General features: G+C 32.3%; 5 protein-coding genes, 1 non-coding gene and 1 pseudogene across 8 annotated transcripts; 3 read left to right on the forward strand and 4 right to left on the reverse strand.

Annotated features, from left to right (window-relative positions):
- The first annotated feature begins 400 nt into the window (after positions 1–400).
- TRNAD-GUC lies at positions 401–472 on the forward strand. The gene has a single exon. It is a non-coding gene; the product is annotated as a tRNA-Asp (tRNA).
- A 2,495-nt stretch (positions 473–2,967) lies between these two features.
- On the reverse strand, positions 2,968–9,448 carry LOC114376888 (pleiotropic drug resistance protein 1-like). The gene is made up of 20 exons (XM_028335199.1): positions 9,126–9,448; positions 8,910–9,030; positions 8,480–8,813; positions 8,325–8,401; positions 8,167–8,220; positions 7,407–8,081; positions 6,980–7,296; positions 6,722–6,882; positions 6,515–6,618; positions 6,284–6,428; positions 6,105–6,188; positions 5,862–5,986; positions 5,412–5,744; positions 5,004–5,294; positions 4,826–4,909; positions 4,601–4,734; positions 4,272–4,499; positions 3,887–4,058; positions 3,541–3,795; positions 2,968–3,440 (listed from the first exon to the last, which is right to left on the reverse strand). Exons 1-20 carry the CDS (start codon positions 9,446–9,448, stop codon positions 3,177–3,179), a joined length of 4,281 nt encoding a protein of 1,426 aa, XP_028191000.1. The 3' UTR covers positions 2,968–3,176.
- Positions 9,449–12,674: 3,226 nt separating this feature from the next.
- Positions 12,675–19,080, reverse strand: LOC114373415 (annotated as a pseudogene).
- Positions 19,081–20,749: 1,669 nt separating this feature from the next.
- Positions 20,750–24,161, forward strand: LOC114376344 (golgin subfamily A member 6-like protein 22). Of its 3 annotated transcripts, none has more exons than XM_028334431.1 (7): positions 20,750–21,195; positions 21,303–21,418; positions 21,520–21,638; positions 21,737–21,899; positions 21,993–22,216; positions 22,312–22,633; positions 22,793–24,161. In XM_028334431.1, the coding sequence occupies exons 1-7, from the start codon at positions 21,031–21,033 to the stop codon at positions 23,943–23,945; spliced, it is 2,262 nt and encodes a 753-aa protein (XP_028190232.1). In that variant the 5' UTR covers positions 20,750–21,030; the 3' UTR covers positions 23,946–24,161. The 3 variants fall into 3 exon arrangements, with proteins under 3 accessions (XP_028190232.1, XP_028190231.1, XP_028190233.1); XM_028334430.1 differs by having other exon boundaries at positions 20,755–21,195; positions 22,309–22,633; XM_028334432.1 differs by having other exon boundaries at positions 20,760–21,195; positions 22,309–22,633; positions 22,811–24,161.
- Positions 24,162–24,609: 448 nt separating this feature from the next.
- On the reverse strand, positions 24,610–27,336 carry LOC114372921 (root phototropism protein 3-like). Its single transcript, XM_028330483.1, has 2 exons — positions 26,366–27,336; positions 24,610–25,318 (listed from the first exon to the last, which is right to left on the reverse strand). The coding sequence occupies exons 1-2, from the start codon at positions 27,071–27,073 to the stop codon at positions 24,767–24,769; spliced, it is 1,260 nt and encodes a 419-aa protein (XP_028186284.1). The 5' UTR covers positions 27,074–27,336; the 3' UTR covers positions 24,610–24,766.
- Positions 27,337–27,974: 638 nt separating this feature from the next.
- LOC114372920 (ADP,ATP carrier protein 1, chloroplastic-like) lies at positions 27,975–31,709 on the reverse strand. The gene is made up of 5 exons (XM_028330482.1): positions 30,616–31,709; positions 29,815–30,069; positions 29,236–29,379; positions 28,806–29,153; positions 27,975–28,577 (listed from the first exon to the last, which is right to left on the reverse strand). Exons 1-5 carry the CDS (start codon positions 31,369–31,371, stop codon positions 28,233–28,235), a joined length of 1,848 nt encoding a protein of 615 aa, XP_028186283.1. The 5' UTR covers positions 31,372–31,709; the 3' UTR covers positions 27,975–28,232.
- Positions 31,710–49,691: 17,982 nt separating this feature from the next.
- LOC114377585 lies at positions 49,692–54,666 on the forward strand. Its single transcript, XM_028336172.1, has 7 exons — positions 49,692–50,440; positions 50,926–51,233; positions 51,426–52,127; positions 52,704–52,832; positions 53,392–53,595; positions 53,844–54,044; positions 54,167–54,666. The coding sequence occupies exons 1-7, from the start codon at positions 50,170–50,172 to the stop codon at positions 54,290–54,292; spliced, it is 1,941 nt and encodes a 646-aa protein (XP_028191973.1). The 5' UTR covers positions 49,692–50,169; the 3' UTR covers positions 54,293–54,666.
- The last annotated feature ends 8,393 nt before the right edge of the window (positions 54,667–63,059 follow it).

Consider the following 63,059-nt stretch of genomic DNA (forward strand, 5'->3'; position numbering starts at 1 on the left):
CATGGAGACCAAAAAACAAATCAACATGCTGGTCTAGCTATTCCTATACCGTAAATGGGGTGGAATGAAATTGTATAAGTTAACCAAGGCAAGCAAATCTAATGCTATGTAAAGTAAAAGCAGACAAAGTGGCTGATATGGTCAAAACTCAAAAGCAAAAAGAAAGCCACACTAATTTCATCAACGAGAAACATGGATGGGAAAATGGTAGACAAAGTGCTGAAATTTTGCCAATTTTGGAATCGACCGTACAAGGAATATTGGAATTCCATTTCTTCTATGCACCCGAATCACCAAATGCAACACGAAAGCGATTGGAATAAGAATATCATGACTATAATAAAATTAAAAGTAAAAAATAGGAAATATTAAATTTTTTAAGAAAATTTTTTCACAAGAAGTCGTTGTAGTATAGTGGTAAGTATTTCCGCCTGTCACGCGGACGACCCGGGTTCGATCCCCGGCAACGGCGTTTTTTTGTTATCTTTTGTGATTTCCGAGTTCCATTTGAATGGGCCAATGCTCTCTTTATTTTTTTTGTTTGGTCTCAAAGAGGAGCCTACGACTAAATAATGTTACAAAAAGTCGGGCCCAATCAAAACAAAAATCCAGTTCATCAGTTGGATGTGATGTTTATTTCAATTCAAATATTCTTTTAAGGAAGGAGAAAAAAAAAAGGTAAATTAACTGGCACGACGGACATTGATTCATTTGTTTTTGTTTTATTGAGATATAAATATAAAAACGAGAAATTATTTAATTGTCTGTGTACCTGTGTTACAAAAATAATTTCTCTACATTCCGTATACTCTTCTACAATTTTTTAGATATACTTTTCTCAAATGACTTATTCCAGGTGCAGGAACTGCATACTTTAACGTCCTGCAAAATGCAAATCATTATATAAATTTAGAGTTAACCACGAAAATATATATAACCTAGAGCTGAAAACACTTTCTATGTCATAGCTGTTATTTTCTCTGCTCGCATTGCGGCATTGGCATAATGGATAATCTTCTTACCGTTTTTAATTTGTGCTATTCTCCAAGTCCAAGGTCTTCTCATTCCTCAGTTTCATCTCTAATCATGAGTTTCAAGGAGAAGAGGGAATTCAATGTGATACTTAAACTATAAAGCTCTCTCATCTAATGGACGAATGACTTTTGGAATAAGCTCGATCACTTCACGTGTTTAAGTCAAAGTTATATTTGAATGAAGTTGTTTATAAAAGAATAAAGAACTATTAATTATTGGGTCAGTGTTGATACTTGATAGAGTGAAATCCCTTACCCCTTGTCTATCCCTAATATATATCTGGCAAAAATAAATTCTCAATATCATTTCTTAACATTTATGTTGTGAAACAAAATATGATTTATATTAAATTGCTCATAATTTGTTTATATTGTAAAATATGCATTATTTTGGTTAGTGACAACTTAAAACTTATATTATTTTTTTATTTGTATTTTTATTTTCTGTTTTCATTTTCAAAAGATTAGAATTATGAAAACATATTTGATTGGACTTCTTATTTTCTGTTTTCAAAAAATAAAAACAGCGTTTTCAAAAGATAATGTATTTTTAAATTTTCTTAAAATTACATTCCCTGTCATCACGGTTTTATTTTATTCAAAATGAAGTTTCTAATTTCAATCGAAAACACTGAAAATGAGATTTTATTGTTTTCAGTTTTTGATTAGTTTGAAAAAATATTTTCACTGAAAATGAAAACAGAAATCCAACCAAATATATTTCCATTATCATTTTTTATTTTCAGTAAAAATGAAAACAGAAAATAATCAAATCAAACATCCCTTAGTTTGGAGACATTGATCATGCTAACAAATTCCCTACTTTTTTCACATATTCTAGAAGAGCTACCCTATGTCTTTGTTCAAGCCGTGACATATGGTGTAATAGTTTATGCCATGCCCGGATTTGACTGGACTGTAGAGAAATTCTTTTGGTATCTATTTTTCATGTACTTCACATTGTTGTACTTCACCTTCTATGGCATGATGGCTGTGGGAGTGAAACCAAACCACCATGTTGTTTCCATTGTGGCTGCTGTATTTTATGCAATTTGGAATCTGTTCTCAGGATTTATTGTAGTAAGACCTGTAAGTTGTTGCGCCACCATTAGATGCATGATTTCAATGGATGTATATTTATTTATGTTTATTGTTCTTTTCCATTTTCAACACAGCATCCCCTTCTGGTGGAGATGGTACTATTGGGCATGTCCAGTGGCTTGGACCTTATATGGATTGGTTGCATCTCAGTTTGGAGACACAATACAAACAAAGTCGACTGAAGATAACAAGCTTGTGATAGACTTCATAGAGGACTATTTTGGTATCAACATTACTAAAAAAAAAAAAAGTTTTAACAATGTCATACCCATGTCGATCATACCAAAACCATTAGAAAAAATGCCAAAATTAACTGTCAGATATATTTATCGCATTTTTTATATTTTCTGAAACTAAATTTTATATTTTCTTTTGAAGGATGCATTTATCAACAAATTACACATTTAAAGATAAAAAATGACTATTTATCTTTAAAAAAATATGTTAAAAAGATCATTCTACCTTATTTGTTATCTGCCCATGGTGGTAGTGACAAAAGGCATGGTGGCAGTGACAAAAGGCCTAGTCGGTCGAAGTTACAAATTTTTATACTTTTCTCCATTTTTTATTTTTATTTTTTAGGGAGCTTTTCTCCAGTTCTGTAGCCCTTGTTTTGTGTTGTCCTCCCACTATTATTTAAAACAAATGTGTGGGATGAATCTTTTTGTGCTATCTAGTCCTATAAAATTTATCCTAGTCCTCTAAAATTTAGCAAAACAATCTTATCTATAGTGATCAATATTAATATCGCAAAGCCATAGTGATTTATAAATCTTATCAACTCGTAATAGAATACGTTTTTGATTTATTTATGGGATGTACATCATTATGCTTATGTGGTAAGTATCAAAAATCTTTCTTTTGAAATTCATCATACATTTATAAAGGACAGCCTTCAAACGGGCTGGTTTTGCACAAATGATTAAATGATAGATACAAATATTATAAGCTTAAAGGGAAAACAAAAACAAGAAGAAAAAAAGAAAAAGGGAGAAAATATAAAGAATCTTTGACGTTGGAGAAAGAGTTCAATCTATCCATCTATCTCTTTTGGAAGTTAAAGGTCTTGATTGCAGCACCAAAGATTAATGCAAAGGCAACGGCGATGCCAGCAACCACAACAGCACAAATTCCAACGAAGTCATGTTTGAAACCAAAATAGTCTTCTATGAATTCTTTCACCATCTTGTTATCTTCACCCGGCATTCTTTCAGTTATATCTCCAAACTGAGATGCAATCAATCCATACAAGGTCCAAGCCACAGGACATGCCCAATAGTACCATCTCCACCACACGGGCATTTTCTGTTGAAAAGGGAAAAGGACAATAAACATAAATATACATACATCCATTGAAACCATGTACCATTTAACTATTTATTCAAAGGGTGGTGCAACAACTTACAGGTCTTACGACGATAAATCCTGAGAAGAGATTCCAAATTGCATAAAATGCAGCAGCCACAATGGCAGCAACATGGTGGTTTGGCGTCACTCCCACAGCCATCATGCCGTAGAAAGTAAAGTACAACAATGAGAAGAAACTGAAAAATAGATACCAAAAGAATTTCTCTGCAGTCCAGTCAAATCCGATCATGGCATAAACAATTAAACCGTATGTCACAGCTTGAGCGAAGATATATGGTATCTCTACCAGAACCTGTAACAAAAAGTAGGGAGTTAGTTAACATGATCCGTGTGTGCAAACTAAAGTACTAATAATGTTTAAAATAAATAATGATGTAAGTTACCTGTGCAAATGCATAGGGTAAGGCAGAATACATTCCGGCAGCTTTTTCTCTATAAAAGACAGTTCTTTCAACTGCTACCACTGGCTGTACAGAGGAAGCATTTTGTATTCCAAGGAAGAGAACAGCAGAATACATTGAACCTAGAGCATTCAACAGGTCTCCTCTTGTTGTACTGTAAAATCACCAAAAGCAAGTGGAATTTAGAAAACGTGACAATATATTTTTCGTCTTATAGAAATTATTATAGATCTCAATTTATTCAACATATGGATCTTTGGAGTCACCTTACTATTAATCTAGGTTTAATTTTTTTTAACCATAGGTATTATTTCAGTTTGGTGAGTAATAAGAATTTATTATAAACCTTCGCTAATCTTTTACTTACCGTCTACTTCCGAGGTCCCAGAACATTGTTCCGAACATCAGGGCTATGAAAGTAGTGAAGAAAAACCTCACAGCAGTGTATGGTGGATTACGCCAATATGACCAACGTTGTTTCCATAAGCAAGCTTGGCATTGGACCAAGAATGACTGAGAGTATTGAGTAGGGAAATAAAGATCCTTTGAACCGGGAGCAGGTTGACCCAGTTCTTGTATAAGCTGCTTGTTTCTCCTGAAAAACCGTGAAAAAACTCATTTAAGCATTTTGAAAATCAAGAAAACAAACATGACAATAGCTATATTAGTTAATAAATTCATATCCGCATGCATTACCTATATAGATCAGAATTCTTGTACAAGTCAGTAAAATCAACACCCAAACTAAGTTCTTGTGCTGAAGTTGTAACTTCCAACATCCAAGTAGCCGGGTTATATCCGTCTTTGATTTTGCTCACCCCTCCAATGCTCTGGACAGGGAAATTATTGGAAAATCTTAGTATTTGTTCTCAAGAACTACAGTCGTTCACTTAATAATATTGAACTTAAGTATGATCTTACCTCAAAATACTTGATCAAATGAGTAGAGTGGCGACCCAATGGCCCAACATATATTTCTTGTCCTCCACGCTTCATTAGGAATAGCTGGAATCACACAAAAAATATCATGTTAGATTCGAGTCTAGTGGAGAAAGAAACTAAACAAGACACAGCTTCATCTATCATTATTGTCACTCACCTCATCGAATGCTTCAAATATGTCAATGCTAGGCTGATGGATGGTGCAAACAACGGTTCTTCCAGTGTCCACAGTATTCCTGACTGTTCTCATAACAATTGCAGCAGCTCTTGCATCTAACCCAGAAGTAGGCTCATCCATGAAAATTATGGACGGGTTAGCCACTAATTCAACTGCAATAGTCAGTCTCTTTCGTTGTTCAGTTGAGAGACCACTCACACCGGGCAATCCAACCAGTGAGTTCCTTAATGGGTTCAGCTCCACCAGTTCCATGACTTCCTCAATGAACATCTGCAACCATTTTTCATATCCAAAAAGTTTGAACAATTAGCCTCTAAGGAGAGAAATCGAGCTATATCAATGACCAGCTTAAACATGTTTTACTGTTTGTAGTTCACACTAACTAACCTTTCTGGTTTTGGAATCAACACCTGAAGGTAAACGAAGCCATGCAGAGTAGAGCAAGGATTCGTAAACTGTAACATGAGGTGAGTGGATATCATTTTGCTCACAGTAGCCAGAGATACGAGCAAATGTTTCTTGCTTCTTAGGGTACCCAGAAATTTTGATGCTTCCATCAATATATCCTCCGGTTTTCCTACCAGCCAGAACATCCATCAAAGTAGTCTTACCAGCTCCACTTACACCCATCAAAGCTGTGAGAACACCAGGCCTGAATGCACCACTAACACCCTTCAAAAGCACCAATCTGTCCTCTTGTACACCCTGTTCCTTCATTTCCTGCCAGTTGAAATCTAGTGAGTTAGAAACGCAAATTGCTTCTGGCTGAAGTGGATTTCAAATAGAAACACTGTTAGAAATCCAAATGATAAATTTATGACTTTGAATGTGATTTACCTGTGGCATGTCAACAGAGTATATGACTTCATCAAAGGTGATAGAATGTGGCTCAAAAGGAAGAACCATTCCTTTTTTCTTTCCATGGCTGGACTCCACAACAGAATCACCTCTTCCTGAACTTTCTGCAAGACATTTGAAAAAATGTTCAATATCTTGAGGTATATTATGAATTGTTGCTACTCAACAAGTATGCTTGGCATTGACTATTCATGAGTGATTCATAATTGTAACATAGCTCACCTATGCGAGGTAATTCAACTTCTGCTACGGTTCCTTCATTAGGTGATTCTTCTTCGGTTATTGTTGCTTGTGGCTTATCAAATGCTGCATGCACATTCAGATGCATACTTATCAATAAAACCTTGCATTGCTTTTCTGGAAAAAAAAATTAAAGTACAAATGATGTGAAAAGTACTCACGGCCAAGGATCTCGAGTGCAGCAGAAAACATCACGTTGAAAAGCAACACAAATCCAGCCATTGCCCCTAAGCCTAACCAATACCAATATGAACTTGAGGGGAACCCACGAGACTCCAGATATTCAACTCCTAAATTGCGGCTAGTCTGTAATTGGAGAGCAAAAAAAATTAGAATCGCACTTCTGTTGACCAAAGTATGCAAATTCTGATGTTGCAAGTTCAAGAAATTACGTTGTGCCAACTGTTTGAAAGAAATTCATTGACCATCAAAGCATTCTGCCCATACATTAAAGGTGAAATCCAGTAGCCCCAAATCCACCAGTTTTTGATATCATCTGTTTCATTGGCAATGAAATGCAGAAGAATTAGCTTAGGTTTGTTCAATAAGATAGAAATGCAACAATTTTTTTGTCACATGTTTATGTTAATTGAACTTACTTTTTGACATAACGTAACCACCCAATGTAAGAAACGTGAGAACTGCAAAGGCTCCAAATGTGTTGGAAACAATCATGTTTCTACCCAGTGCTGCAATAGCTCGAAATAGCGCAGAAGCCATCTGGCCAATAAACAGTAGAATGAGATACTGCTTGAAGAACCTGCACAAAATTCAAGAACTCAAATCATTAGTAACATGCAAATTAGTAGAAGCGGTAACATTCATATGCCCTAAACAGTTAAAAGCAGTTTCTTTACCTCCCAACATTTGGATCAAATCCAATAACATAGTAGGTGAGGAATACCCAAACAGCAACTTCCAGTAGAGTAACAGGAATCTTGAGAATCCATGAAGGAATAGCATATGCCCAAGAGGGATAAAATAGAAGGTCCCGTTGCTTGTAGAATACAGGAAGCTTAGCAATGGTCATAGAAATCTCAGCCATTCCGTTAAACATGATCATTATTAAGGTAAAAAATAGAGCACCAGAATAAAGACCCGCATCATCCATATTGTTACGATGCAACTCGGTTCGCAAAAACAGTGTCATTGTCATTAACGCCATGATGGAAAGCTGAAAAGCATCAAGAGCAAAATGAATAGTGCGTAAAATAATCAACATATAAATAACAATAGTATATAGTTTCTATTGATATAAACCAAGGTAGAAAGTCTAGAACCAACCTGACATAGCTTGAAGATGTAAACAAATGAGTTCCTTTTCATAAGCAAATACTCCCTTGAGAGGTTAGCCTTTAACAACTCCTTCTTGTTGATACCATACTTCTTAGTGGTTAATGCTGCAGGGTGGCTCTTAGTCTTGTCAAATGGAACTACAAGCTCCTCTCCAAGTTTCCTACCAATATGGAATGATTGAAATGCCTCAGCAAATTGAGTAACCTTGACAAATCTGTATGGTTGATCTCTGCGCGCCCAGTACTGTGCTTGATCTTTTTTGGAAGTCACTTCTTGAAGGAAGTCAGCAACACCTTTCCTCTCAGGACATCTGAAACCCATAGATTCAAAGAAGTCCAGCACATATTCACGGGGACCGTGGTATACAACTTGGCCATCAGAGATTAAGATAATGTCGTCAAAAAGGTCGTAAGTCTCGGGTGCTGGCTGGAGCAAAGATATAACAGCAGTTCCATTTAGAATATGGACATATTGCCTGAGAGAGTTCACAATCTGAAATGTTGTGGAACTGTCCAACCCGGTAGAGATTTCATCCATGAATAAGGCATTTGCTGGTCCAACCAACATCTCTCCTGTAGTAACACGCTTCCTCTGTCCTCCAGAGATCCCACGCAACATTTCATCTCCCACCATAGTATCAGCACATATATCCAATCCCAAAATCTGCAATATACAGTAAACTAGTTGAATACAACAAACTCTAGCGCATGTCATCACGCAATTAAACTGAACCTTGTTAAAGCATTACCTTCAGTGTATAATCTGTTACTATGCTTGACTCCTGACCTTCAGTTGCAGTTGCCTGTTATATCAAAAGATAATCAGATGCAAAGACAATTAATAATAATGTTGTTGGATTTTCTTATTTTACTAAAATAAAGATTAATAGGAGCTTCATTTTCTCACCTTCATGTAGACATCAAGATCTGGGTCAGGCTTGATATTTGCGGCTTTCTCTCTTCTAGACAACTCGGATAGCATGTCTGTGGATCCCAAAAATGATGATCAGTCATGCTTAAGCTATATACAAGTTAAATTAGATATTGAAAAGATGGACTAACCATAACGTGATCCAACCCCTTGGCACCTTGCTGAGAAAGCCAAGGTTTCCCTGACAGTCATTTCTCCAATATGAAGATCATGTTGGCTGATGTAAGCAGCAGTTCTCTGTGGCACAAACTCGTTCAATTCATGCCCATTGTAAGTCACTCTCCCAGATGCCTTAAGAGTTTTATCAAGCTTTCCTGATAAGGCCAAAAGGAGTGTGGTTTTTCCTGAACTTGGAGGACCCAAAAGCAGTGTCATCCTGCGAGGTTTAATAATGCCGCTAACATCTTTAAGAATGGTCACGTGTTTCTTTTTGCTTGTGGTAATATGGAGAAGATTGAAAAATCCCTGAAATTCCAAAGTAGAGAAAGACCATGAGACTAAATGGAAAAACAAAAGAAAACAAGATTTGAACAAATGTAGAAGCAGCCCTTGGGGACGTACCTCTATGATATTAGTAACAGAGTTGATGAAAGAGGGCAAAGCTCTACTTCCGACAAAAGCCTCTGCCTCAATATTAAGGTGCTCATATCGAACTTCAATTGTTGGAATATCAAGTCCAACTCTATAATATAAAACAGGAAATAAAAAAAAAAAGGGATGAGAGTCAAAAAAAGGTTATTAGTATAGTGATGGAAGAAGTGAGTAATATGTATATACCTATCAATACGCTCCTTGAGCTTGAGGAGGAACCTCTCGTTGTCCTCTTCAGCTACTTTGACCAACCTCTCAAGAAGTTTGTGCCTCTCTTGGGTGCCGAGATCAGAGACATCGATTTCATTGGCGACGCCATGGGAAGCTGTGAGCAAGCCTTTCCTGAGACGGTTGTAGGTAGGGAGCTTCTCAAGTGCAGCCCATTTCAGAGCTTCTTCGTCATCCTCTTCACGTGAAGACCTTGAGAATACCTCCACGCCACTGTTTCTCCAAGCCGTGGAACTTCTTCGTAAACTGTTACTTGCTCTGTATATATCACTTCCCTCCATTCAGATCCACCTTGTTTCTTCTTCTCTGTGCTAAAGAATTAAATGAATGTGTAATGTGTAATGTGTATTCGGGGTTTCTATTGCGGTGATGGTGCCAATGAGTATGGAATGGAACAACATGTCTCTCTATTTATACCTTTGACGTCAAATACAGGCGGCGATTTTGATGAGTCATGAGTCAATTCTTCAATTAAAATAATAATGGCGCCACCATTTATTTATTTTTCTTCCTTAATAAGAAAAACTACGAGCAGCCAAAAATAAATAAATAAATAAACTTTCACTCTTCGAATCCCATTGTCATTCAAACAAGAGGAATCGCATCCGTGTTAATGGTTCTGTTATTTTAATATTATATTCTAGATATTCTATTCTCTCAATTAAATATATTATGCCATAATGAATAATTAATGTTATTTTAAAATTATTATATAAAATAGTATTCAATAGGTGTAACGGACAACATATGTTGAACTTATAGGAAAAAATATTACAGAAAATCTTATTCAACTATTAGTTATTACTGTAATTAGTAACCACGGGTCATGAAAGTGTAACTTTCACCTGATGTAATTTAGTTGTCAATTAGTAGCGAGCAGTATAACCTACGGCTACCAGAACTATATAAAAATAACCCCCAAAAAAAGTTATAAGAAAAAGAGCAATATTATTGTTCCGTAATTATTGGATTCAAATAAGGCGTCTAAGCCCACTCGATCGTGTTGGAAGAATGATTCGTAATAATAGTAGTTAATAAACCTTAATCATAATTCAGCAAAAATAATTGAGAAGGAACATTAAAATGAGAAAACAAAAAACAAAAGATTAGGATATCTACAAAAAAAATATCTAGTTAAGACTTTGGAGCTTGACCTTTACGGCTGTAAATTAAAGTATAAAATGCAATTTTTATATTAAATTGAAAGATGCAAGACATGACACCGTGTTAAAATCAAATACAGTGCATGTTAGCGACACAAGATAATCCTTTGAGATTATTATTATTTTGATGAAAAGTAGTTAAAATCAACTATAAATTACATAAGCAGGAACGTCGGTGACAGAAATTTCCATTTTTTAAAAACTTTAACCAAAGAAAATAAAATGCTTGAAAGTTGAAATTTCGCCGCGTGTATAGTTTTTGATTAAGTCTTCATTTCCGAAAAACCCTGACAATTCATAACACAGGTCGGTAAAATTGATCGGTTCTTCCCTGCCTTGAAAGTTGGGGTGATAGAAAATCCACTTTGATTAGTCCGTCCATTTTATCAGGTTAACATGTTGGTCTGTTGCTCCACATAAGCTAAAATATTATAAATAAAATTATAAATATATTTTAAATAATTTTTTTTTATAAATAATAAATAATTATTAAAAAATTTGAATTTATTACTTTAAATTTTGAATAATAGTTTATTTAGACAAAAAATAAATTAATTCAAAATTAACAAATATATATAATACTAAAATAAATATTAAATTATTTTTTTAATAAAAAACGGATTCAAGGTTGGCCTATTTTACTTTTCTCTCAACTCATTTAACAGCAATCAAAACGGAACGAGTTTTAAAAACCTAATTTGACCCACCAAAATAACGGATCAAAATAGATTGACCGACAAATCCAATCCGTTTTGCAAGTCCTAGTTGAAAGGAACTTTGGACCAATAATTCAACTTCTAGATATTTATAACTCGATTATTACGACATAGTCCAGACAGATCATTTTTTCCTTTTAATATTTTTAATGCTCCAAATTAAACACAAACTCAAACCCCTCTCTAATAGTAATAATTAAGATTAAGACAAGTGTTATCTATTATCAAGCTATGATTTCAACCATAGGAGTCAATTCTAAACCAATGGGATTTGTTAGTAGTTTTTATTTTTCTCCAAACTTGATAGCGCAAACTCAAAGCCTCCATTATTTCTCAAAAACTGCATCAACTATGGGATTAAAGTTAATTTAAATATATTTTCAATATCTTTGGATATGAAATTTTTCCCGTAACAATCATGAGATGTTCTGTTTAAGTAAACTTCTACTACATTAAATTTTCTCTATCTTTTTACACAGTGTATTTTTTTTAAATAAAATTATTAATTATACAAATTATTATGATAAATAATTTTATATATGATAAATTTAACCATATCAAAAAATTTAGAATTTAAGTGAAATACTAATAAAGAGTAGTATTTAAAGAATAATTAATACTTACTTTTTAACGAAACCTATGAAACAGAAAATATATTTTTCAATAATTCTAAATCTTGCTATTAGTCTTCCTATTTGCTAAATATAAAAATAAATAAAAAAGTTATTTAATATTTCTTTTTCATTCTTGTTAGTAGGATTGGGTGGCATTCATGAATCTCGTGATCATAAAGGCATCATACTGTGTGTGATTTTAAAAGTATTTATCCAATCAAAGTTGAAACAAGTTGTAGGCTTCTGGATGCAATAAAGCAACCCATACAGGAAAGCAGCCTAAAAATTTGTTTGTTTAGAAATTAGCATTGCAAGACTTATCCTTTCGTTTAGTACTCTAACCTACAGTCTACGCGATCAATAAATTGACGTTGGACTGATTCTCTTTTGTTGGTTTCCCATCTAAATTTATTTTTCCGATTCGGTGGCTTGACCAATGACCATGTTGAAAATTTATGATCCTTTCCTTCTAGATGGCTTATTTATTATTAAATTTTTATACTAGTATTAATTATTTTGATAATATTGTCTTCAATACTTTATACTCCTATACCCATCAAGTTTTTAAATTGTATGTAACCATTTAACAAATTGTCCTTAAATATTTTATACACATTGAATATAATCATGTTTTGGGTTTTGGCCTAACTCGTGAGGTATGGATAGGGATTTTATTTATTTATTTATTTAAAATACACTTAAGGGAGACTAGACTATCTTCGATGACATTATGAATTTTGATCTAAACAACATAAACTAATTAAGGTGAGAAGGTGGGACGGGGAAAGTAGGAATTGATTTGTGCATAGTGTCTATGCCCCCTCTTTTGAACCTTTTTCAAAGGCTGATGAGCTAGCAAGAGTGACATGTAATTTGCAACGTGCTGATTGTTGCAATTTGCAATTTAGTTTTGTTGTTATTCAGAATATTTTTTTAACTTTTTTGTTTCCCGAATAAATATCACCAAAATCCCACTCCACCCTAAAAAGAAGCTTCACTGAATACTACATTAGATAACAATAACAATGTCAAGTGTATCCATATAAATAAGAAGATGGGGTCAATGTCCTCTATTGATATATCAGGGACATTGAACCTGGTTGGACAAACTGTTGAAGTCCAAACTTAGAAGCATAGTAAGCCACCTTGAGTTCAATTCTTACAAAGGGGTCCTCGTCTAATTCAAACCAACACTAATAAATCCACGTTGTAAATTATATATTTTTTTTTTCCTTTACTGTTAACACCAGTGACTTATACATTCATTCACTTGAAAGTTGAAAGCATGTATGTACTCTATTCTATCGCCTTTCAAAATTGAAGACCTTTACAGAAAAAGCAAAGATAGTAGCAAATAGCAATGCAAACCCAACAACTACACCTGCAGCAACTCCTACAAAATCATCTCTATAACCAAAGTATCTTCTAAAAAACTCTTTCACTGTCTCATTTAACTCAACTGCACTTGTTACATCCCCAAACTGAGATGCAACCAAACCGTATAAGCTCCAAGCCACAGGACATGCCCAATAGTACCATCTCCACCACACAGGAATATAAAACTAAGCATCAGTATATATGTACATCTGCTGAATTTCCTCACATGCATTTCTCATTACATTTATAAATTTCATGACTTACAGGTCGTGAGACAACAAATCCCGAAAACAGGTTCGAAACTCCATAGAATGCAGTAGCCACAATGGAAGCAATGTGTTGGTTTGGTGTTACAGCCACAGTCATCATGCCATAAAAGGTGAAGTATAAAAATGTGAAGTACATGAAGAACAGATACCAAAAGAATTTCGAAGCAGTCAATTCGAATCCGATCATTGCATAAACTATGATGCCATATGTTACAGCTTGGACAAAAATATATGGTAGCTCTATTACAACCTAAGAAGTAAAAGGTGCATTAATAAGATTGAGATATAAAAATGACATAAAATACTAAACAATGCTTCTAGAAGTTAAAATAATTACCTGAGCAAGGGCGTAGGGGATGGCTGAATACATTCCAGCTGCTCTTTCTCTATAAAAGACTGTTCGTTCAATGGCGACCACTGGTTGCACAAAAAAGGCATTCTGGATCCCAAGGAAGATAATGGCATTGTACATGGAACCAATAGCATTAAACAGATCTTGTTTCCTTCTTCTGCACGGGATCAATTTCCAGGGGAATGAGGGTTTGTTTAGTTTAATACAACTAATGCATGTTTTTTTAATTGAATAATTCTAAATCTTCCTAATTGTTTCCAAGACACTAAATACGTTTAATTTTTGTTATTTAATGCCTTCTTTATAAAATTTGTAAAGGGATATAGCAATACTCTTTTTAATTACTATACATTAAGCAATAGTAACTCACGTTCTGAATCCTAGGTCCCAGAACATTGTCCCAAACATCAATGCTACGAATGTAGTGAACAAAAATCTCACTACAGTATATGGAGGGTTGCGCCAGTGTTGTTTCCATTGGCAGGCCTTGCATTGAACGAAAAATGGCTGTGCATATTGTGTAGGAAAATGAAGTTCCTTGGAACCTGGAGCATGCTTGCTCAATTCTGCTGCAAGTGCTTTGTTCCTCCTAACATATGACATACATAAATATTTTTCAGCACTAATTTGAAATAATATCCTTGTAAGATATTTAAAAATAAAATTATATATATATATATATATATATATTTGACTAAATAAGGATGTTGAGTAACACTAGAACACTACAAATCAACTTACCTATTTAGTTCTGTATTTTTGTCTAAGCAAAGTCAACGTTCAAATCCATTTCCCGTGCCGAAGTTGTAATTTCCAACATCCAAGCTGCAGGGTTATGTCATTTGATTTTTTCAGACACGTCTTAGTTCTTACCTCAATACTCAATGAGGTGGTTAGAATGGCGACCCTATGGCCCAACATATATTTCTCGTCCTCCTCGCTTTAGTAGGAAAAGCTGAAATCAATTTTTGGTTTATTATGCTCAAGTAGTATGGCAAGTCAAATAAGAAAAGTGAGAAAACTCAGTATTATATGATCAAGAGCAGAACTTACCTCATCAAAAGCTTCAAATATGTCTATGCTTGGTTGATGGATGGTACAAAGAATTGTTCTTCCTGTGTCCACTATGTTTCTAACTGTCCTCGTAACTATTGCAGCACCTCTTGCATCTAAGCCAGATGTTGGCTCACCCATGAATATTATGGAGGGATTAGCCATTAGCTCAACTGCTATAGTTAGTCTCTTGTGCTGTTCAGTGGAGAGACCACTCACACCAGGTAAACCAACCAAAGCTTCCCTCAGTAAGTTCAACTCTACCAGCTCCATAACCTCCTCAATGAACATCTGTAATCATTTCAGATCCAACAGCAAAGATAAATAACTCTTGGACTTATGATCAGTTAGTATAGGACTTTATAAGCTAACCTTTCTGGTTTCAGAATTGACTTCACGTGATAGACGAAGACACGCTGAGTAGAGCAAGGATTCATAGATTGTAACATGAGGAGAGTGGATATCATTCTGCTCACAGTAGCCAGAGATTCGAGCATATGTTTCTTGATTTTTAGGGTACCCTGAAATTGTGATACTCCCCTCAGTGTACCCTCCAGTTTTCCTTCCAGCCAACACATCCATCAAAGTTGTTTTACCTGCTCCACTCACACCCATCAGAGCTGTGAGAACACCTGGCCTAAATGCACCACTAGCACCCTTCAGAAGGACCAACCTGTCCTCAATTACACCCTGGTTCTTCATTTCCTGCAAGTTGAAATCAAAAGGGATTCTGTTTTAAAGTGCTTTTCAAGTCCAATCTCCACAGTGTTTTCATGGAAATCAATCACCTGTGGCATGTCTATGGAGTTAGTGATTCCATCAAAGGTAAGTGAATTTGATTCAAATGGAAGAACATTCCTCTTTTCCTTCTGTGGCTTGACTCAACAACAGCCTTTGGCCTCACTGATGCAGACCTGGAAGACATTCTTTCTGTTCCTTTAAGTTTCCAGCATGACAATGGAAAGGTTTTTCAAAATCTGAAAGACTCGATATGAATTATAAAGGAGAAGCACAAACATGCTTGTGCGTATGCAAGTCATACACATAAAATAAGTCTCCTATCTATATGTTGCTACTTGGGGCATTCCCTGTGAATCTGAGTGATAATCCAATATCGTCTAGAGTTCTGTCTTTATGCCTATTGCCATGAGATTCATTGAAGATGACAGCCCGTGGCTTCTCAAGTGCTGCTCAATTATTAACATCAACATAGAATAAGTAATAGTATCATTACTGCATGAATATGAAAGGTGTATTGTATGGGGTGAGATACTCACGGTTTAGATAAGTGAGAGCAAGAGTGAATGTGATGTTCAATAGAACAACAAATCCGAGCAATGCCCCAGCCCCTATCCAATACCAGGATGCATGTGTGAAGAACCCACGGGACTCAAGAGCCTCAACTTCTAGTGATTCGGTTGAATTAGGAAGAACCTAAAATTGAAAATAGATGTTCTAGCAAACTCATTGGAAACTGTAAAACATTTTAAGTTTGATAATTCAAGAAATTACATGGCTCCAACTCTGCCTCCGAGGAACTCATTGACCATCATAGCATTCTGCTCATACATTATAGGTGAAATACAGTAACCCCATATCCACCATTTCTTAACATCCTCTATTTCAAGAGAAAACAAAAGGCAAATCACACCATGTAAGTTTCGAAAAATATGAAAACTAGAAACATTTGTTACATCTATCGAATAATTGTATTGTACCTCTTGACAATATGAAACCGCCCAACGTCAGAGTGTGACAATTGCAAATGATCCAAACGTGTTAGCAATAATCATATTCCTACCAATCGCCGAAATAGTACGAAACAATGCAGAAGCCATCTGGCCAAGTAGTAACAACAGAAGATATTGTTTTGAAAAACCTACATCAAGAGCAGCATCTCACATCTGATGCCACACACTCAGAGTGAGTCTTCCCAAGTCCAAAGTTAAACCCCTAGTTAGGGTACCTAAGAAGTTGATGTATTCCATATTTATCAATGCAACAAGTATTTTTTATCCTATTGTCTTATTTTTTATTTGATGCATTATTCATCTTTATGTCAGGGGTTAGACCCTATAGGGTAACTCTTAAAAATATAAAGAAAATATGATATATCAGTTGTTTTAGGGGGGTTAGGCGCTCGAAAAATGATAACTTTTAATAGAACAAAAAGAAAAGATATCATAATGAAATCATTGTTAAAGTACACATCTAGAATCAAAGCTTCATGCATTTTATCAATTCAATCTTTGCAAAGGGCATTTGAGAGATAGGTAGGTAAAATAGGCTTATCATCGTGAGGCATTAGAGACATGTGGGTAGGATAAATTCACCTAATTAATAAAGAAAAATCCAAAAATCACACATCCTAGACAAACAAGACAAGTTAGGTCCTAACATTCTCATTCTATTGAATTCTCTAATTAATTATTTTGTTTTCTATTATTTTCTCTACCATTAGCTTTATTACTATTCTTTTACTTATTTTACACCACTCTTTAATTCTTTCCTTACTACTTGAAGATGTAAACCAATGCATTCCTCTTCATTAGTAAATACTCCCTAGAGAAGTTAGCTTTCAAAAGCTCCTTCTTGTTTACCCCGTACTTCTTAGTAGTTAATGCTACTGGGTGGTTCTTTCTCTTATCAAACGGAACTGCTGATCCTTCCTTGAAGTCACATGTCATGGAATATAGATATATCTGATATTCTGATTTCATGCACAGATACATATTTTTACTTTCAATTCCATAATCTGTATGAGATAAGGTAAAAATTGATTTACTAACTTCTTGAAGGAAGATGGCTTTCCTCTCAGGACATCTGAAACCCTTAGATTCAAAAAATTCAAGGACGAATTCACGAGGTCCTTGGTATACTATTTGGCCATCAGAGAGGAGGATAATGTCATCAAAGAGTTCATATGTCTCTGGCTCTGGTTGCAATAATGAGATAACCGCTGTTCCATCTAGAATGTGAACAATTTGTCTGAGACACTTGACAATTTGAACAGTTGTGGAGCTGTCCAAGCCAGAAGATATTACATCCATGAATAGTGCATTTGTTGGACCAACCAACATCTCCCCTGCAAATAATGCATACAAAATATGAATATAGAATGTAGAAACTGAATTGGAATGAATCACTTGCAGGGACAAGCAGTTGGAATTGGATCACCACCTGTGGTAACACACTTCGTTTGTCCACCAGATATACCACGCAACATTTCATCCCCTACCACAATATCAGCACACATTTCCAGCCCCAAGATCTGTAAAATACAAATCAACAAGTAGTTGGGTGCAATTAAGAAAGTATTTGTGAAGTTGGAGCAATGTCAGAACACTTTGAAGAATAATGGAGATATCATATCAATGACCTTAAGTACATATTCTGTCACCATCTGGTTTGCTTCCTGGCCAACAGATGCTACCGCCTGGTATCATCAGAAGCCAATAAGATGAAAAGACTACTTGTACGTCACAAATGAAATTTCAGTCAATTTAGCGGGAGGAGAGGATGGTGAAGATGGTATATTAAAATCAAATGAATATTGTAGCCTTTATTTAATTAAAAATATCCCTTGACTAACAGAGATTAGCACTCTTAAATAACTAAAATGTTTTTTTCCTAAGCAGATTTTACTTGCAAAGTAAACACTGATAATCTTTCCTAAGCAGATTTTTTAATGGAAGCATTTGACATAAAAACGCTCTTTAAAGGTGCATATTTACCTTCATGTAGATATCAATATTAGGGTCAGGCTTAATATTCGTTGCTATCTCTCTTCTTGACAGTTCAGATAGCAAGTCTATGGCAAAAAAAAAAATACTATGTCATGCTCGGATTACATAAGTGAAAGTTATCACTTTCATTAACAGCGTGAGATGAAAGGAAAGCCTTTTTCAAGGTAAAAGTTGACTAACCATAACGCGATCCAACCCTTTGGCACCTTGCAGAGAAAGCCAAGGTTTTCCCTCACAGTCATTTCTCCAATATGAAAATCATGCCGGCTAGTATAGGCATCAGTTCTCTGGGGTACAAATTCATTCATTCCATGCCCGTTATAAGTAACGTGCCCAGAAACCTACAGCATATCAGCACTTAAGTTGGATATAGCTTATTGAAATAGAAAGTCAATCATAACTTTTCACCTTAAGATCTGGATCAAGCTTTCCTGCCAGAGCCAAAAGGAGTGTGGTTTTTCCAGAACTTGGAGGACCCAAAAGCAATGTCATCCTGATAAATGCAATGGTGAAGTATGAGAACTGAGATACAGGAAAATGAAGAGGTTTGAGCTTAATTCACAGATCCTTTCAGTTCTATATTCTCACCTACAAGGTTTTACAATTCCACTAACATCATCCGTTTACCTGCATAATCTAGCACTAGTTGAATTTTTCCTCCCGGTGTACGTCTACGAGGAAAAATCATTCAAATATAATTATGCATGATTGCCAGCATAATGAAAAAGGTTGGTAAAGCCAAAAATAAAAAGAAGAAAAAAAATGGTTGGTAACTTAAAAATTTGAAACGTGGACAAGCTAAAACCTTAAAGAAATCAATACGAGGATATTTATTGCCTTGGGAAGATGGCAATTGATGAAATGCAAAACATTGCGTGCAGTGTGTCACCCATTTTATTGGCTAGCATAAAACCACGAAGTAGTGAATTTGAAAATATGTTAATGAACGTTAACAAGAAATGTTTGATATTGTCATGATTATCTCATACGTAATGTTAACTATGTTCAAAGGTTTAACAACGGTTGCAGCAAGCCGCAAGCGACAATTACATAGCTTCATTGAAATAATGAAACAAAATGTCTAATACGACATAGTTCAACACATGCTTTCATGGGCTAAACAACAAATCATGTGAACTGGGCTAAAGTTTTCTAGGCTGAGCCCAAAGTATGGCTTTTACATCCAACTTGAACAAGATTACTTTTAGTGGATAATATATGCAACCTAAACAAAAAAAAATATATCTTCATTTGAAAATGATCTTTTTTTTATTAACATTTGAAAATGATCTTATTTGAGACTTACTCAAACACTAAATACAAACACTAATATATCATTTATCTTTCTAATATTATTATTATAACATTTTATAAATATTAAGAAAATATATCTTGAAAATTTAAAATGACAAATAAATTATAACATTTTTTCCAAAAAATAACAGATGAAAAAGACAAATATAGAGGTGACTGTGATGGGATGGTGAAAGAAAACGATCAATCAAATACTGATAGAGGCATCCCCTTGAAAGGGGGTTGAATGGCTGAATGGTTGGGTCAAAAAAGTATGGATTCCGATCACATGTATCGTCCTGTTCAAAAAAGAGTACCATATGGAGTAATTTCCATTGTCAGGGGCAGGGACTGATTTCTTCAAATGGGCAATGTGCATGATAACACCTGTTACCCAAAAACTTCAATTGATTGAAGATTTCCCGGCATCATATGGTGGCATGATGGAAAACTTAAGTACGCTTAACCCACTAAGAGCATAAAAAGTTCAAGACCAAAAGAAAAACCCAACTAAATCCATGAGCCAAATTTTCAACTTAAGTACCGTTAACCACTGAGAACATGTCTCTTCAATTGAGACTTTTGACACAAGGAGAATATAGGCCCAAAAAAAAAATCGAGATGGAAACCAACTTTATGCACCTTACCCCACTAATCATCAACATATCAACATAGGATAAAGTTACCTCCCACCACACATAGCCTAGTCAATATCTACATTTGTACGTCAATACCCTTGGGCACAATATCTACAATTTTATTTCTTTTCTTGGAGTGTACTTTGAAATAAAAGAGACTTTTTGGTAGCTTTTTTTTTTGCAACAGTGCCCCCAATTTGTTGTGGAAACGAAATAGATTTGTCACAAAATCATTTCCTACTTTCTGATTTTCAAATTTTGCCAAGACGTTAATCCACAACAAGTAACAAGAACTAATCTTCCTCCACTTTATTCTACTTTTTGTTTGTTTCTTCTTAATCCCAAACCTCTCTATGCCACATAGTTTGGGTTGGGTGAACACCTGAATCATAATAATAAATAAAAAAACCAGATAGCTTGAGTATGGCATGTCCCATGTAGCCGTTACCCAGATATCCTGACCCTCCTCGCAGGTCAAATTTATTACATTACATGTAACAGTAACACCAAACTTGAAATTAATTATTTCAATTTGAAACCTTATAGAAAGTTAAAAACAATTCGACCGTTGGGTCTTCCTTACTTGAACAAGAACAAAAACACGCTCCTCCTCCTCCCCCACAACTGCAACAACGAACGGTAATGGCAGAAGCTGAAGATTATGGATTCCTCCCAGAGGAGATGGCTGTCAATGAAAACCTTGGCTACCCTAAAGCCTTCGCTAAACTCTGTCGCGACCGCGGTTTCAGTCCCTACAGCCATGGCCCTCCCTTTACCTTCATCCCTTATGTTTTGCCAGAAGATGAGGTAAACAAACAAATTGGATCTTTCTCTCTTTCACTTCTCGTTTCACTTATTAAAATCATTTCTGAGTGAACCAATTTTTCCACTTTGTGTTGCTGTTTCTGTTTTAGGCTGAGAGAGCTAGGGATTTGGATGAGATGTTTCCGATTATTGATCCCAAAGCTAAGGCGACCAGCAAGCCCAAAATCTTTGTCAGTGTCTTGTGGAAGCAGCTCCGCCATCTTGGGTAGGCTTTTCTATTTGGAAGATTATGAGACTTTTTTATTAATTCTGATTTCTGATGCATTTTTTGTGTTATGTTATTATTAATTCTTTGGCATATCTTAGGAATGCTGGCTTTGACCCTGCGGTGATTCGGGTGGATGGTTATGGCAATGTGCTCTATTATCATGCAGACTCAGCTTCTCCTCTGGCTTGGGATGTTGATCACTGGTTTCCTTGTTCAAGTAATTTTTCTAACTTTTAAGAATGTGTGCAAGTATAATTCAATTGGTATGTGTGTATTACAAGGTATGATTTTGCTCCTTTGGGGGTGACAATGCAGGGGGAGGTTTGACTGTTCTTAGCAATCTAAGGATATTACAGCGGCAAGCCTGTAAGAGGAAGAAAAACAAGCTGGAATTCTTGGTGCCATGGTGGGATTTCCAATTGGGGATCTCTGTGAACCAGTTTCTGTCTGTTTTTGCTTCTTCAAACTCAGACTTCAGGCACGTTTTTTTTTTTGTTGATTTTTGTTGTTCCTCAATTTTTCGTGGACGTCAGAGTGAGAGGGTTATGATATTTGTATTTGCAAATTGCAGACACAGGGCCTTTTCATTTTTGTTCTATGAAGGAGAAAATCAAGAATTGAATGCTTCACAAATAGTGGATTCTCATTCTTTTCCACAACACTTTTTCCCATTGAAAGAAGAGGTTGGCCTAGCTCCTGCTGCAATTGTTGAATCTCGAAGGGAACCTTGCGATGCATTAGTTTTGAGACAACTTGATTACAATAGGAAGCCAAGGCCCATGTCTCCTGCAATAGGTTGGTGGCAGTTGATGATTATCATGCCAAGTTTTTGAATTTGTTAATTGATTTGAAGATAGAGATTGATTTTATATTGAAACTCTTTTTAGTAGCTGCAAGGAAAAGAAATGGCAATTTCCTGAAAGAAAATGAAGATCCAGACTTTGTGAAAAATCCCTACCAAGCAATTGTCATGGCTAGAGATTCCCTGAAGCAAAGAGAGGAAACTACAAAAATGCAGGCTGAAATACAGAAGATAGATGATGAAGTGAATGAAATGAAGCTCAAAAATGAGGAAGAAAAACTCGCTATTCAAGACCTGGAAATGGCACTTATAAAATGTAGAAGGAAGGCAGAAAAGTGCAGACGGTTGGCTGAGGCTCAATCTTCTTACAGGACTATGCTAGAGAAGATGATTAGAGATTCTATGCACCAGTAAGTCCCAATAACCAAAATTGAAATGATGTTTGAGAGTGTATTTAATTCTAATGTTTCTCTTTACATTTTCTTGGTGAAGAGCATTAACTATGCCCTATTAAACACTCTCAAATACTTAAAAAATGTTTTCTTTGAACTTCAACAACTAGTTTTTAGAATTTGGTTTTGTTGCAGGAGTGTCATTTATAAGGAACAGGTAAGATTGAACCAGGCTGCAAGTAATGCACTAATGGCTAGACTTGAAGCCCAGAGGGAAATTTGTGATGCTGCAGAGAAAGATCTTCACAAGAAATACAAACAAAGAGATGACATAGAGAAACAGATTAGACCTGAATGGGAGCAAGGAAGGAAGAGGTCGAGAATAGATGATGCCACCTATGAAGAGAGAGACAGTAAACCTGCTCTTTATTTGCCTGGGCCAATACCAAGAACACCTTTGCACAAGGAGCTCGGAGTGTTTTTAGAGGAGGAACAAAGGTCATCCGAAGTTGACTTATCTGCAAACGAAGAAGAGCAAAAGCAGGAAGAAAAAGAAGAGAAGATGAAAATGCCAGATAATAATGACCTAGAAGAGAAGCTTGAAGAGCATACCAAATCAAGTGTTGCATTGGATGAAGAAAACTCAATTGAGCAAAGACTTCAGAAGCTCAAAATCAGCGAAGGCAAGAGGAGTTATGGCATTTCATTCTCAGGTCTTCATAAGACAGCAACTGAGGAAGATGAAGAAACCAGAAAGCAACGTGGAAGAGGGAATGTGGAGAAGTGGCTTCAAATGCTTTTAGAGAATGGTCAACAACAAGAAAGAACTGATCCACTAGAAACAAGTGAAAATGCTTCTTGTGGAACTGAAGAAAAAATAATCCAACAACTGAATCAGAAGTTCCCACAAAAGGAGTTGAAGATCTCAAAAGTTTCAGATTCTGATTATAAAGAGAACCAGCTGCAACTTCTTCAAAACAGGAACGGATGGACAGAGAAAGAGGATAGAATAGAAAACGAAGCTAGAAGTGTTATGCCGACAGGATACAAAAATTATTCTGGAGAAGCTTGCATAGGTGCTAATTGCACTCTTAATGTTGAAGGGATGGAAAGAAAGGAACAACATAAAAAGGAAAAAAAACTTCCTAGATCAGAGAGTGCTAGGACCTTGAGGCGAATTCCATCATCTCCATCTTTGCTTCTTGGGATCAAAAAAGGTGTGGACTACATTCGAAAGAAGCCAATGGCAAGTGATGATGCTGATCTTGCAGCATCAAACAGTTTCTTGAAGTCATCCATCAAGACAATCAAGAAAGCTGTAAAATTATGAATAGGCATGCATTTGAGGCTATGCATGATGCATTTGTACCTTGTGTATCTTGACTATTTTACAATTTGAGTGATGTTAGCTGAATGAAGTGAGTGAAATTTATAATCCAAAAAAAGGAGAGAAAAAAAGTGTGTGAAATGTAGGCATTCCATTGTTTCATTTGTGTATAAAATTTTGAAGTTATCAAATATTTGATAAGTGATAACACCTTGTTTTTGCTGTAGGCATTTACGTTTCTTTTACTTCTATTTTCCTGCTTAGCGCAAACTTTGTTCTAGAAATTTGAATTCCTGCATTTGCTATTTGCTAATAGTAACTTCCTTATTCATATCATTCACTTTATTTATTTGAATTAGTGAATTACAAACAGAAATGGTCTTTGAGTCGTTGTTCCAATGTGTCTACACATATTGTTTATCAAACCTGACTCAAAGCAGAAAAAGCATTATTGAATATTGCTGCAGCTTGACATGAAGCAAAACCTTGTGTCCACTAAATTTAACTCTCAAATAAAATTAACCTTGTGCTTTAAAAATTAGGAAACATTCAAAAGAGATTGCAAATTATTACACTTTCCTTCGGCAAATCAAATCTATCCATTTTTGGGGCTTGGTCTTGCATTCTTATCTTTTACTTGGCATACCTTAATTTATGCAGTCACAACTGAATATAGAACTATGATGGTATACGCACATCTTTATTGAATTTATTCCAAATACGACAGAGTTATATCTTACATTATTTCTCGAGTCTAACTCCAAAAAAACGAACTTGTATAATATAACAAAATAACACAAATTACATCGGTTATAGTTTCTGTTTCAGGACATGGATTTCCTCCACTTGTGGGGAGTCCTTTTGACCAGACTGGTTTTCATGTCCATAGGTGTTTGTCTTCCAAATCCAACTTCCCTTTCAGCCTCCTCCTCTTCCTCTTCTTCTTCAATTTTCTCCACCTCTCCTACATTTCTGCTAAACGTAGGCATTCCAAACTTCCTCCATTTGAATAAGCCCTTCTTCTTCGCCGCCATTCTCTCCATCTGCCCTTGCATGGCATTGAACTGGCTTTGCAGCCTGTAAACATCTTCCTTCAGCTTCCTTATCTCCATTTGCTGAGCATTTGTTTCACGCTTTGAAAGGCATCGTCCTGGTGGGTCAAGGCCTCCATTGGGGCTCCTCAAGCTACTGAAGGAGCCACTCCAATCTATGTGGCGGTTGAGTTTGGTTTGTTCGGAGAAGAGCACCTGAATCACAGCTCTCACAGGCAACCGTTCATTCTGAGCTGCATGAAGTGAGGCCTCCGTTGTGAGTTTCCGGCTATCAAGCAGCCTACACAGGCCCTTCCTTTCTTGCTTTGACACATCTGGATGTGCCTACAACACAACTAAAGTTAGAGTTTCAAAATCATAGCTTAAGAGGCTCTTACTCTTGCAACAAATGGTGCCAGAATTATGTTTCTCAACTCGGTAAGTCTTCAAACGGTATCTAATCTAGGACTATTGTTTGGCACATCAAGATCAGAACAAATTTTGAGCAATAACTAGTAACATGCCTATCACCATCCAGTACCCTCTCTAGTGTCAAAAAGGGTTTATGCATCTTTTAATAGTAAAATGAAGTTCTAATCATAAACAGAAACAAGATTGTATTATTCAAATAACTGGGGGAAGACTAACTACTAATATATAGCCTACTTGTACGTAACGGGTTACCTCCATTTAGGAGGCTACTTTTTAGAGTAGCAACAAGTAATAAATATACATAGCTATCAGGAGGAAATGCCAAGCTTTAACGTTTAAACTAGAAAGAGTTTCCTAATTCCTATACTCAAGAGATCATTAATTACGTTCCATTTCAGTAAAATAGTTGCATAACCTTTTACATGCATCAGAATGTGGGACAAGAGAAAAGCCAAATGTTGAATAAAAACTAATCACAGCTATGATCCAGTGGTCCCACATAAAGACATTTACGTTATTTCAGTTTCACTTCACCCATTCCCACTCTAAAGAATCTCATGCTGGTGACAACACGAGAAGCATTTTTCAGGATTTCCAGAATGAAGCTCCTTAATTCATCCCCTCTCTCCTTGTCTTTAATACATAAACTAGGCATGAATAACAAAGAACTACTGTTCTCTCATTGATGTTTTTTAGTACTGTTGGATAACAAAATACCTTTACTAAATCAAGCAAGGACAAAACTTAAATACAATTCCACTGATGTTTTTAGTACTGTTCACCCATTAGAATTGGAGTTTTACCTTGATAATCTATATTGACCTTTAATGCAAACTTTTATTGTGCAGATTATGGAGGTGAAAGTCCAATTCTGAGTGGAGAATAGTACTAAAAGCACAGATGAAACTGCATCTAAGTTTTGTCGATCAAGTAATTTGAAACTAAAATGAGAAGACATACTTTTAGATACGTGTCAATGGCTCGGTACAAGCCATCATCCGTGGCTCTTGAATGACTTGGAAGAGCTCCAGCAAGTGCAATGAACTCAGACAAGGTCAAATTGGCATCCACAGCAGCCTCAGCGAGGTAGCAATCAACCAACTTGGCCACCTTAACCAAAGCAGCACCATCACGGTCCAAACTCATAAACCTCTTAACCAACCTGAGGACTAGCTCAACATCCAAGAGTGTCCCACACGTGTGGCTGAAGGAGGGTATCATGAGCTCTTTGAGAGAAGCTTGGTCTAGCTGCCACGAAATCCGGTTCTCAAGCTCACCTCTATAAGTGGCGTCAACACGAACCATGTTGGCGGTTCTGAGAAGGCGAAGGAGGAAGTTGCATGGGACAGAATCCTTCTCAGGAGGCAGAACACTCACCAAGGTTTCCACAAAGAACCTCTTCTTCATCCATGAATTTGTGACGCTTTCGGGGGATTGGAAGTGAGTGGTGACACCATTTTCAGCAGAGGAAGAGAGGTCAGGGAGCCATATGGAGGCATAATGAGTGATGATGGAACCAATCAAGTCTGCACGAACACCTTTCTGTTTGATGCTTGAAAGGGTCTTCACAAAGTAATCCATGTCAACGATGCATGCATCGTCGAACCAACATTCCCAGGATCCAACAATTGTCTCTGACTCTTCACAACACGGCTTCTTCATTTCCATTACTTCTCAATTCTATGCTACCTAGTTAGTGTCTTGGTTATAAACAGCTAGCGAGAGAAGAGAGATAAGTACTCATTCATGTCGCTCGTTCAATTTTGAAGCCAGCATATACAACAAAAGTAATTATAACACAACATCAAACTTGAAAAGGACTCGTTTGTTTTCTGTGTATATTATGTATTGCGTGAGGGATTTGGACTTGTTCCATTTACATGAGCAAAGGAAAGGATATACAAACAAAAATTTGGAGCATGTTTGTTCACTTTATAACGCCACATTTACATCACAGCCTATGTAAGTGATCATGCGCTTAGGATTGTGCATGGCAGTTGGCACTTGGCACGAAATGATGGAAAGTGAAAGAAACGGAAACCTGAGAAGGGCCTATGTAAATGCCAAAGTTTGTTTTTGCATTCCAAGCTCGTGAACCCCCCCATATTTTGTTCCTTTCGAAGCTGACATCTGTACCTCTGATTACTATGGACCATTTTCAATTTATTATTTTTAATTTGAAATCATTTACAATACCAAAATATAATGATATTATTTAATTGGGGTGCCTGGTCCCAAAATTATTTGCTTGCAAACGTGTTCATTTTTCCATGGCAGGATTCTATTCCTGCCTGTGTAGCTTCTGTGGCAGCTTGGACATTTGTTATCTCAGCTGGATTCAAAATGGACACTATATTTTGGGCTTTGGGCCTCAACAGATGAAACCCATATTAAGATTTAGTCCTCAACTTGACAATGAAAGGGCATTGGATCGAACAAGTCATTGGTTGGAGTCACATTGCATTCCATCCTCTTAAGCAAAGTCTCGTACTTGAGCATTGTGGTTGGAAAAAACAACGTGGTGACAGAGCTCCTTGTAACCATTGAACATATTTATTTGAAACAAAAATTACAAATGTGTTCATTCTTTCAAAAAAAAATTTAAAATGTGCTACAAAATAGGAAAGCTTCATATTGAGAGAATAAAATCATTTATCAGTGAGAACAAAAGTAACAATAAAAAGACTTGAAAAAAAGTGACAATCAAACTCAGACGAGATAATGACCTACAACAAATAGTTTAAGCTAACAAATCTCATGAGTTTTGGCTTACTCCTCCTGCCTTGCAATTCAATGTAGTTTAAGCTTGAAATACTGCGAGTTGAGTTCAATTCAATGTACTTGAGGAGTCACCAGCTGTTGGATTTAACAGTGGAACACTTTTAAGAGAACCATTTCCATCCTCATCCTTGGCCACCACTGGTATCTTAACAGCTGCTGCTCTCTCCATCTCTTTCTCAAGTTCTTCTTCTCGACGCAAGGCAGTAAACTGTGTATCAAGCGACTTGGCTGCTGATAACCAGGCAAGAACAATCACCAGAAGGACCCCTCCTAGGTACGGAGTTGAGTTAGCTAGTGAACCAAAAGTTAAGATCATGAACTGCTGAATTAGAGCTCCTCCAGATTTCCCCAATGGGTTGCACACAACATCAATGGCTGCCTTCCCCTTGACCTACAGCAAAAGGAATTTAACACACAAGTCAATTATAAGGGGTTACAAGTGCATCATTATATAGAGAGAGAGCTTATCAGGTGAGAGCATATTCTCATGAGAAAAATTAACATTTGATCATAAAACCATAAATAGATGGTCATGATCAAATTTATCTTAAACAGTATCTATACATGATTGCATGGTCAAGTTTGCACAACTGTGATTGTAGCAGATAAAAATCCAAACCTTGGTATCCTCATCCAAGGGTATGTAGGCCATTTCTTTGCATGGATCGAATAAACTGTACTTAGCACTCTTGCTGAATATGTTCTGCATGGCACCCACATATACAGCAGCTAGCAGTGGAGTCATTCCAAACTTTGCAATAACAGGAGCAATTGGGCCACCAAATAATATAAGAGAAAAGAAACCAACTCCTGTCAAAAGCAGGACGGTGGGGGTGATCTTGGCAGCAACTCCCCACCCATATTTGTCAAATATAAATTGACTTAGAAGCATCATTATGAATGTAGCAATTCCAGTTGCAGTTGAGAAGTCTCCCATAAAAGATGAGTACTCGTTGGGGCTTGGAAACTGCACAAATTGCAGAGGTTGAGAGAGAGAGCACAGTGAAATGTCCAGTAGTAAAACCAAAGGCAAGAAGGTTTTACATTACCTGAGCTTTGAGCTTTGATTTCCATGTAACCTCAACAAGATTAATGCTAATTCCATATGCAACCACTAAAGTGGCAAGATCCCTTATATATTTTGAAGACACCAAGAACTTAATGCTCTCCATTGTTCCCATCTTGGGCTTCTCCTGGAAAAATCCATAACAAGATGAAATGTTAGTTAAAGCTATTTCAAACATTAGTTAAAAAAAAAAAAATAGAATTCATATGTCCTGACATATTTAAATAATGGGGGGATACCAAATAAATAGCGAGTAGAATTTCATGCACACAAAGAAATGAGTCAATCACACTACAGAAATGACTCCTCAATCCTCATCTAAATATCATGTTGAAAGAGTTTTTTAAGCTCCCTGTACCATTTAACACCAAATGACACATTACAAAAAACCGACGAAAGCTGTATTACTTTGCTTTCAGCTGTCTCAACAACTAAATTAGTAGACTCAAGTATAAAATAGAAAAAAGTAAACAGTGGAAACAACAGAATGGGCATGCTTCAACCAGCCTGATGTAGAAAAACTATATGCATAACAGTATATCTGTCTCACAAAAAAAAGTACCTTCTTCTTCTTGCTACGTGTAGGAAGAGGAACATAATTGTTCACCCACCAATACAGGAAACAGATTGCAAATCCCATGCCCACAACTATGCTCATCATTGCTTTCAGAGAGATGGCCCAACCATCAACTCCAGGACCTAAAGTACTCCTCAGATTAGAAAAGTATTTCACTGTCCGACCAGAGAACACAAGGGCTACATTGGCCCCAAGTCCAAATAGAGGATAGAATCTTTTTGCTTCATCAATGGTAGTAATCTGGAAAGAAATAAAAAAAGAGTCAATATTAGCATTCTCCTTCACAAAGCAGCAGCAGAAGAACCACATATCATGTTAGCATCATATTCATCTTTACACCTTATATTCATTAGAATTCACATAAAGCAGTTCAAAATTGGAATTTAAAATATAAAATTAGAGCATGCAACACCTTGCCCTGCCATCACATGATTGAATCTTATCCAGATAAGATTTGTATTCATATTATCACAAGTGAAACAAGCATGTAACTATCATGAATTAAACAAACAAGAAATAATAGTAACATATAAGGGACTCATCAAAAGCTAAGCGGCCAAGCTATAGAGAAAGAGGCAGAATACAAATGAATATGACAAAAACGAATAGCTGAAAAGTAAAACAATACAAATGAGTGATGATGATATCAAAAGATGCCATGTTCATGATACCACAATTAAAAAATGATAAGCTGATAACGACACCAACACATACTATAACAAAATTCAAGCTAGAAACAAATTACCAACTAACAAAGTAAGCTCAAAGTTCAAACAATGAAACAACCTGATTGGCAAACCCCCAAAACAGCACTGAAATGACCACACTCCCCCACAATTCAGCCATGACATAGAACAAACAGAAGCTCCATATTCTCATAATTGCAAGAGGACCAAGGAACCGTGGGCCAAGGATGTTGAGAAGCTTATCCGCAAAAGCCTCAGGGTGAATATAGTTGCTGAGAGGGTACAAAACAAAACCAAAGGCCCCAAAGAAGGCAATGAAGGGAAGAATAATAGAGTAGAAGAGAGCCTGCTTGGACAACACATTAGCCAACTTTGTGTACAATAACATGAACCCAATGGCCATGGGAAGGTTCACCCAGGTTTTGAGAAACGGTATAATCTCAGCACTGCTTCCTCTGGCCGTCACAACCAACACATCTTTTGTGTCCCTTAAGATTGTATAGTTGAAGAGGATGCAAAAGAACATCATCCCCAGAGGCACAATCTTCTTCAAGGTGGCAACTTCAATACCCAAAAACTTTTGTTTCTCACTTTCTGGTTCCCCAAAGGAGGCTGCAGCAGCCTCAGCCCTGCACAAGAACAAGTTTTTGTTTTGGTCCCTTTGGGCAAAGACATTGTTGGGTCTTGGTGAGAGTTTTGGGAACCCATTGGAGGAAAGAGAAGACCCAGAAAGGTTTTTTGGCTTTGGAGAGAAAAATCTGTGCTTTAAACCTTGTGAAGGTTTAAAGAGTGAGATTCTGTTAACGGGGTTTGCGGGGAGAGAGAGAAGGCCTCTGGTTTGAAGAACAGCGTCCATGACTTCTCTCTCTCTCTCTCTCAGTTCCCTTGGGATAGTTGAAGAACAAAGAAATAGAGAGATAAGGTGGCTGGAGCGCAGAGTGGAGAAGGAGAAGATTTATATATATCTTTCTTGGGGGGAATGAAAGGGCAGCAGATACTAATAAAATATCTTTTCTCTCTTGTCTGATGAAGACAACAATAGTAAACTATAACTAACGAAGAAAATATTTTTATGCAGAAAGGAAAATAAAAACAAGAACAATGGGTTAACACACGACTGGGAGTGAGGGAACAAATATGGTAACTGTATAAGTGAAAATGGGAAGGAAAGGTAAGAAAAAAGTGCATGGGAAACGGTCAAGGAATAAGGGAAGAAAAGAGCATTCATATATAGGATCTTTCTTTCATACATGTAAGATGAAAAGTTGATTGAAAATACAATCAAGTAATCAAAACTGCCAAGCTGGTTATCCAATATGCTTCTTTTTTCACATTAAAAAAAATCACAGTACTGATCTATTTTCATAATGTCATGAATTCTTTTAAATGACAAAAATAGAACAGCATTATTTGCAAGAATTTACCATTTACGTAGGTAGCTTCTTCTCCAAAAAAAATCTCCAAAGTAGCATCTGCTATTCACGAACGTTGGACTTGGAACTTCTTAACTGGTTCATGAATGAATACGGCCGATTTTAAGAAAGTTTTTTGTTAATGATAAGTCATTAAATGTTTTTTAATTATTATTTTTTACAAAAATGCTTTAAATTTTTTTAAAAAAGTTTGAATTTGACCTCAAAAAATAAGTAATGTATAAAAATTAAAGTATAACAAAATATGTTTTTATTAAAAAATATTTTCTTAACTACTATCTAAAAATATTTACTTGGACAGTATTTACCTTAAATAAACATTTGTCACTTATTTTCTTAGTTGGCACTAGTATTTCTAAATTACTATCTAGAAATATTAGTTTGTATTTTACCTATACAAAGCCTGTCGAATATCTATAGAAAATATTTAATTTTTACATTTTTTTAAAAGAATGTTAGTTTTTTAAAAAGTTAAATTGTAATTTTTGTCTCTTATAATTTTAAATCTACCATTTTAATTTTTCTATTATTCATAATTAAAATTTTCAAATCATGAGTTTGTTGTTGATCATTTAAAGTTAAATATTGATTTTGATGTGATATATTAATGTTGTTGTGATCCTTATGTGTGTTGATATGACACTTATTGTCGAGTGATTAAATGAAATAAAAAAAATATTTTAATAGGAGTTTAACTAATGATCTTTTATTCAAAGACAAAACATTAGTATATAATATATTCTAGGTTACATTGTAATTTTTATCTTTATTTTTTAAAATTCTTGATTTTAATTCCTTTGTTTTTTTTTTGTTGAGATGTTTTATTCTTTACTTTCAAAAATTCACGATTTTAGTCTCACTATTTTTTAATTAAGACATTTCATTCCTCATTTTAAAAAAAAATTGTGGCCTTAATCCCCGGACCAATTTAAAATGTTGATTGTGTGTTTTTAAAATCATTTTTATATATAATTTAAGCTCATTAGCAATTAAATAACAAAAACATTTGTTATTAGGTTAATAAACATGTGTTAATCAACATTAGCAAAATACATATAAATCAATCTTTGAAATTGACCAAAAAGATTAAAATTAAAGATGTGCAAAAACTAGTTTAAGAAAAAAAATAAATCAAATTAATTTCGAATTGTTTTAGCCAAATTGGTTTTATACCCAAATAATCAAGATGATTTGAAAACTAGTTTAGAATTGAACTCATTCTAAAAATCAAATTACTTTCGAACTGATATTGTTTTTTTAAATAAAAAAATATGTGAAAATTAGTTTGATCAACCGAACCAATTTTATAGAAGCAATTTGATTAATCAAATTGATTTCTAAAACAATACACTTTTTTGGTGAACTAGTACAAGTAAAAACTAGTTTGGCTACAATCCATTTAAGTCCAAAGTGGATTTTTCACGCCCCTACCTAAAATCATAAATTTTTAAAAGTGAAAATCAAAATCTTTCGGTTAAAAAATAAGAAACTAAAATCATATAATTTTTAAAAATAAAAGATAAAATATCTCAACTAAAACAAACTAAAATAACAGATATAAAAATAAAGATATGAAAATTACATTTTAACTTATATTTTACCGTGATGTTTCATGAGAAAACTTGGAAAAATATATTTTCCGTAACTTCTATTTAAAGTTTTAAACCATAAGTATTTTTGTTTTTTTGTTAAGGAAAAACACAATACGTTGATGGATAAATTTTGAAAATGATGGATAATATTTGATTCATAGTAAACGTGGAATTGAGTCATAGTCTTATTATTATATTTTTCAATACAGGTACTTTTTCTTTTATAGGAAACGAAACCGTTCAAAGCATAGTAGCATAATATGGAAAACGGATATACACAAATTTGAATTCTGCACGCGAGAGAATGTGTTTAAATTTTCTTTAACCATTTAAGTTTTGTGTGTGTGATTAACTATATTTTGTTTTCAATCAATTTTTAATGATAAAATTTCTCTAAAGTGCTGCATATACTTTAGAGGGTACTAAAGTATGCAAATCTTAGCCTTTCATTATAATAAATGGTTAAAATTGATAACCTTTATTTTATTTTATGCTGGGGGAAATAAATTGACAACCTTGATTAAAACTGATACAACATATTTATTACAATAATCCTAAAATCTTTGGGATATTCAGCCATAAAAAATAAACTTGGGATATTCATTTAAATATTTTAGTCAAACTTTAAAGTAACCTTATTTATTTCTCTAAGTAAATGAGCTTAATTGAATATTTAATTCATGAACATGTAATAATTCACATTTAAACTCATTTATACTTAGATTATAAACGGGGGAGGGAGAACTCATTTACACTACCATTTTGGTGGAGTTCCTTATTAGGTAGGTATGCCCACAACAAAGTTGTCCCATATTTATTGGTAATTGTTATATCCACATTCCCTTATATACTAATACACTCTCCTTTCTCATTTTTTTTCCAAATTATCCAGTATAACACACTCCCCCATCTCTTTCTGCCCTAATTTAATTATTTTCCAAAAAAAATGTGCACACTCCCCTCCTTCCGCATAACTCTTTCTCTCACTCATTAAACAAAGGTGAACTAATCGGTCGAGGACCATATACAGAATAAAAGAATCTTCTATGCTGTTGGGCTTTGAGATACCCTTTATCTTAGCTCATCACGCACCACCTACATCCTTTCCATCTTCAACCCACATAGCTCCAAATGCATGTGAATCATTTTTTTGTATTTGACCAAATAGACACCTCTTTGAAGAGTTATGCCACATCTACCATGAATAGCAAAAACTTGTTGCTTTGTTCAAGGGATAATTAACTTGTGCAGATGTGCTAGCAGTGCAGGACTTAGTTTTGTGCTGCCATGTCCTTAGGTTGTTGAAAGAGTTATACGGAAGGGGGTGTACATATTTTGGAAAATAATCAAATTGGAAAAGAAAGAGACGGAGGAGTGTGTTTTAAGGGTAGTTAGGGGAAAATTTGAGAAGAATGGAGTGTATTAGTATATAACGGGACTGGATATAGCAACTGACTATTTTCTTGGGTAGACTATTGAGTTTGATTGGGCCATTGCTAGTTGGGCTTCGGCTCTATTGTTTAGAGTTTGGGTGCCGATAGAGAGATACAATACTGTTAAATTCTTTATGTAAAAACTTAATTTAAATGTTTTGTATGTAAAAAAAAAAGTCTTAAAAATGGGAACTTATATAGTAGTATATAATTTTATTAATGGAAACCTCAATGGAACGAGTTAGTGTCCAACTTTAAATAAAGTTGATATGTCAAGTCCAAAGAATTTGGCAGCACAAACTCCCCGAAAGCCTCTAGCATACATATAGCAGCATGACACATTTAGATATCTCACCCTCATCTTTTTTCCTTTCATGTTCAATATCAATGTATTATCATCTTTATAAGAAAAAGAAAAAAAACATTTGAGACAGAAACTTTCAGCATACATTAATTAACATTTCCATCACAGAACAAACGTGACAAAATTTATAACCAAAAGATATTTGGAAACAAAAACAAAACAATATACTATTATAATTGTTTTATTTTAAAAAAATCAGAAGAAATATACTACTATGCTTTTTTCTTCTTTCTTTCTTTCTTATTTAAAGAACACTACTATGTTCTTTAATGAATAATACTTATGTACAATCTCAAAATTATACCTCTTGAATAAGGAATTCAAAGATCCACACTATATCTATACCTTACACATAGTTGCATATAAAAGCAAAACAGGCAATTGGGGAGGGTACTGAGTAGCAGTCTTAATTGGCCCATTACTTCTCTAATTAGTAATTACCTTCCCTTCCTCTTTCCAACCTCATCTTTTAGGAAATTCTTCTGTTTGGGCCACAATTTAGCATCTCATCACTGCATTAGACTACAACCCAAACCATAAAATGATGACGAAAACGTTTCCAACTATCAAATCCTCAACACAAAAAAAACATTAATGCTTAGTTTAATATACAACCTGTAACATCCATTTTTTTCCGTAAAATAAAGTAAAAAAATTATTTAAAAATAAATAAAGTTTTAGAAAAATGATAAAGTTTTTATAGTTAAATAAGAAGAAATAAATTTATTAATTAAAATAATGATTTGAAAGAAAATAAAAAAAAAATATTTATTCATTTATAATCAGCCTATTATTTATTTATTTGTTTTATAAAAAGAATTTTATTTTATAAAAAAAAATTAAATATAATCAGCCTATTATTTATTTATTTGTTTTATAAAAAGAATTTTATTTTATAAAAAATAAAATAAAATTCTTTTTATAAAACAAATAAATAAATAATAGGCTGATTATAAATAAGGATATATTGGGTCAACTTTCAGACTGGCGATACATCTCTATGCTTCTTGTTTCTCTCAAATTTGTTTTCCCTTCTCTCATCTCTCTTTTCTCATATACACTCAAACTTGTCTTGATAAAATAATAATTCTAGACTCGTTAACTATTGGATTGTTGTAAAATTTGAACACGAGGTTCGCAACTTATTTTCACACACCCACCATTGGAATTTTTGAGATAATGTCTATGATGGAAGGGATGTCTCTCGCACTAAGCTATCTCTTTTCTTATAGACACTCAAAATTTGTCCCGCTAAAACTATGATTTCAGATTTGTTTACCGTTGGATCATTGTGAAATTTGAACATCATCTTTTCTTTAAAATTTGCCAAATAATGTTTTGGAAGAGAGAAATTAGTCTCGCACATTGACAGTGAAATGGAGGCTACAATCTCTTCTTATTCTCTCTAACTTTTGAAAATCCTAACAGAGCAAATAAAGAAACAAAATTGAGGAATATTAGGGAACTTCTAGAGATGTCATTATCACTTCTGGACTACATACATGAGTCCACTTAGAGGTAAGGGATGAGTTTATCGCAATTGGGATTAGAATGAACATGTGTAGGGATCCTTAGAGGATCAAATTGAGGTTTATTTTGAAATGTTTATTGTATCATAATTTTTCCAGTATGATTATGTGAAATTATTTAAGGGGTTTTACTCCCCGTGTTGTGAAAAGCATTTTTGTATAATTTGTTTGTGTTTTTTATAAGATTAGCATGATAAATAGTTATATTGAGATCATGAAATTGTGATTAAAATTGTGCACAAGTGATAAATTGAATATGTGATGAATTGTGAGATAACATGTTGCTTTGAGATTATAATATTATTATTGAGATTGAGTATAAGTGCAAAGTTAAACATGTGTTAATTTGTGAGATACATATAAACATGCGATGGTGGATTGTGACATTATGAGATGTTAAATTATGGACATGATATTTGGTTGTGAATAATTGTGTGGTTAACACTTGATGTGACAATACTTGTGTTGTGAGCTGTGAATTATAGAATAACCCGACTGGTGTTTACCTTGAGAAAAATATTTATGCGCAAAAGGAGAAGTGTAAGATTCCAAGTTAGGAACCTAAAGTGTTAAATTATAGTGTAATGTGTTTAAAACACGAGTGTGAGATGGTGAGTATTGTATAATTCATGAGCAGTGTCTGCGTGCAAAAATTGCTTTAGGGGTTGGACCTGAATCAGGAAGGTAAAACCCTAACAAATTTTTCGGAGTCTAGGTCTTGAGGATGAAGACACTCGGTTTGAGTGCTCCTTTAAGCCTATGTTGACCTCATATGATTGGAGCATTCTCGCAAAACAGAGTGAGTCTGACTGGTCACCTTATGATTTTACTCAGTGAGTGACTTGACATACCTATTGTGTGGGGTGTCTTGTTATGTACTCCTAGCGCCCCAGTGTGATTTTTCATTGACATAATGTCACATTACAAGGCTTGAGTCTTGGTATAATTGTTGCATAACGCTTGCTAATTGTTTATTATGAAATTGATGAGTGTTATTACGTCTTAAACCGAGTGTGTGATTCATGTGTAGTGTGATTGATGATTGAAAAATGAATTTTAAATGATAAAGTAGTGAAGTGACGTAGATTGTATTAAGTTGAATTATATTATAAATACTTCTATAATTTATTTTGATCACGTCTGTGTTTATTTGTATTTTTTTTAAAAATATGATAACTCACTCCCTGTGTGTTTGGATCCTGTGATGATTTTGAACCTTGTGTTCGTGGGAGCAAATGACTAGGTGAATGACTTTAAAAAATCCCACACTAGAGAACTTTGGAACACATAGGATGTGACACTAAAGATGAGTTTTTATTTTAATTACATGATATTATTTTATTTTATTTTACCTCATTGATTTAACAAAATTTCTTTTCTAAACTCTGACGACCTTGTTTTGAGTTGTATTTTTTTTTAATAAATTTTATCTGATAATATTAAAGCGAATGTGACCTTTTTACTCACATGAATTCTTTTATGTTAATTGAGTAAAATCATTTTAGTTAATTTCATACTTTTATATATTTTTCTTATCTATCTATCGATATATATATATATATATATATATCAAAATAGAGGATTTCGTACAACCGACCCGACCCGTACAACCGACCCTATGACATGGCCATGAATTCCGTCCGCTGCTCACATACACTAAGCACCAAGTCTTTGTCTTTATGATAGCTAGTGTTTTACTATTTGGTAGATGAATTCGACACTTTCTAGTTTCTTACTTGGTCGTTCCTATATGATAGTCAGGACCTAGGGCGATATGCAAGTTCCTTGAAAGCAATAAAGTTGGAAAATGACTCGTGTCTTTCAGGAGTAATGTTTAGCATGTTTTGTTTCACACTTTTTTTTATGTGATTTCTCATGTTTCAGATATATAATTCTCCAAAATTAAGGAAAAGTTTGTTTCACAGATATTTTTTTTCATGAGATTGGAAAATTTATTTCTGCATTTGTTAGAAAATAATGTAATATATTGACAAATATATTTTATTTTTGAAAAAGTCACATTCTTGTGTTCACGCATTATTTATTTTTGCAAGAGGGAGTTGGAAAAGTTTTTTTACATGTGACATAAAGTCCTCTTTGTGAGTAAAAGTTATTATAATGTTGTATTTTTAAGAATAATATTTCCAAAAATAAACAAATTAATCCGTAAAACTAATGTCTCCTAATAGTTATAATTTTTACATTTGAAAGATGTTTCTTCAAACTTAAATATATTTCCTAACATGCCATCGATATAAAATAAATTAAGGTATTTAACGAGCTACTTGAAAAAATCCATTTTATAATAGAAGTATAAAAGAGGGTGGTAATTACTATGTTACTTTTCACTCTGAAAGCCAGTGATTTTAACTATATTAGACTTGAGAGCGATCAATGTCGTATCAAGTACTATATATCATAAGTCCTTGTAAAAAAAAAAAAAGTATATATCATAAGTGTTTAGCTACAGGTTTTAAAATATATATACACTCAACGGATTTCTTGATAGATTCAAGGAACGAAGAGAGTAAAAAAATTGTATAACTTTTCACGCGCAAAATTACATTTTAATTTATAATGCCGTTGAAATTGAAATTAGAACCAACAAAATAAAAAATGTTATAATATAAGTAAATTGTTCAAATGTGAAGCCATGTATCATGTGTAGGGGGGAGGGGGGTAAATCGAGTTATTAAAATAGGCTTGACTTTGGCAGGAAATCTGATTATAACTCATCAAAGTTTGAAAAAACAAATAAGATGCTGGTCTTCTGACTTACGCTGTCTTGTGGCACATAATTTATCGTCAAATAGACAATACTGAGATGCTTAAACTTTGTCATCTTCTAGAATTCTCGTTTTTTCAACCTGAACTAGCTAGTTCTAAATGCAAGAGCTATTTTGACTATTCTAAAGTGACAAAAAATTATAAAAAATAAAGTTAATTACTTGGACTTGCTTTATATATGTTTTATCTATGGGGGACAGAACCAAATAATATCTCTCAACGTTTGCCTAATTATAAGTTTTTTTCTTCTTATAATTTAGATACTTTAAAGTTGATTTTTTTGAAGGTCTTATAATTATTTAAATAAATAAATAACCAAAATATATTGCAGAAAATGAGGCACGTCGTCATCATTATTTCCTGAACAAGATAAAGCTGGCCTGGACTTTGTGTTGGAATTGTTTTATTGTTAGTGTCTTTACTAAGAACATTATTATGAAAATTTCAATAATACAAGGGGTTGAAAGCACAACAATCCAAATAGGTCGGAGTACTTGCATATATACTTGAGAAATGGTGGCACTTGGTTGCTGTAAAGCATATAATATAACAAAGGGGACCATGCCAACACATAACACATAACACATACACATACTTACTAGTCTAAGCTATGTGCGTGTTACCTGCGGTGTAATTAAGCTTCTTGCTTACCTTCAAAAGGAAAGAGAAAACATAGATTAGTATAGTTAACTGATAGGAAAATGTTTAAGGGTATCATTGCTTCATTGTTTGTATGTAATAATGCGATGGACAAAGATCCTTCCATTGTTTCGACAATTATTGCTAGAGAGACGGGGATTATTCCACACTTTATCTATCTGTCTCGCTATATATATCGTTAATTAGATTATAACAACTGTACAGGCAGTACAACTCACTTTTGTTTGTATGCTAGTAGTTTGATTAGATGTTAAAATATTTTTCAGGTTTGAAACTTTGGGCATTGGAAGTGGAAAAGTAATGGAGAGAGTTGAAAAATGGCCTCATTCTGACACCAGCTCAAGATTTTCTTGTAGTACTTTATTGGCTTGGTTTATTTCTTTTCTTAATTTTGACACATATTTTATACTTTATAACTACTGCAAATAATTTGCTTGATTCCAGGAGATTTTAGAATAATCAACTTTGGAAGTAGAATACGTAAAGCCACAGATTCTATATTTCATATTGCACGGCCCTACCCACCCCATACCGAGCAAATTATAACCGTACGTACTTACAACTGTATTAGAACTAAGTTGTTGGGTTATAATATTTATTCGTTTTATTGAGTTAAAATTGATACATCATAACATTTTATTTACTTACATTAATGATTTAGAGACTTTGAATTGAAACCATATGTAATTGTTCCGGATCGTAGTACTTTTTTTTTTAAAAAAAAAGAAAGGATCACGGTATTTTGTATTTGATAAAGGTAAAAGACAATACAAAATTTGAAATTTAAATTAGAAAAAAATCTAAAAAAGATTTTTCTCTTTTTCTTTTCGACTCCCTCATTCAAAAATTACTATTATTCACATTTTTTCCTTCCTCTCAACCAATTATTACAGCATAAAAAAAGATAGAGTCAACGAAAATTGCTGCTTGCTGTCTAGTTTCACATCTTGCGCCTCCCCACCAATGCATATAGTTTGATTGATTGAGCAAAATTGTGTGGGTAATGATAAGTTCTTTAGTACATTTTTTTATCTTAGAATTGTGAGTTTGGGGTTTAATTAAATCTTACAAAATTAACTTCTTGAGGATTTTAAGATGGGATATATAAACATAAAATTTGTGAGAATATATATTTATGGTTGGTTCGATAGTTGTTTGGTAGAGTGACAATATAGATCCGACAATAATTGTTGTGTTAGACTATGATATCATTTAAGCATCAAGCATCGGGTTATAGACATAATTCATTCCTATAAAATCAATATATTTTGCTTGTATAACTAGACCAAGAAAGCTTAAAAATTGAAACTTCTTTTTTAGATTCACTTTTGATTCTTGTGGTGAAAACCTTGGTTTTTATGATAATTTAATTTCATATTTGATATTTAAAATTTTTTAAATTGAGCAATTTTAATCTATCATTATTTTACCATTCAAAATTAGACAGAAATTGTTGATGTGAGTGCGACTATAATTGATAACTTATGTGAGGACTATATTCTTTACATAAGGAATTAATAATATTAAAATTAAAGAATTTAATTTTATTTAATATTTTAAATTGTAAAAATATTTGAAAGAAATAATTTTTAAAATGTATTAGAGAAAATTTTACATATATTTTATGATATTATTAATTGAGTTTATAATTAGTGTGTATGCATCGATAGTCTAAAAAAATTACATTGTCATCCAATTATAAATCACCTTTTAAATTACTTTAAGATAATTATATTAAAAGTTAATAAACTTATCATACACGATGTATTATAATTATATGAATTTGTAAAATTTTGTATACTATCATGTATAAACATTTTGTTCTTATTAATTTCTTATATAAATAAGTTAATAATGCATGTTATCAATCACGATCATAATCATAATAACATTTAATGTTTAATTTTATATAACATATTAATATTGTACTAAAATTGTTCACTTTTATAATTATTGAGGATTAAAAGTGCAATAACATTTTTATAGGAATCAAAATTATACATTCCCAAAACTATAGAGACTTAGAGTGAATTTAAGTTTTTTTTATATAAATCAAATTTTTTGTGTAATCAAATCTTATTTAGGTCCTTGGGTGCAATTGTAAGAATATCTTTAGCAAAAGAATCCATTTTGGGTTCTTGGATCATGTTTTGTGGATTCTATGACATCACATGGAATACAATAATTTTTGTCATTTTTATTCCAATGGTAGAATCTAATTTGAGTTTTTGGATTTTACTTGCATAGCAAAAAAAATATAACCTCTATTTTCTCTCAAATGACATTAAAAATAATATTTTCTATAAAAGTGGAATTCTTGAAAGTTTTTTCTCTTGGAACTCAACATAGAAAATTATTGGGTGAAAATAATAGTAGATTTGATGAAAATAAATTCTTGAGCTCAAGAATTCGTATTAAAGATGTTTTAAAATAATTATATACAATTTGGGTCCATAAAAGTAAAATAGTTTTATCATTATGATATAAAATAAGTTTATCAACATTCACATATTATTATTATTGATATGAGTTTTAATATAACCATGATAAAAACCAACAAACTTATCCTACCATGATAAATAAGTAGCTATTATTGAATGATGATGTAAATTGATTTTGGAAGGCTTATTTTTTTAATTTTTAAAATCCAATATCGACTCTTTTGTAAATTTCTGTGGCTGAATACACGAGATAACTGATATTTTTTTACATCTTTCTTAAAATAACTTTATTTTTTATCTAAAATTTATTTTTATTATTATTAGTATTATTAATAGGTATATATTTATCTATTTAAGAAGAAAACATCTTCGTTTTCTTTTATTATTTTAATGTTAAACAACTCTTAAAATATATTCCTATTTTCACTTTACCAAATTCTTTCTATGTATATATTTTTTTTCCCTTTCTTTCTAAATTTAACAGTGTACAATTTGAAGAGTGATAATATAATTTATAGTATTAGTATAGACAAAGAAAGTATGAAATGGCCCAATATGATCAACAAAATCAATTCATGCTGAGAATATAAAGTACTTCAATTACTTTAATAATTGAGAGAGGAAAAAAAAATACGACATAAATTGCATCAAATATCAAATCAGTGTCGTCGTTATTTTCGAGGTTTGCAACTTGCTAACAGGGTTTATGAGAAAAAAATATCTTAATCATCTCATCCAGAATTCTGATAGAATAACTTATTTAATCGTAAATAAGTAATATATGAAATGAAATTGAACTGACATGATTTATTAATGTAATATATCAATTTTAATTAGATACATAAGTTTACAATTACAAGACTCGTGTTAAACTGATAAACATAACTGAAAAATGTAATAAATAAATTATAATAACAAATTTTACATTAAAACTGTGTTAGATATGTTATATATTTAACAAATGGACACTGAGCTTATACCAGGGACTTACCCAGTTCCAATTCCATTATTGAGCACAGTGTCAGTACAGTACTCTTATAGCCTATTGAGAAAGTAAAAGGTAGATTCCCAAGTTGCCACTATTATGTTACCGCAGAAAAGAGATTCTTCAGTTTTTATAACGGAAAAACAGTGTTTGATTACATTACATGTGTCATGTGTGGATTCTGTCATCAAACAGGAAAGTAAAGAGGAGGAGAACACAGAGTGGCAGCACCGCACCCAACCACAAACAAATTGGATTACATACTTTCAAAGCGAATCATCTATTTTAAAAAGAAAAATGAATAAAAATACTATTGATAAATTTATGGCTTAAGCATATAAAAAGATATCTATCACAAAACTAACTTAAAAAATTAGTTAGTAGTTAAAAATTGAAAAATTTATTGTTAATTAAAAGTTAAAAGTTAAAAAAATCAATTTATTAAAATAGAAATATTTAATAAAATTAATGATTGAAGTAATTAAAAGATATAAAATGATAAAAAAATAATAAAATTATGATTTATTTAAATAAAATAAGAAAAAAATATATATCAAAAGTAAAATAAAATATAAAAAAAATTAAAAGTCGGTTTCTTGAAAATATTATTTCCAATAAATATTGTTTTAAAAAAATTAAAAATTACTTAAAAGTTTATTTATTAAATAAATAAATGAAATTTTTAATTAATAAAAAAATTAAAAATTAACTAAAATATATTACCAAAATCGATTATCTTTGGACACATCACATGATGATGGAGAGATGAGAGTGTGGAATCACACATGCCATGGTGTTTATTTGGGCAGCGAAACGTGCAAACCAATTCCTCATGATTTGTTCTATTTTCATGTTATGTATGAGCATATAAAATAAACTAATAATTGCCTCCTATCCTGACAAACATCTTGGTACTTGCTATATGCTGTGATGTGCCTAAGAATGCAAAATGGGGTCCAAGTCCAACTCCATTTTTCATACGGAAATAAATAAAGCGATAACTTTTCACTTTCTACACTTTTCTTTGAATCATTAGTAAATAAATAAAGAGAAAAATAAGATACGAATATAATAATATTTAATTTATATATATTTCGATTGCGTCCTTTTCTTATATTATCATTTTTTCTGAATTTTTATTTTATCTAATCACATGTAATGTAATCATGTATGATAATTTTTTATTTTGTAATCATAATTTTAAAAGTTATATTCATAATTTTATATTATGTTTTGTTATAAACTTATTTTTAGAATATAATTATTGAGATATAAATTATTGTGCATTCAACTTCAATTAGTTTTGTAAGATTGATGTCATTTAAAATTAAATTTACACTGAAACACACTGTTATCGTTTTCTTTATCAGAAAAAAAGAGTATTATTTTAAAATAAAAGATACTAGTAGTATCATCAGTCCCTACTAACCCATGATTTATTTATTAGGTTAAATTATAATTTTTATCTTTTAATTTTTAAATTTATAATTTTGGTTTTTTTAGATTTGAATTATAATATTTGATCTCTTTAATCTTATAAATTCATGATTTTGGTTTCTCTATCAATTATTGACAAATAATTATGATCAATTAAATTATTAAATTAATTATAAATTAATTAAAATTATTAATTATTTAAAAATGAAATAAAAAATTATGAATCTTAATTTTTCATAACAATATATTGTTTTTCTTCTTCGCAAATAATTCTTTTATCTCTACTGTTAGATGTAATTTCACCGATAATAACACATTAAATAATAACCTTATGTTAAAGTTTTTTAATGATTTATAAAATTTTATTTAACTTATAATTAATTTAATATCTTTAATAATCATAATTATTAGTTAATAATCTATTAGAGAAATAAAATTATAGATTTATAAAATTAAGGAAAAATATTATAATTAAAAATTAAGGGAAGTTAAATTAACCAATTTCTTATTAACACAGGATGGTGTAAATAAAAAATAATCAGGAAAAACTGAGTAGTAATGTTCATGAGCTATACTGGTTGGTCTCACGTGATCCGTGTCACTAAGAACAGCAGAGAATTGAAAAATAAATGGAAAGAAAAGTTAATACCTGAGAGAACGCGCATGCGAGCAGACCAAAGTAAAAAAGTTAACACGTGACACTCAGGTAGAATTCTAATACTTGTAAGCAAAACAATTTCTTTTAAAAACATACCCATAAACCGAAAATAGTACAAGTATTCATCTTACAAATCATGCGTGTGTACATAAAAATAAAAAATAAAAAAACTAAATTACAGTTTTAGTCACCTTTTTTTAAAATAAAAAAACTGGATTTAGTTTCTAATGATTAAATTATTTCAATTTGATCATATAATTTTTAAAAGCACTCCAAATAAGTTCTAACGTTCATATTAAAAATAAGGATGTTAATAAATTAGTTGTTTCTGAAAAACAAAGGCATCCCCTTCTCTCTTATTTGAATGTTAACAAATTTAATAAACTTATTATACTATACAAAAGAATAAATCTTCATTCTTGTTATTTATTATATGTACCAAAAAAATATTACACAAGTATAAAATTATTCTCTTATTTTGACGTTAAAAAATTTGATAGAAATGTCAGTTTGTTTTTCTTATTATAAATATCCATGACAGTTTACAGATAGATAACAATAATAAAAAAAAAACTTATATTATTTATTCTTAAAACAAAATTCGAATGTTATTAATTATTGTTGCAAAAAGGCCGTTGAAGTAGTAACCAAGGGACAGCTTCAGCATTCAAGTTTAATAATGTTTGAATCCATGGGCTAAGTGACAAGAATGAAATTCCTATATTGTTGTTGTTGTTTTATGGAGCATAGGATGAGAGAGAAGAAAGAGGAAATGCAACGGAACAAGCTGTGACTGAGTGGTGGTGACGGTGACTCATAGTTGGTGGGCTCCGCTTCGCCCTATTGTTTGATTTTTGGTCCCTATAACCGTTACCATCTTGGAGGACTCCCTGTCCCTCTTTATTTCTACATTTTTTATTATCAGATTTAATTAATTAATTCACACATATGGAATAATTTAGTTCAGAGTATTAAATAAATTTATCTTGATTTATTTTTTTTCTTAAACTAACCCTATGTAAAATTAACAAACATTAATAAATTATTTATTTTTACTATCATATCATTTTATAACTGATGTTAATGAACGATATTTTGTAAAAAAGTAATTGTTACATAAAAAATTATAAATTAAATCTTATAAAAATAATTAAATTATATTTTTAATTTGAATCTTATAATAAATATCAAAAGAGTTTAATGGTTATATTTTTGTTAGTGCATTTTTTTAATATTGCTAACAAATTAGATTTTTCTTTCTTCGGTATCAGAAATTATTTGTTAATACATATTTTTTTGATGGAATTTGTTGATATATTTAATTATTATGAAAGTTAACATTTTTATTATACTTAATAATATTAAATTATTTTATATATTTTTTATTCTAAGTTAAAGATAATGAATATCTTCCAACTCATTGAATTAGAGATTAATTTCACCTTCAATGTGTGATTATTTATGTTTTAAAGAAATTTTACACATAATTTTTTTTTAAATAGGTGTTATTCCATTAAATAATTCGTTCTTTTCATACGTAAACTATGAACACAATTAGATTTGCATCAAGTGGACCAATCCTTGTCACTATCTTGCATTATTAATGTGTCATGATGTGTAATTGGATGAATATTTATATTATGGGTGCATAATTTCTTTTATAATTATTGATAAGCTCAAACTTATTTAATTTAAAATTGAGCCTCAACATTTTCATTTTATATTCATATTTAATATAATTATTTTTCTTCAAGCATGCTGGAAATATAATTATTTTATATTTAATACGATAACTTTTGTAATTTCGTATCGGAGTGAGGTTTATTTTCTTTTTAAAATAATGAACTTAGACAACTTCAACAAACATACCTTAGCTACCAACGCAACGCAATTTAGGTCTAAATAAAAAATGAATAAATTATTACTGCATCCCGTAAAATGACAACAGTGACTAATTTAAAAATTTCAAAACCTTTGTTAACATGCATGCGTGGCCAAGTACTTGTTATATTCAAATTAAAAATTAGAAGAGACCGTTTCAGGGCTCAAGAACATCGCCGTTTGTATTTTTGCATTATTTAAAAAAGTTTACAAATTGACTTCTCCACCGTTCTTCGCCTACAATTTTTGCGCTATTAATTTGTTTTTGCGGCATGCATCTAAGCAATGTTTTTGGTAACCCTTAGTTTATGTTAAATATCGAATTGGGTCAAAGCTTATAAGACTATGAAGGAGCAATGGTTTTATTTTATTTCAAAGAAAAATTGAATTTAATTAAACATATTTTTAATGATAATTTAGTTCAAGTATCGCCTCCTTCTAATCAAAGAATGATCATGATAAATGAACCGCAATATATGAATAAAATAATTTAACTTTCATCCACAATAGAATGATTTTTTAATATAACAATCTACTGATATATTTGAAAGGTTTAATTGATTATTTGGTTGTTATACATTCATTAACTTTTATATTTAAAACTTTGTTTTATTTCCTATATTTTTTTTTATATGTTTTAGTTAGCTCTTATGCCTTTATTTTGCGGTGGTTTTACATTGTTTTTGCTTTCTTTACCAAATGGTTTATTTTACCAAACAGAGAAAATTTGTTCATATATAAATTGTTTATACCGAAATTTGACAAAACCTCCTCCACATAGAAAACTGGAAATAAGAGCATGTATCGAAATATTTGTTAAATTAAAATTAGTTTACCTTGAACTTTGATAATGATAGAGGTGAAATCGGATCTAAATCTTATTTTTTTTAAATAGTATAATTAAGAAAATATATTATATATCTTATCATATGATAAATAATTATTAATTTTAATGGACATTTTTATATCTTTATATTTATGATAGAAGATAAATTTTTTCTCTAATCTTACTTAGTTTAGCAAGATTCTCATTAGTAAGAAGATTTGTCAAACCTAAATACATAAATTAAAGCATATAACTTTTAAATAGAGGTCTAAACTGAAAAATTAATTAAAATATAAGAACTAAAATGACTAATTAAACTTATTTAAAATTTATGAGAAAACCGGACCAGTAAAAATCTGGTGTCATGCATGATTTTTTTTAAGTATGCATGAGTTTATAAATATACGTGATGTGAAATATAAATATAGATTTAAAACATTCATGGAAATTTTATATTGAAAATTAAAAATATAATAATAAAAAGGTTCAAAACTTTGAATTAAAAAATCTTAGAAAGTTAATAAAATATTAATTCAATAATAATTTATCATTTTTTTATCACATTGAATATCTCTAACTATTAATAATGAAGATTATCCATTTGGTGTACACATTTTTTAGATAATTTTATCCTTCGTTGGTTTATTTTTATTTTTTAACAACTACATCCACTACTTTTAAATTAGTTGTTTTTTTTTAATATATTTTTTAACTTTTAAATCTATTTTCTTTCTTTTGTTTTATTTTATTTAAAATACATAGATATAAACAATACTATCATGTATTTGATTATCATATTTAATATTAATTAAACAACCAAAGAAAATAAAAAATATATATTTAAAAAGAATTTGATAATATTATTTGTATCTAATGTATTTTTTAAAAATGCGTTATAAAATAGAAAAAATATACCTAATTATATTATTTATAAATAAAGTTTACATTTATAGTATAAAATTTGATTACTAACAAATTAGTTTGTATTGAAGTCGATCTCTTTTAATAAGGTTTCAATTAATTAATCAATGATGATTTTTTGTCCGCCAACATCGCAAGTGATTATAATGAACTAATTAATTATGTTAAAGAAATATTTATTTACTGGCAAAATTAAAGAAATTAAGGGGAAAAAAAAACGAGAAGGAGGAAAACAAAAAGAAGGGGAGAGGGAAGAGAAAGGAAGAAAAAGAAAAGGTTGGAGAAGGCGAAAGGCAAAGAAAGAAGGGGATTTCAAAACTCGTGAAAAACCAGAGAGAGGGCTTTTCATCGTTCTCTCTCTTTCTTTCTCCCTCTGCTCGTTTTTCCCACTGAAACCCTAGCGTCGTTTATTTCATGTCGTTATTTTTTTCTCGCACGCAATCGTGTCGGCAACACCGAACTTCCGGCGCCGGGAATGGGCCTTGAGCCGCCGCCGGATAACACTTTGTTGAATTTAGCTAAGCTAGGGTTTCAGTTGGATTTCGAATTCGGAGATCTCTCTCAACTAATTTAATTAACCGATTATTATTATTATTTTTCTTAAAAAAGAAGAAGAAGAAAACGACGCGACGTAACCGCCCAGCGAAACCGGGAACCGTTACCGTTACCGGCTGGCGGATCCCTATTTTTCTGTCGTTTGAATTGCGATGATGGCCGCGAGGGGAGGGCAGTGCTTGGAGAAGCTTCGGAGGTTTGTTCGGACGGTATTCTTCGTGGCGGCATTGGTGGCGTCGCTGCTTGTGACGTCGCTGCCGGTGCTCGTCGCCGTTGTGGACGTGCTCGTCCCTTGCGTTTTGATTTCGAGCTTCTCATGCGTCAAGTGCTACGGCTTCAAGGAGCATTTACGACGTTACGCTTTCAAGAGCTCCTTGACGGATATTCCTCTCGTTTCGGTCATAAGATCCTTCATCATTATCTGTATGATCCGTTATTCCTCGCCTTTTTTACTTGCATTATGACGTGGCACAATGATGATGGTCTTTCTCTTGAAGGAATCATTCATTCTGCTCTTGGTATTACTTTGTTGGAACATCTCGTTTTTTCTCGTCCTTTTTATGATGTTGAAGGTGGAGGATACGTTGCTTAATTTGGCTACCGAACCTTTTGTTCGTTCCTTTTTATTTTATATATATATTTCTGCTCATTAGATTTTTTTCTGAAATCATTTCTCGTACTCCTTAAAATTAAAGCAGAACTATCTCCTCTCCTATACCGTTTGGCTGGAATTTATCACAGAATGATTTCTTATATTCTTTTCAATTTGTATTCTCTGTATGAGGAGCAATAGTTGGACCGTCTCTGTCTGTGTGTTAATAAGCCTAGTTTTTTTTTGTATATTTAAAAAAGTTTCGTTCTAACTTTGGAATTTTTGTTTGTTTGTTTGTGTGATTGAATGAATGCAGGTGTTTATTCCATTTGTGATGGTCCTGCTCTATCACATGGTCCTTACCTTGGAACTGTGACTCTGTCTTCCTTTGTTTCAATTGTTCTCCTTTCAGTCAAAGCTTGTGTTTTCACTGTAAATTCCCAGATTGAAGCAGAAGCTACGGTTTCCCCTACAAGGCAGAGACTTCATTTAAAGAAGTCATGGGGAATGCCTGTCTTGTTCCTCTCGTCAGTTGCGTTTGCTCTAGGCCATATTGTGGTTGCCTACAGAACCAGCTTTAGAGCAAGGAGGAAACTCATGTTTCATCGAGTTGACCCTGAAGCGGTAAGTTTGCAATGGTTTTCCAGCCACGTAGTATCATCTCGGTCTTGCCCTGAATTCTTTGGAATTAGGTGGTGGGAATATTTCCCTCCATTTTAAAGAAAATTTCTGAATTCATGAAGAAGCTTAAATTGGTCAGTTGTAATTACTTTGATGACACACATACTATTTGTTTGTTTCTGTCTAATTAAGCAGGTCCTTTCATGCAAAAATGTTTTTACTGGCTATCAGAAGGTCCCTCGGTCTCCTGTTCCCTCTGAGGGGAGAACCCCAAAAAGTGACAGTGAAATGAAAAGGAGGCCTTTTGGAGCAGCTCATGATGAAGAACTGCCAATCAGAATACTTGCAGACCCGGAGAGCTTATTCATCCCCTGCCAAGGTCTTACTCTCCATTACAAGCTCAGCCTACCTGGTTCACCTCCACTTAACATATCCTCAGCATTTTGCTCCACTTCATCAATGGCTGGGGGGTTGTCAAAATTAAATAGACAATTGACTTTTATACCTCCAAAAGTCCATCAGCAACTCTACAGGAGCTATAGCAATCAATTCCATGGCTCATCTTTGTATGCTCCTCTTTTAGATGGTCCAGTAACTTCTCCCCATCTTACTGAAGATATCCCTGTTTTGCATCTAGATGAAATTCATGAAGATGAGGAAACATATAAATCAGAGTTGGAGAAAAATTCAGAGGACATTGGCCAAGTAGGTATTGTTTTAATACATGGGTTTGGTGGAGGTGTCTTCTCTTGGCGACATGTAATGGGACCTCTAGCTCGGCAGAGTAATTGCACAGTTGCTGCATTTGATAGGCCTGGTTGGGGATTGACTTCAAGACTGAGTCAGGAGGACTGGGAGAAAAAAGAACTGCCTAATCCTTATAAACTTGAAAGTCAGGTGATTACTCTGAATCCTTAGTATGAGTTGTTATAGAAGTCATTCAATATTTTATTGTTTCTAGTTGTGTGTACCAGTTCCCTTTGGAGGAGATTCTGGAATATGTTATGACTTAAGCACACAACGAAAGCCCTAGCCTAGGAATCTAGTCTGTTAGGTGAAGCTTCATGACTTAAGTACCACATGAACTTCTTACCAGGTTCAGTCTGGTACTCAACATTGTCACCTCCTTTAAAGAGCCAACAGTGGCCTTCACCCTATCAACACTTTAGGAACTTTACTCACCTATTAGTATTTGAGTATTACACCTTAATCTAGTCCACAGGTAGCCTTTTCCATAGCTCAACTCTGAATAAAAGCACCTAAATACATGAGATAGCCTAACCCAAAAGGCTAATTAATTCATTAGGTGGGGAGTCTCATGACTTTAGTACCATATCAAACTTCCTATTCTACTCAATGTGGGACTCACCATTATCCAACTGACTGTCTTTGCATTTATAAAATCACTTGTGTTTAGTTTTTTTATCTGGGTTTTATCTGAATCACATTTCTGATTGACTTGTGTGTTTCCAGGTTGATCTGCTTTTGTCTTTCTGTTCCGAGATTGGATTTTCTTCAGTTGTGCTAATTGGTCATGATGATGGAGGGTTGCTTGCTCTGATGGCTGCACAGAGGGTTCAAACATCAATGAATTCTTTCAATGTGAGTATTTCTTTCTGCTTTCTTTCTTATGTTAATTAGATAACTTCATCAATGCGATTAGCTGCATTGTGCAGCTTAGCTTTTATCTATACCTGTAAAGCATGTCTAATCAACTAAAGAAGTTAGTTGGTGTGTATTGTAATAGCAGAGATTCCCTTAATTTTTCCATCCAAACAACACTATGTTAAGAAAAGTAAGCAATATGATATTATTCTTGTAGTCCTAATAGTTTATTTTTGTCATGATATGCGTATGATCACTAGGCATGTAGAATCCGTGATATGTGTAATATCAAAATGTGCATACATATTCATATATAGACACCTATTATGTCTCATGTTGCTAATTATGCAACAGAATGATCAAGACAGATAAACTGGATTCCATGGTAAATATATTTATTTTTGTATATGTAAAGCTGTCACTTACATTGGTCATGTTACTCACATTCCATAAAGCTGCCTGATCAAGCTAATTGTTAATGTTTAAGGTTATATTTTTGTGTTTAATGTGCATTTCACATCTGATCAAGTTGTTACGCTTGTTTTGTGTCATTCAGGTTACAGTGAAAGGGGTTGTATTGTTAAATGTTAGCTTGTCAAGGGAAGTAGTTCCATCCTTTGCTAGAATCCTTCTGCATACTTCACTTGGAAAGAAACATTTGGTTCGTCCACTACTAAGAACAGAAATCACCCACGTGGTGAATCGGCGTTCGTGGTATGATGCTACCAAACTGACAACAGAAGTTTTGACTCTATATAAGGTATGTTTGTACCTTAAGGTAAGGTACATGTAGATATGAATAGGAGCTGCTCTTTCCTTTGTAAGTTTCAAACTGCAGAAATAATTAATTGTGTGGAACGTAAAATTATAACTTAATGTAGAGATAAATGCCATATAATTAACCCACGAAATTCAATTGGCAAAGGGCACTTACGCTTTTGTTATCACTTCTGGAGAAATATTTTATTGACTTGTGTTATTTGTAATTGTTCTTAAATAAATGTTTAGGCTCCACTATATGTAGAAGGATGGGATGAAGCACTGCACGAGATTGGTAAATTGTCATCGGAAACCTTCCTTTCTGCAATAAATGCAGACTTGTTGCTACAAGCTGTAAAAGACATTCCCGTGTTGGTCATAGCCGGTGCTGAAGATTCACTTGTCTCAATGAAATATTGTCAAGCAATGGCCTGCAAATTTGTAAATTCTGTAAGTATTGTCTATTTATTCATGCTTGGTAGGGTGTGCTTCATAGGAGTGGTTTCTTTCTTCCTTTGACAATTTTAATTTTAAAAGTTTGCTGATATTTGTCTTGGCCATTTGACGTGCAGAGACTGGTTGCAATATCCGGATGTGGCCATCTACCCCACGAGGAGTGTCCAAAGGCGTTGCTTGAGGCTATATCACCCTTCATTAATAAACTCTTCTTCTCTGTATATAAGTCGCAAAGCAAATAGGTCATCCCTTTTCAAGTTTATACGTAGGTCAATCAATCTATGATTGTAGGGCGCTCTGTTTTCCCTCCTCCTCTTATCCTTTTTCTTGGCTTCCTCTTTCCTTTCTTTCTAAACAAAAACATTACTTCCAAGAGAAAGAGATCAAAGGCATCGTCTTTTTTCTCTTGGGTGTTTTTGATGAGCCTTTAGGTGTTTTAATCTGTATCTTTCCTCAACCCACTTTCTTTTCTACCTGTTGATATTTATGCTCATTTGAGCTGCTTGTCATTTCCCACTAAAAGAAAGCGGGAAGATGAGTAGATAACATTTGTAAATTTAATTTATCGTCAGGTTGATAATGAATGAATATAATGTAGCATGATTGTTTCCAGCTACTCAACCCCCATCAACAATTTTCGATTATAAGAATTTTATTGGAACATTTTCGGTACGAGGGTTAACTCTTCCAGCGGGTATCACTCAAGATAAAACACTGGTTAACTCCCAAAAATGCAAAAATCTTTTATTTATCAAGTGTCAGAAAATAAAGAGATACAATTTCAATATAGTCAAGAGAAAAAATGTAAGTGGAATTTCTACCGATTATTAATCTTTACTCAAACATTAAACACAATATAAACTGAAGATGTTTTTGAGCCATCCGACTGAAAAATACGAGTCCAAAAAAAAAGGTCAAGTAACATTCACACTAAAAATTAGTGTAAGAAGACATCCAACCTTTCCATGAAGTCCAGAAACAAAAACGACAACATTGAAGATTGATAGCATTGATAGATAGATGGTGTTAATGATTAACAGTCGAATTAATGACATTTATATTTTCTGCGGTCAAAAAATATTTATATTTTCTACATTTTTTAATCCTATAAGGTCGTACTTGAAAAGATATCTCAATGGATGAGACCTTCGGATTGCTTTAAGTTCTAACGTGAAACTCACTATCTCAACTCTCAAGTACATCTTTTGGTTTTAAATACAAGAAAAAAAATTACATTTTTTTATCTTTGCCTCAAATATAAAAAAAATTCTTGAAACTTTATTTTATTTAATGTTATTATCTCTAAAATATTTTTTATTTAATTAAGGTATTAGTTTGAATGATTTTTATTTTTGATATCAAATTTCAATGAATGATAAAATAAAAAAATATTTTTTAATTAAAATTGATACAATTAAATATAATTAATTAAATTAATGTGTTATATTATATATATATATATATATATATTTAAGATAAGAAAGAGAATATCTACTAATTAATCCTTTCAAGTTTGAACACATATGTTGATTACAAAGATACAAATATCAACTAATTTGAAAGAAAATCTTTTAAAATCAGAACAATCATTAATTTAATAATTGTCAGAACAATTAGTTTGATTGATTCGGACTTTAATTGGTTACTCCAAGTAGCATTCATGAAAAAAAAATTGTCTAAAAAACTGAAAAAATATTTTAATATTTTTTTTAGGGGTGCTTTATAATTATACCCAGATCTTTGACCATCTCTTCCGCATAGGGAACTACTATATGTTTCAAAGGCATTTACTTTTCAGATCATTTATAGTATTTTGATAGGCTTAATTTCCCATTTTCGGATCATGTTGCAATTCTCTCTCATTTTTTATACTACTGGTTGCTATGCTCTACTTTCTTACAATTTTTTTCTTTAAAAAAAATACTTAAAGTCCTGTTAAGCTTATCATCATTGTTAATGGAAAGAGATATGGACAAGCAATCCTTTTAGCTTTCCAATTTCATTGCTGCCACAAGAATCGAGAAAATAAGACAGGTGATGCAGATGGTGCATATTGTAGACTTTAGCTAACTGACCTAGCTACAAAGATACAACAATATTTGAAGTAATTAAACAATGTTTATGGGTAAATAAAAAAAATTTATACGAATTTTTCAATCTGTACTCTACTTTATAATTTAATTTTCAATATATTTTATTTGAGATTTTTTTTAATTTAAAATATTATAAAATATAAATATTATATTATATAAAATTTTTAATTGGTTTTAAAATTATTTATTTATTAAATTAAATTTTATAGTTTTGTTTTTTAATTTTTTTAAAGATAATGATATTATTAAATATATTTATTTTGTTTTATTATTTAATTTACTTAACATATTTTTTAGGTAAATATTTTTATTTAAAATCTGAATTTTATAATATAATTATTTTTAATATAATTAGAATACTAAATATAAGTAGTTTGTTTATGTCATTAGATTTAATAAAAATGATAAGATTTTTTGTTTAACAAATTATTTATAGAATAACATTATATTGCATTATCAATAAAATGCTTAAACAATTACACTTGGCTAAGGAAAAACTTAAGATGTAGATATGTTAGGACAATTGTTTTTGTTATGACCATGTTGCCGGTAAATTTCACGTTTTTTTCTACTTTCTCGTTTATTTTCTTCTTCGTCCATCTTAGTAGGAATGCGATTTGAAACGGGACGACCATTTGTCTTCCTCTTTCTCCTTGGATTAGGATCCCATTGATCTCATTCATATTCTTGCCACATTGATTCGGGTGGCAGTAAACCAAAGGAATTCTCGTAGACGTGCAAGATGTATTGTAAAGTGAATAACATCGACACATGGTTCATAGGATCAATATTGATAAATTTACAGGCAGTCATGACATGAGAACATGGTAAGTGTTTAGCCTAATATTCACCACAATCACACTTTTGAGATTATAACATTACTATAAACCTTCTAGGTGGTCTGTGTGTTTGAAGTGGGGATCGAGTCTCTGTTATAATAAAAGTGTGATTGTGTCTGTCGAATTCATTTACAATGTATGTATTAGATTCTTGTTGACCGCTATTCATTGCATCAGAGACGACTTCAGAATAATGTGACCCGACGTTGATCATTGCCTGAGTTTGTTGATCTCTAATAGCAAAGAGGTGTGCGGTTTTGAAATACGTCTCCAAATGTCTTATATTTTTTTAACATGGAATTAACAGACTCAGACAAATTGATAGTCATATGTCTCCAATATTTTTCCTCATCGAAGCATTGTACCCAATTTTGTTTGGGTAATTGATCCATTTAGCTGCACTTGTCTTATTGGCATGGATATTCCTAAGATGTCGTCAGTGCATCTTCTCAGTATATGCATAACTTGTGACCATTCAATCAATCTATTACGTTATAAAATTTGATTGAAAGTAAAATTTAAAGAATATATAAAATAGATTCTCGCCAGCCAACATGAGTGGTTTTTTTAAATGTTTGCAGTTTGAGTTACGCGAAAAAAAGTTTTGTGCAATGTGACGCAGGCAAAAGAAATGGGATGTGTCCAAAAGTTTTTGTGCATGAGTGGTTATTTATATTCTTTTATATCTTTTAGATTTTTTTTGCTTTTCTTTTCATATTTGCAAGTCATAGATAAGAAAAATATCAATTCATATCATTTAAGCAAAAAATAACTGCTAATTAAATATCTTTAAAGATATTTTCAATATATTTTTATTATAAAAAATAACTCATATTTAAGAGTTATGGTATCTTTTGGATATTTTAATTTTTTTTTTCATATCTGCAAGTCATAAATAATAAAAATATCAATTCTTGTCACTTAAGCCAAAAATAACTACTAAATAAATATTTTTAAAGATATTTTTAATTATTTTTATTTAAATATATTTTCAATAAATATTTTCAGTATAGCAGTTACCACTCTTTGAAATTTTATGTTTATTGTATAAGATAGATATATCAATTATTATTTTTACTGTATTTTTTAGTTTATTTTAATATTACTAACTATTTTTTTATTTTTTTTAATTAACGAACATAATAAAAAAAATATCAACAACACATAAATTTAATTACAAAAGTACATACAAAGTAACTAAAAATTTGTACTTTAATTTTATCCATTTTTTTGTTTTTCTTTATCTGTATATTTTTTCTTTACAAAAATAAAAAACAAAATTATAAAATTTAATTTAATAAATAAGTAATTTTAAAACCAATTAAAAAATTATATAATATAATATTTATATTTTATAATATCTTAAATTAAAAAAAATAAAAAGGAGAGAGAAAGTCCCAAGTAGTATATATTGGAAATTGAATTACAAAGTAGTGTAGATTGGGAAAAAGTAGGAGAGAAAATGTGTATTTACGGAAAAAAAACATGAATCTGATATTACATTTTAATTCAAAATCTTAAAATTTATGTTTATGGTCTTTCCTTCACTTATATGATGTTCAATCTTCTAATTTCTATATGATGTGGGATTTCATCTTACACTTGATTTTAACAAACTCCTCCTCAAAGTGTGAGTCTTTCACATGATAGTTTCCCATCGAAGGAGAAGTCATTTTTATTCACGAGTATTTCATGGTGATCCTTAGAGCTTAATCATTATTGTTCTGGCTTGCCTAGTTGTTGTTGTCAACATGTTATATTACCTTGTGTCGTTGCAATGCTTACAACCCACTTCCTGACCTTCATGCATGGACTCGCCTGTCACAACTATTTTTATTATAAGAGATCTCATGTTCATAGATCTATTACGGTCAACTTACTCATTTAAGTTAATTATCAAATCAAATCATTGCTTCTGATATCAGTTATTGTTAGAGTAATGACTACCACAAAAGTCAATTAGATGAGAGTCTTAGGTCTCATTTCAACTTTTTTATTTTTTTAAATATACTAATGAAAAATCATTTTATATTTAAACTATCTAGTAATAAATTTATTAAATTATTTATACATGATTATTAATAAAATTATACGATCTAAAAATATTTACACACATAAAAGCGACATCAAAGCTATACACTTTTAGAAATTGAAATCGTTATTTATTCTTTATAATATATTTTTATACCAATGCTATTCATGAAAAGTCCTTTTTGTCATAACAGGTGCCACAATGTGTATATAAGGGTCTCTTATACGGTACATCCTTAAATAAGGTTCCAATTCCATAAATGTATAAGCAATGTCCTGCGACCACAAGAGTTACATGTACTTGTACAAGAGTTAGATTATGGAATTATTGAAAAAGTTTATATGTTAATTTATGTAAGAACTTGATGGTGAATTATAAAGATTGTAGTAGTGGGAACGAAACGCGAAAAATCCGTGAATGAGCTTCGTCACATTTTTAAGGGCAAATACCTTGAATATTACTAACTATTAGGACTGATACAGGTTGGGTATATTATGAGAGGGTGTCTTATAAGATTGGTTTAAACATTTATAAGTATTGATTTAATCCTTGTATTAAGACATTTTAGCGAGATATGAATATCCAAAAAACCATTTTCCAATTGGGTAGTATTCAGTTTTTCAATATTGCCAATAGTTGTTCTAAAAAAAATAATATCAATTGCCAATACTTGTTCTTTTTTTCTTCTTATTTTTTAATTATTTTCTTAGTTTTTAAAATATAAGTTTATTGGTATATAACTAGTTAGGAATGAAATTCGACAGCACACTGAAGTTCTCAAATGATTGATTTGGAAGATTGAAATAAAAGAAAGTCGTGGTTGTAATTGACACGTGAGGATAAACTGAATTGGGAGGCAGTTTCATTTAAAAGAAAACGAGCAACTTCTAACAGGGGGTCAAACTTATCTACAAAAGTTAAAACAATAATTGTTGAGAAATAATAGCCGCGTGAAGAATATTGCCATTAGTGCAGTATAGTTACAAAAAGAAGAAAAAAATGAACTTGACTGTATTCGCTTTGGACTTCAATTACAAATTCTCTCTCTATATATATGAAAGAGTATTTTTATTATTCAACGGAAGAAAAACAGGCTAAACTAAGCCATCATTAGCTTCTTTTTTTTAAAAAAAAACCATCATGATAGAATGAGAAATGATACTTATATTGAGAATCATACAACTTATATAATATATAATGTTGTATAAATGGTTGAATGTGATTATATCTCTTAAAAAAATTGTATCCGAGAGGATGTGAGAAGTAAAAAATGCATAAATATTGAAGTGACACTTACTTTAATTTATAAAGTAAATGACTTGAATTTAAGTTGAAAAGGACTAAATTACATAGACAAATTATCTTAGGGTGTTAGTGTAATTTTTATAGAATTTTTTATAAAAGATAGATTTCTTTTGGCTATATCCGGTAATAAATTTTAGGTAGTTTTTTATTTTTTTATTAGTTGAATAACTTATTTGGTTTTTTTAAACAAACTATATTAATAGCTTATGAGTAGTTTTTAATATTTTTTTTAATTTTATATGAGGAAATATTTTTTAAAATGTTATCTTCTAGTTTTAACTTTTTATATATTTTTTTTAATTTTTATCTTTGATATATTTATTGATTTCTTATTATCTTTTTTAAATAAATTATGATTATTATTTTTATCATTTTGCAATTTTTAAGTATTTCAATAGCTAATTTTATTAAACACTTCTAATTTATTAAGATAACTTTTCAACTTTCAACTGCCACATAACTTTTTAGTTTTCAACTAAATTTTTATTTTTCAACTAATTTTTTTTAACTAGTTTTATTGAAAATAACCAAAGTTACAATTATACATTTTTTTTAATTTAGGAATAACAATAAGTCTTAAGATAAAATAACATGTTTTTAGCAAATACCTTTTTAAATAGTATCTAGAAATAAGTTATAACTAATAAAATAAAATTCTATTAAATCATTAAATAATAAATATCTTAACTAATTGAGAATTTTTAAATACACTATTTGTCACGCAAACTAAAAAACGTTAATAAATAAATGAAAGATGATAATAATTAGATAAAATTATCTTTTTTTTTGTTGGAAATAGTACAACAAAACAACATTTTAAAAAATATTTTTAAGTGTATAAATAGAAAAAATGTATTTTTTATCACTGGAAATTGAATACAATACTAAGGAATTAATAATACCCACATACCCTATTCAACCAAATTAGGCCCATTTTGATAAATAGAAAAAAGTAATTAACACTAATATTATGTTGAAAAGTTAAAATAATATTTATTTAAAACTTAGTTTTTGTTTTAACATTACACATAAATATTAACTCTCTAAACCATTTTTTTAGTAAAAAAATGGGTCTTTTCACTTAAAAAAAGTTTTAAAATTAGTTTTTCTATGATATAAAGCTCCTAACATTAATAACTTATCCTTTAAAAAAACAATAATAATTTACAAAAACTTTAAAAACTTTCAATATCTTTTTTAAAAAATAACAAATTATACATCCTCTCATATGTTTAAGATTTATTACACCGACCTCCTTTGCATTAAAATGCATTTTTTTACACCCCTTAATCCAAAACCATTAATTGTTCGTGTTAATTTTTAGTGAAAGGTCAAAAAATCTCTTTCACTTAACCCTATTCTCAAAAGCTCGCACCCTTTCATGTATCATCCACACTCTTGACGCTATACGGCGCCGCACCCTCCATCGTTTGCACCACACCTTCCACCTACCACCTCTCCTTCAACCTCATCGCCCTCAACAACAATGTCCATAGAAAATATAACAAGAGCGCCCTTGCCCTAATTTTAATGTTTTTTCCATCAATTTTTGGGACGATTTTGCTATTGGATTGATAAAGGTTTTTTTTAATGTCTTTTGTATGATTTTCTTTTTTGCTATTGAGTGTTTTTTCATTTCACGCGGCATTGCTCCGTCAGGCTTTCGCCCATTGCGGAAAATTCCCCACTGCTGCCTCCCGTAGGAGTCTGGGCCGTGTCTCAGTCCCAATGTGGTTGATCATCCTCTTGGACCAGCTACTAATCATTGCCTTGGTAAGCTATTGCCTCACCAACTAGCTAATCAGACGCGAGCCCCTCCTCGGGCGGATTCCTCCTTTTTCTCCTCAGCCTATAGGGTATTAGTAGCCGTTTCCAGTTGTTGTTCCCCTCCCAAGGGTAGGTTCTTACGCGTTACTCATCCGTCCATCACTGGAAACACCACTTCCCGTTCGACTTGTATGTTGTTATTAGTTTTGTGTTTCGAGAAATTGATGCTTGTTAATTTATTGATTGATTGTGTTGATGTTCCATTTTTAGTGTTTGAGATTTTATGGTGTTGGTGTTTTATGTTCGGTGTTCCATTTGTGAATAAATATAAAGTGTGAGGAAAAAAATAAAAATAAATTGATCCAAGTATTTATTAAACCCGCATGTGCATGACACACTATCACTTGAGGTTAATAGACATGCATGACACATGATCACTTGAGGTTAATAGGAACAAAATTGTTATTGGATAAGGAGTGTCAATGTAATGAAAATACAAAATATTAGATGAGATTTTCTATAGGATCCAACAATAAGAAAAAATGAGTGTAATAAGTCATAAACTTAGGATGGAGGAGTTTGTTCTTTAAAAAATTAGGCAATCATAGATCTAATTGAAAAAAATAGTTAAAATTGAAAAGAAAACCTACTAAATAAGTTAACCGACCACATATTTTATATTTTTCATGAAATAAATTTTATTAAATGAGTGGTAACTAAATGATGAATGATGAGGGTCACAAAGAGAGAGTTAATAGTAGTAGTAGTAGTAGTGGGTAAGTGGGAAACGAATCGCGAATAGGCCGTGAAGGAGGTTCAAAATGTATTGGTTATTGACTACTGGTCATGCCCTGGTGCATGCCTAGACTAGACTGTACGGACGAACGAAGAAGAATCAAGAACGGTGTCGTTTTCTTCTTCTTCTTCTGCCACCTTTCACAATCACTGGCTCGCAAAACCCCAATTCCATTTT

The sequence above is a fragment of the Glycine soja genome, chromosome 11 (genome assembly GCF_004193775.1).
Source record: "Glycine soja cultivar W05 chromosome 11, ASM419377v2, whole genome shotgun sequence".
NCBI lineage: Eukaryota > Viridiplantae > Streptophyta > Magnoliopsida > Fabales > Fabaceae > Glycine > Glycine soja.

Excerpts from the sequence above, each read along its gene's own strand:
- LOC114376344 (XM_028334430.1), top strand. The coding sequence starts at position 21,031 with ATGGCAGAAGCTGAAGATTATGGATTCCTCCCAGAGGAGATGGCTGTC. Across the intron at positions 21,419-21,519 it reads AAGCAGCTCCGCCATCTTGG|GAATGCTGGCTTTGACCCTG; the intron begins GTAGGCTTTTCT and ends GGCATATCTTAG. Across the intron at positions 22,217-22,308 it reads GCCCATGTCTCCTGCAATAG|TAGCTGCAAGGAAAAGAAAT; the intron begins GTTGGTGGCAGT and ends AACTCTTTTTAG.
- LOC114372921 (XM_028330483.1), bottom strand. The coding sequence starts at position 27,073 with ATGGAAATGAAGAAGCCGTGTTGTGAAGAGTCAGAGACAATTGTTGGA. Across the intron at positions 25,319-26,365 it reads CCATTGACACGTATCTAAAA|GCACATCCAGATGTGTCAAA; the intron begins GTATGTCTTCTC and ends GTTGTGTTGTAG.
- LOC114372920 (XM_028330482.1), bottom strand. The coding sequence starts at position 31,371 with ATGGACGCTGTTCTTCAAACCAGAGGCCTTCTCTCTCTCCCCGCAAAC. Across the intron at positions 29,380-29,814 it reads CACGTAGCAAGAAGAAGAAG|GAGAAGCCCAAGATGGGAAC; the intron begins GTACTTTTTTTT and ends GGATTTTTCCAG. Across the intron at positions 29,154-29,235 it reads AATCAAAGCTCAAAGCTCAG|TTTCCAAGCCCCAACGAGTA; the intron begins GTAATGTAAAAC and ends CAATTTGTGCAG.
- LOC114376888 (XM_028335199.1), bottom strand. The coding sequence starts at position 9,448 with ATGGAGGGAAGTGATATATACAGAGCAAGTAACAGTTTACGAAGAAGT. Across the intron at positions 8,814-8,909 it reads CTGTTACTAATATCATAGAG|GGATTTTTCAATCTTCTCCA; the intron begins GTACGTCCCCAA and ends TTGGAATTTCAG. Across the intron at positions 4,500-4,600 it reads AAGAATTCTGATCTATATAG|GAGAAACAAGCAGCTTATAC; the intron begins GTAATGCATGCG and ends ACGGTTTTTCAG.
- LOC114377585 (XM_028336172.1), top strand. The coding sequence starts at position 50,170 with ATGATGGCCGCGAGGGGAGGGCAGTGCTTGGAGAAGCTTCGGAGGTTT. Across the intron at positions 51,234-51,425 it reads ATCGAGTTGACCCTGAAGCG|GTCCTTTCATGCAAAAATGT; the intron begins GTAAGTTTGCAA and ends CTAATTAAGCAG. Across the intron at positions 52,128-52,703 it reads CTTATAAACTTGAAAGTCAG|GTTGATCTGCTTTTGTCTTT; the intron begins GTGATTACTCTG and ends GTGTGTTTCCAG.